Genomic DNA, 60948 nt, shown 5'->3' on the forward strand with positions numbered 1-60948 from the left:
TTTGACAAAGTGAAAATAAATAATTATTCATAACTATGAAAATAATTAATATTAAGGACGTAGCGGAAACATGGCGGAAAGACTCAAAAGTCAAAACAGATTCTTTTATTGATATTGCATATTATTGTCTTTGAAAGTTGTTATTTTGACTCATATAACAGCCTGTTAAATATTTAACGGACCTCCACAGCAGGAATTAAATTTAACACCGTGTTAGGTGATTTAACATCACATTGGGGCATGGTGGAACGTTCGATAGCTCTAACAGACCATTAACTGATTTAACAAGCCATTATTTATTTAACATTGCTTGATGAAACTGGGTCTCAGACCCAGGAAGGAAGTTAAAAAAATTTGACAATGAAACTTAAATGTCAATTTAAAAGACGAATTGTCATTGTCTTATTATTATAAGATATTGAATTATCAGTGCTGCAGCCTACTCGCTAATAAAAAAAAAAGGAATTTAAAATATATCATAAGAGTTAGATTGCAAATAGAATTTACCAGCGCACTCAAGAAAACAGTACAATATTTTTCATCATATTATTATGTTTATAATCTTACATCTTTAAACGACCAATTCTTGTATAATTATATAATTATAATTGTAATCTCGGAATCGGCTCCAACGATTTTCATGAAAATAGGGGGTTTCGGGGGTGATAAATCGATCTAGCTAGGAATCATTTTTAAAAAACGTCATTTTATTCGTGTTTTATCGAATACCGAGCGAAGCTCGGTCAAATAGCTAGTAATAATAAAGTGTTAATGTAAAATACACGTGTACATTAAAATAATGTAATAATTTCCGAGAAACTTCCTCTCGTGTTTCAACACAAAAAAGTGAATACATGTGACATCATTCCCATTTTGTTTCTTTTACAGTAATACTTTAATGCCTATAAGAAAATTGCCTTTTTGTAAGAAGTCATGGATCCAGCTTCAAAGGAAAATAGGTTCTTTTTGAGAGGCCTATTTGTCAATGTCAAATGAGACACATGTGTGTCAGCTAGTGAAAGGTCTGATGTTTTTGTTTTGTTATTAAAGTATTGTTCGGGATCACAGACGACCATATTAAATGGAAACTATTTACCGATGCGAATCACAAACCCGATATTTTATAAAAAGTTTTGTCTTTAGTTCAGACTTTGGACAGTCCAGAATTAAAATTGAAAACAGGATAACGTGAAAAAGCTAATGAAATAAAACTGATAATAATAGGTTGGGGAAAAAGTCTTCGCATTATAATATGTATGAACTTGTCATAAAATCTCTTGGGCTATACTAATAATTGTATCTGGCTGATTTTGGTATCATTAAAAAGTTTTAATTTTACAGAAGACAATTCCAAATTCAAATTAGGTAAATGTGAGATTTTGATTTGTTTAGTTTTATTGTTAAAATAAGTCATTCTAATGAAGAGATTCGATACATGTTTTAAAATTTTATTACAAAAAAGTTAAAAATGCAACACAAGCCGCGAAAAAAAATTGTGATGTTTATGCGTAAACATCACAATTTTTTTTCGCGGCTTGCTTAAGCGTTTTCAATCCAGAAATTTTGATGTCAAACATGCACGTCGCTCTGGTCGCCCTGTTACGGACAAAACTGATGCCATTTTTGAAAAAGTGGAGCAAGATCGGCATATTAGTAGTAACGATATAGCTGAAAAACTGGGGATTGACCACAAAACGGTTTTGGCGCATTTAAAAAAAACTGAGTGCACAAAAAAATCTCAATATTTGGGTGCCTCATGAGCTCACTGAAAGAAACCTAATGAACCGTGTACTCATTTGTGATTCTTTATTACGACGTAATGAAACCGAACCATTTTTGAACAAGCTGATAACTAGTGATAAAAAGTGGATCACGTACGATAAGAACGTGCGAAAAAGATCGCAGTCAAAGGCCGGTCAGGCTTCACAGACTGTAGCGAAACCCGGCTTAACTCGCAACAAGGTGATGATGTGTGTGTGGTGGGATTGGAAGGGCATTATTCATTATGAGCTGTTACCGCCAGGCAGGACCATCGATTCTGAACTGTACTGCGAACAACTGATGAGATTAAACCAAGAAATTGAGCGAAAGCGGCCGGAATTATTCAACAGAAGGGGTGTGGTTTTTCACCATGATAACGCTAGACCTCACACATCTTTAGCCACTCAGCAAAAATTACGGAAGTTTGGCTGGGAGGTGTCAATACATCTGCCGTATAGTCCTGACCTTGCACCTTCAGATTTCCACCTGTTTTGGTCGCTGCAGAATTCCTTAGGCAGTGTCAGGTTGACATCACAAAAGGACTGCCAAAACCACTTGTCACAGTTTTTTTCATCAGAAGTCCCAAAAATTTTATAGCAATGGGACACTGTCCAAGTTATCGAACAAAATGGCACCTATATACTTTAGTCAATAATCTATTCTAATATTATAAAGAGGTAAACTTTGTTTTTTTGTTTGTTTGTTTGTATGTTTGTTTGTTTGTTTAATTGTAATGAATAGGCTCAAAAACTACTGGACCGATTTTAAAAATTCTTTCACCATTTGAAAGCTACATTATTTACAAGTAACATAGGCTACTTTTTATTTTGGAAAATATAGGGTTCCGAAAGATATTTTGGTTTTTCTGACGCAAGGTGAAAAAAATCAACCAGTAAATTTAGTTATTTTGCGTACGCTGCCTAAACTATAAAAGATAGAACCATACAATGTTCAAAGTAAATGTAGATCTTATAAATATCTACAAAAATGTCCGGGACACACTATACCTATCTATGTCGATTGAGGCACAACAACCATTTTTTTATTTAAAAATATTGATTTTTTGTGGACTACATTTAAACGCATTTATTTTACTCATGCAGAGAATTCTTATCAAAATAAATTATTTCATCACTAAGTACAGTTTGTGTAGATAATATTTTGTCTTTCAATGATTAAAATTGGACGTTTGGTTTAGAAGTTATGGTGAAACTAAAAATTGCGATTTACGCCCGTTTCGAAGTGGCCGCTAAGTACCAACTACCAAGGCGCGCAGTACTAGCGAAGATTATGACCGGCCCTGCAGCTGGTGAATTAGCTCATATACTTACCAAGAATACCAATGATCCCTACTGATATTACCTATAAGTACCCTTCAAAAGGCTCCAATTTCCTGTAAAATCTTTTGCACTAACGATAAATTAATCCCAGGGCCAAACATTCAAATTAGTAGGAATAGATTTACGATTATTATTTTTTAACAAAAAATTGAACCCGACTTCCAAGGAAAAAACAATATTCTTAAAATGACCTAAAAAGTATGAAATACTTCTAATTATTCATTAGTGCCTTTTTCATAATTCGACTAAATCTTAACGAATTCTGTACTATAATTTCATTCGTTTGAAGTAATAGTACCAATAATTGGGTCATAATGGGATGACCCATGGTGTAATTATGGTTGTAAATATAATGATTAATCAAATTGATGTTGTTGGCTTATGCTTTCAGTTGTTTAAATAACGCCAAATCCCCGAACCTGTATCTATAAGGATTCAATAGTTCTGTTCGGTACCTTCAGATTCCGGGTATAACCTGGTACGAAGTCTTACTTTTTGGTAGCATTCACCTCAAATGCTTCAGAAAAAATCGAAATCACTATATTATGTTTCCATACAAATTTCAACGAGTCCTCTCGATTCCTCATAGATGACATCATCAGATCACCACTTTTGTGAACATGGTACCAAATTTGAATTCAACCCTGTACAACGACAAAAGAGTCATGAAAATCGGTCCACAAACGGTGAAGTTATAACCGCCTCCTTTTTGGAAGTCGGTTAAAAATAATGTTTTACGTATGGGCACAGAATATAATATATTATTAGTAGGTATGGGTAACTTTACATTGCCCTATTACGAGTCGGGGCTCCCGACCATCAGTATATTTTGTTACAAAAATAACTAAACCTCAAATACAATAATCGCTTTAGTTATCTATCCTAAAACAACGGGTTGCACTCCGGGACTACCGTCAGAAGTGAAAACTTATTAATTATTATTAATTACATTTAAATATTCTCATCATTAACAACTTTAACATCCACAGAAAGATAATCTTACAGCCTGCGGATAATGACTGTGTCGTCGATGTTAATGTCGGTGTTTGTGAATTGACCTGGGAATCATTTTGCTGACCGTGTCTTTCCTGGGTAGGCTTTTTGCAAATTGCAGCGGTAACTGACATCTACGCGAGCGGAGCCGCGGGCGACCGCTAGTCGTAAATAAACTTAAAAAAACCTTTTGAATTTTTGTAAACAATGCGAAGAAACTTTTTCCCCAACCTAATATGACGTGTTATGTTTTTAATTTACTTGAAAAAAAGAATAATTATAATAAAATGAAATAGCCTCAATTAGTGATAATGACCATCAGACCAATTTGATTTGAGTGCAATAATTTCCATGTTTTCCCCCGAGGTGTCACCTACTTGTCATTTTATTAGTCCCGGTCCACAATATTGGGGTGAGGCGACCGCTGGAGATTGCTCGCCACTTTACGGCCTCCGAATACCGAGAAAAAGTTGTAAATTTTGTGCCAAATCGCGCATTTATACTGGCGCGAGTGACCTCTCAACCGTTTTCTTGGCCTCGGCCTGTAATTCCAGAACAAATTGAAGTCACCTGCAGCGGCTCTAATACAGACGTAATTCAAAAAGTTTTCCATTTCAACTTGCATCCACATTTCCTTTTCAATTTTATTTGTTCTTCGTACGTTTTTTTTTATTAGAAACTAAACCGTACTAACGTCCGACGTGAATACTGTTAATAGTTTATCCGTGTCGTAGAATTTAAAAAATCCTTAAGAATATTGCAGTGTACGGAATAGTTATGTTGCAGCCAACTGGTTAAAATAGCAGTGCAATCAAACAGCTAGCCCTTTGACTGAACAACGCCATTCAATCACACGTCTAACTTTTTAATTGAATACTTCAGTCGCTCGAAACGTTCAACACTACAGCTAATTCAAAAGCAGCCGTTTGCTTGAATTAGTTCAGCGCTCACCACCGCGGCGCTAGGTGCGTTTTGTTTACACTATGGCGTCAACTAGCCGGTGTTTTGTGATTGTATTAAGATTTTTTTTTTCGTAAATATACGTTACAATTATTGTTATTAAAGTGATAGAAATTATGGGGGCGCATACGAGTGAATCAAATTTAACAAATATTCGAGGAGAAATTAATACAATTTATTCTGCTTATTATCATTGCGCTCGTGTAATAATAACACTAAACTGATGGTCATCTTAGTTAATTTGCCATTTAACCAGTTACCTAATAGCTAAGCGTCGTCTAGCTGTAGTGTTGAACGTTGCAGTCCACAAGTCGGCTAAACGACGTATAGCAGTGTGATTGAATGGCGTTGTTCAGTCCAAGGGCTAGCTGTTTGATTGAACGGCTATTTTAACCAGTGGACTGCGACAGTTATACATATTTTGTCCTTGTCTGTCAAGCTACGTTTCTGATGTAACAGACTAAGGCAGAACATTGTTTAACTTTAACTTCTGTAAACACAGATGTTCTTTTTATCAGTAAAACACCAAATAGTCACAGTTAAATAAAAATAAATAAAACTAGTGATATCAGTTTATTTCAGACTATAAAACATACAGTTAAGAAACTACTCAAGGTATAATTCGTAAGCGTTTAATTTATATTTTTTTCAAAAAGGAGCAAAAGCTTCAAATACATAATATTTTTTTATTCTTGACTTTATTTTAACGAACCAATTGTGCCAAGAAAATGATTGACGCCGTGCCCATTAGTGAATTGTGTAATTTTCCTTTTTCGAATTTCTTTCTTTAGGTCTCTTACAAAATTGCTTCGCCCTCGCGAACTGCCATTAAAGACGAAATGAAGAAAATGACTCCTAATAATTATAATGTACGCAAGTTTAAATTATTGCCTTCGTTATCATTATCCGCGAGCTTTATGTTTTGGTGTAAATTATGCTGCGTGTAATGTGCTATAATGAAGTATAATATTAGTATAAAATACAAAGAAAATCCTTGCTCCTTCATACATAAAATGTGGAATTAACCCATCAATCACAACAACTGAAAATCTATTGTGTCCGCGATACCCACGATGGAGGTGTTAAAGATGAATATATAACTAAATAAATATTGTAAACAATATTATTACACATAGAATTTTGCCCCTTTCACGACTTCCAAAACCAATTATCGTTAGATACTTACTATAAACACCTTAACCATAAAAATATCTTTGGGATATAGGTTTAGTAATCATTTAAAAAGGACAGCCACACTAATTATTTTTTTTATTTTAAAATTCATCGTCTTTTAACCTGACTCTCACAGCAATAACATTAATTCAATTAGATAAGAGGGATCAGCAAGAATAAAGTGCCTTTCAATATAATCCCCACGAATTTATTTCTAAATCGGATTTGTTCGACTTTCGGAACTCAACTAAGTAGGAATACAATGAAAATTTTAACAAAAAAATATGCGGAATCTTTATTCGGATTATTTGGAAATGGTACATTTGTGAGGACCTTTTTAGCGAATGTATTTTTATGAGGTATGAGGTACCTATAGGTACCTAGATATTATTAGTGGGTAGGTACCATCGAGGAAATTGATTCCTAGGCAGTTGACGGACCTACGTCATTTGGTCGGCTTATGTCAATTCAATGTTAGCTGTGAATTGTGATCAGTCGGATGGGTTTGACTTAACGCGACCAAATTACTTAGGTCCTCCATCTGCCTAGGAATCAACTTCTCTGATAGTACATACAACAGTACATACGTACCATCGAGGAAGTTGATTCCTATGCAACTGACAGACCAACGTTATTTGGTGGAATAACGCCTCCGTGGTCTAGTGGTTAGAGCGTCGCTCTCGACTCCGGAGGTCGTGGGTTCGAATCCCGCGTTGGAAACATGTCATTTCCAAATTTGGTTATGACAATGCACGCTGATCACCTGATTGTCTGACAAGTAAGATGATCCATGCGTCGGATGGGCATGTAAAAAGTCGGTCCTGCGCCTGATCTCTCGCCAGTCGTGTCGGTCTTCCGTCCCACTGGGTTATGAGAGTAAAGGAATAGAGAGTGCTCTTGTGTACTGTGCACACACTTGGGCACTATAAAATCACTCCTGCGTACCTGGTCTGGTTTCAATGAAACCGGCCACCGTCACCGAAACCGGTGTGGGGAGTATTATTATTATTTGGTGGAATATGTCAATGTTATAGTTTGTGCGTTTTAAGATGATATGGGTGACACATTATAATTGACAATAGTAGGGAAGTTACCTAAGAAAATTAATCGATAATTTAAAAATATCGAATCACTTCGTAAAGGAGTTGCAATCGAAATTATCGATTTCGTACTGACGTTTCAGAGTGGCGCCGGCGATTTAAAATGGCCGCCCTTTTATCGATTTGATTTCGATTCAACAGAGTCAATCTCTATTGGCATAAGTTCCATTTCATGCATCTGACATTTTTCAAATATTTTCGTAACAATAATTTTCACAGTTAAAATTTATAATTTTATGTGAATAAGTTAGCATTTAGCAACTTTTCATTTTTATTCATTTACAATTATAGGAAACATTTTTTTTTTTGTAGATGATATATAATTTATTACATTTTGATTTTTTTTTGTTTTCTTGTAAAAAAAACCCGTAGCAAGGAATATGAGAAGTGTCACCCATATCATCTTAAAACGCACAAACTATAATTGTGATCTGTCAGCTGGGTTTGACGTAACGCAACCAAGCTACTTAGGTCCCCGATTTGCATAGGAATCAACTTCTCTCATAGTACATAGTTACGGTAGATGAGTAGTTATAGGATGATGTGATATTATCAGATAGAACTTGTAGTGAGGCGTTAGTGAGTTAACTGGAATTTAAAGAAATTCCAGACAATCCCAAAGCAATAATTTTGTCAGCTGGTGAACAAATAATACAAAAAGTTTAATTTAAATACAATATACATTCTTGAAAACTCCGAACAGTGTGGTGCAAATAAAAAATTCGAACAGCGGAAGCCACTTGGCAAGTCCATAAGAAAATGAATGAAATATTGCGAGTATGGAGATATTATAAACTGAAATCAAGGCTTTGAGAATATTCCGCGAGAACTTTCCTAACAAAACTTGGGCGAGGAGCGGGGCACAACATGAAATAAAGATATCTAAAAGTATACAACTGTTCGAGTAAAATTTTTAACATGCAGAGGAAATTACTCTTCAGTGCTCGCTCGTGACAGAAACTTGTTGTCGCTAACTGTTCTTTCCAAACTTTGCTTACGAAAATATGAATATTGTATTTTATATTCGATTTTAAAATACTTACTTCATTCCAGTTGCATTTGTGCGTTTTAGAAATGTTTTTATTCTCAACATCATGTTTAGTATTTATAACTATACGTAATTTTCTGTAAGCGTTTTGATACTTGTTCCTTTAGATTTGTTTGAACCTACTAAATTCAATACTGTTAAGTGTAGGGTATTATATTTTGTACATAAATTTTTGTTGTTGTAAAGAATTGCCCGTATGTATAGTAAGTATTCACTTATTTTACACGAATTAGAACCTACAATCAACAATGTACATAATATTTTGAAGACAACTTTAGAATTTTGCACTTAACAGTCTTTGTACCATCTAAAACTTAATTTATACCACTCGAAACCAGTCATATCTGCTTTTAACTTGTAAGTTAGTTACGGGACGTGTAATTAGGAATGCAAATAGCGTAAGTTATTAAAGAACGAATGCACTGAACAGTGAACCCTCCAACTTTATAATTTAATGCCGTCGCACCGTGTACCCTAATGTAACTAGTGTTATTTTTAATGTTGAATGCTTGTTTATGGAACATGCTGTTGCTTTGAAACGATAATATTGTTCTATGTGAAATTGATTTTAATAAGCACTATAATGTGTTCCCGCACCATTAAATATTAAATTGGCAGGCGAAATTCGCCAAACGACTATCATAATATGCAATACGCATATTATTATAATCGCAAGAGTTTATATATCAATTTAAAAACAAATTTACCTGTATACATAATACATATTGTTTAATATTTTACTTCTTATAAAAATGTTACAAGAGAAGCTATTGTTATGCGAAAATATAATAATGAAGGTGCTCACTTTTCAATTTAATTTTCGTATTCCGGGCGAATCCCCCCGAGAACGCAGGCACATTTCGCATACTTTAAACTTCTTACATTCTCCTCTGGTCTAGACTACGAAGCGAACTCCCGAAAGCCTATTAAAATTCCGAATGCAAGGTGGATACAAAATGTGTAGGAATAACTTTTGGTAATCTGTTTCGGCTTATCTATGAGATGTATGCAAGATGTTTCAGCGTAGACAGTTTATAAAGGTGATAATTTAAACGCACTACGAGCAAGTCTGTGTCAAGTTTTATATTATAGTCAATTGTTAATATCTATATATATAAAACTCAAAGGTGGCTGACGGACATGGTGATCTATCAACGCACAGCCCAAACTACTGGACTGATCGGGCTGAAATTTAGCATGCAGGTAGATGATATGACGTAGGCATCCGCTAAGAAAGGATTTTGATCGATTCTTCCTCCAAGGGGTTAAAATAGTGGATGAAAGTTTGTATATAATAATACTACAACGCGAGCGAAGCCACGGGCAAAAGCTCGTTTTTTAATAAAATTGCAATGCTTATAACAACAGAAGTCATAAAATTAAATATCCAATAAAATATTTCAGGGATTCATCTCAAACAACGAAGTCATGTTTTGATTTCATTTTTAAAAGCTTTTATTTAACTTGCTCTGTATGTATGTAAGTATGTATGTTACGGTGGAATTTTGGAACTCAATTTTAAGGTAGATATATTTAACCGATTGAGCTGAAATTTCGCATACGCGTTTAGTTTGGATGACCATGCACGATATGGTATGTGTCATCACGCTAAATCCAATATGGCCGACCATCCAAGATGGCGAAATAATTATTTTCTATGCAGTCCTACAATATGGATATTAAACGAAAGGGCTTTTTGAGAGTAACTCAAAAACGAATGTAATTTAATTCTACATCCAACATGGCGGCTCATCCAAGATAGGGGAATAGTTATTTTTTATGCACTTCTGCAATATGGGTATCAAATGAAAGGGCTCATTAAAAGTAACTCGAAAACGAATGTAACGTCATTCTACATCCAATATGGCGGCTCATCCAAGATACCGGAATAACTGACGTTACGTGCCGTTTGTGACTTTAGTCTTTACGTGACGTCACGTGACGTGACCATACGTGACGTGACGTGACGTGAAATGACGTGACAGACAGCCGGGTTCCATAAAATACCCGGTTGAATCCGGTCACTTTTTTAAAATTAAAAACTTTTTAGTCATGCAGAAATCTAGCCAGAGATAACTAAAAAACAAAAAATAAATTATAAACAAAAAATTTTTTGAAAGTGCGCGAGACTTAACAATCTATCAGTAGGTACGGTACTTGAGTTTATTAAAATAAAAGTATAAAATCAATTTACTCAGTTATATTGTTTTATATACTTAAATTGGTACTAGTTTATTTACAAATCGCGCGACAAGCTTTTATTATCATGCAAATTGTATAATATATTGAGGATTATAACTTAATAGTTAAAATTTTTAAGGATAATCTTATTTTCTTCTTTTTAGACTATTTAAATAAAAGCTTTTTTTCAAAAAGTTTTTTGTTTATTATTTATATTGTTTACGGACGTGAATCCTTGTTAAACAAACGAACGGATGGTTATGCGGCGAACGGTATTTCACTTAATTTGAAACTCTTAATTAATATCGCGGCGGATTGCGGTCGCGACCTGAAGACTAAAGTCGTCACTTCGCGCAGCACCGGCGAACGCCCGCCCCACTCCGAATGTTCCTATTTAAAAACGTACCATCATAGAAAACGTTTTAACCAAATTGAAAATTCTAGCAAACGGGAGACTTAACACACAATATAGCTTTAGAAAGCATTATTGCGTTGAACAAGACCAGTCTGACAATGGGACTAAAGGAATTCATATTTGCTACTGTTCGCTCTCACGGGCATGGAATTTAAATGAACTTTGGCCAACAACAATGACACCACAGACTTTTGTTCCCCGAACAATACATTTTACCGGTGGAATTAAAAACTGTGAACAAAAGAGTACAAATTCATATTGCGAAGCGCGGCGGCAGCGCGCGGCCCAGGACGATTACGCAGCCGCAGCCGGGACTAACACGGGATAAAACAACAACGCCGTTTCTTTTATTTCACTGTGAAGGACAATTGTACTCGTGTACGTAGGAAATGAACATACATTTTGCATAAACTTCCCCGATGGTGTTACGCTCCCGCCCGGTGCATAAATAAATGAACACGATATGGAACTGTTGGTGCTGAATGTTGTCTAATCACTCGTGAATGCTTCCCGTATCGTATGCGTTGTGCTAGAGAATTCAGTGCAGGATCTCAATCATATAGTTAATAGTCTCATATATTAATGATCTCTGTCCGTGTGGCGACGGAACGAAGAGCGTCCGTGGCCTAATGGGCAGAGCTTTGGTTGGCACTCGTCTCTACGAGTCCACCTCTCCACGCGGGATCGAACCTGCACCCTTTGGTGCAGGTTCGATCCCGCGTGGAGGCGTGTACCAATGAGACATTTTCAGATCTCAAGTACATAATACGGACGCTCATACGATGAAGGTCGAAGGAAAACATCGTGAGGAAACCCGCACCAAGTTGGTCCCAGACGTATTGATTAGTTCTTTCCTCTGGACTAGGCCTACTATGTCGCGAGAATCTCGTATGTGATTGGGCAACCATACGGACATTTAAATCCCGTCCCAGGCACTACTGCAGTGATTCTCAGAGTGGTCCAAGGGTCCACGCGAGACTAGACGCCCCCGTCTAGTCTCGCGTGGACCCCTGGGGGTACCTAAATTAATTTGGTTAGCAGTGAAGAACTTTTGTGTAGGCTTAATTTCTCTTACTAGAAAGCATAGGCTAGGGATGGCGAGCCCTACCTTATCAACGTGCCACTTTTCTGAACGCCAATTGGCGCTTTTGTAGAAAAATCACTATAATAATTTATAATTTTAATTATCATAGCGATGGGGGGGGTTCGTCAGGGGCTTCGCGGTATGCAAGGAACCTCTGTACTACAGTATTTGAGGAGTGGTAACTACGCTATGAAAATACTGTATAAATCTGCATCTACAATTACAGATGCAAAGGCCTAGCTTTTGTCCGTGTGGCGACTCGAGATAGGTGTCGCGGGTTCGAATCCTGCTGACGGAATAATAAGTTTTCAATATTCCTGGGACGTGGATGTGTATTAAATTAAATAAATAAAAAATGAATTAGTTAAATCTACTTAGAAATAATAATCTTACCAACATATAGGATTAGCAAATTGTAAATTAAATTATATTTCTTATAGGTAAGTATAACTAGTATTAAATGTGGAAATTTAAAAGTAAGTAGTTAGGTGTTACTTATTATCAAACAGAATATCTACAAAAGGTGGAAAGCGTTTTTGTTAGAAAGAGCTCTTAAGTTTAAGGAATTCCACTTTGGCGCTTCTATTCGCAAAATAACCGATAGATAAAATATTTTACGGGCATATGCTTTTATATACATTACTCGAACAAAACTTTTCCATATTGATAAAAGGCGGGAGGAAAAACTCTTTCATACGACCAATATTATAATAGTCTCCGAAATGCTTGTTATTACATTTTCGTAGATGTGTGCAGGACTTTGCCTTACTCCCGAAGTCCTATTACGTCGCATACTTTATCTCGCAGACGGAGTTTGTTTATCGTCCGACTTTGCTTCGAGAGTTCGTTATTTTCCTATTCGAGCGAACATAAAAATGTCATCTACAAGAATAACCACAGCCTTTATCTTCGCTGAACGTTGATAAGGGAAAATAATGAGAAGACTCGGTCGCATCGATTCCGATTAACTTGTTGGTGAGCTAATGAAATGTTTCAGATGTAACAATACAGTCGATTGAGATCGTTCGAGTTTAGTCGTGTCTATATTTCACAGTTATATCTTTGTTTTCGTCTCGTTAAGGTAAATAAAAGCTTGTTTTGTTGAGAAAAGTTTTGAAATTTGCTTAAATTAAGGTTTACTGAGATTAAGGCCATAAAGTATAAAAAAGTTCAAGATTCTCTCACCTTTTCCACGTAACATCGTGGAATGAAATTGCTCTGCTTAATATTATACTCTATGTCCTATCCTATGTATATATTCTACTATGTATATGTTCCACGGGTTTTTACGTACTGCGGCAGACAGCTTGTATCATTTGGTACATTGACAGTAACATATTATCGTAGCTCTGCTCAGTGACCGTTGTGTCGTCACATCCGGGCTCCGGCATCTGACTAGCGTGATAATCGCTTATTGATAGCTGTTTATATATATAGAGTAAATAGACGATAAAGAGACGATAGCTTTCCTACTGCTTACCCTACGAGCATCAAAATACTTCGTTTTTTTACTATTGTATAATTAAAATAACTAGACACAGAATTTTTATAAGTATTGACATTGTACTAAAGTTTATACATAAAGTTTTGTCACAATATACATAACTACTCTGTCTACTCTGGTTTTGTGCCTCGATTGGCCGTTTGAATTTTAGATTAAAAAAATTACATATACCTACTTAAAACAATTTTTGGACCAAGAGCCATGCAATCGCCAGACTTTTCTCAGTTTCGTAAAGCTGAAAGTTTACTGTATGTTTCTGGCCTTTACAAAGGTCAGAACAACCAAAAACTATGGAGTTTCGGTCGCGGTTCCAGTTCTGAAGGTCTACCTGACCTTCGAGAAAGAGTAAAGATCAATTTCATCTCTTATAATCTTCGCGGTAAGTGGAGAAATCTCGTCTTTCAGTGCCGGACATTTTTGACAGTTGCTTCCAGTAGGAAGCAACTGTCAAAAATGTCCGGCTTTCTTATTTTTACTTTCATAGCAGTAGCTAGACAGACACCCAAAGTCTGTGATGTGAAAGTGGATGTTTTGTTGCTGTCAAAAATGTCTGGCACTGGAAAACGAGATTCCTCTACGTACCGGGAAGAATATAAGCTATGAAATGAGATGGTCAGGTAATAATAATAATAATAATAACGTTTATTTAACATAAGACATCACATTACACTACCATAAGACAAAACACATTACAATACATAAAGAAAAATAAAAGAAAAATAATTACAAAAATAATAGCATAATAATATCATGAAGAACGGTGCAAGTAGTGCATTGTCATGTCTACGGCCAAAAAGGACACCACTCAGGCGTATCACCGTGACGTACACCACAGTGCCTGGTATTATGTGGTTCCTAGTAAACCGTCATCTGAAAACAGGTAGATCTTCAAAACTGGATACCTCCTAAAGTAACCGCGACCGAAACTCCATAGTTGCTGGTGGTTCTGACCTTCGTAAAGGCCACAAACAGGTACACTTTCAGCTTTACGACACTGAGGAAGGTCCGGCCATCACAGGCTCATCTTACTGTATTTGATATTATGAGAAACCAGTATAAATATCGTGTATCTATAATATGAGTGTGTGGCAGATTTCCTTGCAGTATTTTATTTCTTTTTAATACACAAAATGTGCACATAAATGTAATGTGAAAATGTTTTCCCTCGTTTCTTTACTATCAGTACGCTGATATCTTCTTCGACATAATACACACGCCATTAGATGCTCTTAACAAAAATGCTACTTCTTATATGGACTTTACATTGAATGATATTATGAAACTTACAATATTTTAATATTATAATGATTTGATGAAAATATTTTAAATTTTTTTTGGGAGTTTTAAGTGAAATGCGTTTTTCTATAACAAAACTCATAACATGCGGATATACCTTATATCGAAATATACCCCTCATACTTACACTAGTTGCCACGGTTTCCCTCGCGTGGAAAATATTTCATGCAAACTTTGATGTCGAATTGAACTTCCTTAGGAGCGGTTAAATAATATCTATGGACGCCTCCACACTACGTTCACAGAAGTCCTTTTAGTACTGGCCAGATGGCCAGTACTAAAAGGACTTCTGTTATCAGAAAACGATGTATAGTTTAAGTTTCGTAGACACCTAAACAGTTTTCGTAGACACCTGTACAGTTTTCATAAACGCACCTGCACAGCTTTCGTAGGCACCTGTAGAATTTTCGTAGACCCCCGTGTAACACTATTGTTCTATACAGCTGATAATACCCACTAAGATTGTTCCTTATTCTTGGATTCTCAGGCAGTCCTCGCACACACGATATCAAACAAACAATCGAGGCCCGAGAATTGGGACCCTGGTCTTTAATTGCATACAGTCCGATACACGCTGCAGATAACCCGGAGACCTCAAAGAGCCTGCATAGCGCCCAAATTGCTTGCGTAAGATGCATTCCTCCTACCCGCTATTTGATAATGATCTTCGAGAAATTTCGCCAAAGGTTTCCCTGTGGTGAAGTAACGTATCACTTTGAGCATCAATTCTCTATATTATTTTGTGCTATAGATGAATGTAACTCCGTTGTGCCAAAGTTGTCGCGCGGAACCGTACGATATCCTTTCCCGGGACTCATTGTATCTCCATACAAGATTTTAGCAAAATTGGTTCAGCGGGTTGGACGTGAAGAGGCAACAAACAGATACACTTTTGCATTTGTAATATTAATATGGAAGTCCGGATTTTAGCGCAATTGAGTTGTGGGCGTCATATTATATAGTACTAGCTGTTGCCCGCGACTTCGTCCGCGTTAGTATAGTAGATCACGTCAAGTATTATTTATTGTACAAAAATATTTAATGTACAGCATTGACTTTCCTACGATTTTATTATGTATAGATGTTCCGCGCGGCTTCGCTTGCGTAATTTAGGAATTTCGTGCGACCGTACATTTTTCCCCAAAAAATAGCCTATGTCCCTTAACGTGGTCTAGTCTTCATGTTTGCCAAATAACATAAAAATTGCTCCAGTAGTTCTTAAGAATCTTAAGATAATAAGCAATTTCATATAATTTTCCCCGTTTTTTCCACATTTTCCTCTATTTCTTCGCTCCTATTAGTCGTAGAAAAATAAAATATAGCTTATAGCCTTCCTCGATAAATAGGCTATCTAACATTGAAAGAATTTTTTAAATCAGACCAGTAGTTCCTGAAATTAGCGCGTTCAAATAAGCCCTTACAAATAATTTCCCCCCGTTTTTTCCACACTTTCCTCTATTTCTTCGCTTTTATTAGTTTTATCGTGATAAAATATATTCTTTAACCTTCCTCAACAAATGGACTATCTAACACCGAAAGATTTTTTTAAATCGGACCAGTAGTTCCTGAGATTAGCGCGTTCAAATAAGCCCTTTCATATAATTTCCCCCGTTTTTTCCACATTTTCCACTATTTCTTCGCTCCTATTATTCTTAGCGTGATAAAATATAGCCTATAGCCTTCCTCGATCAATAGGCTAACTAACACTGAAAGATTTTTTCAAATCGGACCAGTAGTTCCTGAGATTAGCGCGTTCAAACAAACAAACAAACTAACTAACAAACTCTGCAGAATTATAATATTAGTATAGATTAATATAACTAAATACTAAAAACTAAATAACGCCTGGCATAAAGTTAATTTAGAAAATTCTTGCAATTATACCGGGGTTGCAGGCCCAGATATACGTTAATAACGGCTCATTACGTCGTTACCGGCATTAGAGTTTATGCGGCGTTCAGCGTTCTCATCGCGCCACCTAAAAGTCTTATTATATTTTATGGAGGTTTATTGCATGCTCGAGGGAGCAACACACGACCTTATTAACTACGACCCACTAACCACATACCTAGGCCAATATTTATTTAGGCACATTTGTTTGTAACGGCTATTCGCCCCGAGGCATACTCTTCTGACTTTATGTTTCAAATGAAATATATTTCTCGTGTTTGGTTATGACGGTTGTTTCGGTGGCGTGCTCGAGTTTGATCGCAGTATATAATTTCAGGCAAGATTTAAAAATCAATGTTGTGTGCGCTATACCAACAACTCTTACAAAATATGTCTTATTAATATTAAGTTTAATAGCGCTTTATCTGTTTTTCGTTAGGCTTAGCTACAGATAACAGCTTTAGGTAGAAATAAAAAAATATTTTAAATATAGGGGGAACAAACAATATTCACCGTAATATAAAGTATTCTTAAACGTTATCCTTCACATTAACGACGACCAAGCGAACGAGTAACATAATTCCCAACTCCATCCCCGCGGTAAACACGCTCGTTTTTAATTAATAAAACTAATGGTATTACATTAACGCAATCATAAATTCGTAATAAATTGTACGGAACGAGGTGAGAGTGTAATATGAGTTACATAACAAATACGGCAGCCAGGAATGGGCAAAGTTTCCGTACACTCGCAGCGCAATCTCAAATTAAATCTGCGACGTCGGATCTCAGACGAGAACTGACAATCCTCGTTATCTGCTCATATTATAAATCAGATCAACTTGTGTATCCCATTTTTCGTATTATTGGCTCGTGTTTCACAGAACTCAACATATTTCTCCGAGATAACATACCTAATTGGCTCCGAGATACATTTTAGATATGTTTTTGTCTCGACTTGTCTGACAAGTCTCGATGAGTATATATGTCGCAGGGAAAAGAGGATATCAGGGATTTCAAGATATCCCTAGGGATATCACGACATCCCGGCAGATGCCGAATATTCTTGTTTATTACGTCTTCTTACTAAAAATATCTAGTGATATGTCATTTCACTAAACTAAATCTAGTGAAATGTCAGAAAAGCGGAGACCGCCGAAAAAAAATCGAGCCACGCATTTCTCTCGCTCGCTCTAGTACCCACACGGGTACTTTGATAGGATCATCTAACATCTTACTCTAACAAGTATGATGTTAGATGATCCATGCGTCGGATGGGCATGTAAAAAGTCGGTCCTGCACCTGATCTCTCGCCAGTCGTGTCAGTCTTCCGTCTTGCTCTTGTGTACTGCGCACACACTTGGGCACTATAAAATTTATCCTGCGTAACTGGCGTGGTTTCAATGAAACCAGCCACCGTCGCCGAAACCGGTGTGGGAGTTATTATTATTATTATCACATGTGTAATGCAAACATAGCAGATCTGAGGGGACATCACCATATCTCTGAAAACCAGCTGAGGGTTCTTCATCAGATGCTTCAGACCTTTGATTTTTGACGTCGAATGAAGCGGCCTACCAAGTTGAATATTTTTTGTAAAGGCATGTCGATCTCTAATAGTTTGGTTAGGCTCTTGTGTTTTCTAATCAGGGTGACGCTGATTAGAAAACACAGGTACTCCAGGTACTCCAGATCTTCGATTAGTTTTTACGGTTCCGTACCCAAAGGGTAAAACTGTCGCTCCGTCTGTCTGTCTGGCTCCAGGCTGTATCTCAAGAACCGCTATAGCTAGACGAGCCGCGCCAGCACTCCCACTAGTGCCCGTGTGGGTACTAGAGCGAGCGAGAAAAATGCGTGGCTCGATTTTTTATTCGGCGGTATCCGCTTTTCTGACATTTCACTAGAGTTAGTTAAGTGAAATGACATATCACTAGATATTTTTAGTAAGAAGACGTTATAAACAAGAATATTCGGCATCTGCCGGGATGTCGTGATATCCCTAGGGATATCGTGAAATTCCTGATATCCTCTTTTCCCTGCGACATATATATAGCATAAAGTTAATATACCTACCGATAGGTAGGTATAATAACTTTATGATATATAGTGCAGCTTGATAACTTTTTTTTTTGAGAAAAACGTAGTTAATTATATTTTATGTGTACATACCTACTTTTTGTTATATACAAGTATATAATAAAAACGTACTAACTTTCTGCGTTTCTTTTCCACCGGAGATACGTTTCGAGAAATGACGTGCTTTTAAAATGGGTGTTAGTTAAACGGTTAGCAAAGTATTGGTATATTTGTGAGCAGAAATATGTAATTGGTAACCTAAAATTGATAGGTGGACAGCAACTTGTGTTCATCAAATATTTATAAATCAGTCTGCAATACATATATCATTTTAAACAGCAGTAAATTTTTTTTTTTTGACATCTGAGTACTTATCAAAGCTGCAATGAGTGGCCTATACCCTACGAATAATAAAAACTGCCTATACCTAATAAAATTTAGGTAAGCACTCAGAGAATAAGCAAAAAAATCATTTTAGTGCCGCTAAAATTGGATTGTTTGTTTTTGTTTTGCCGGGGGGCTGCGCCCCCCTAGCCCCCCTTTTATTTTATAACGGTCGCCGGCTGCTGCCGCAGTACGCTCGCATCGACTCGACTCCCTCTGTGTTGTGGTCTAAGTTCTAACCTAACCTAACCTACCTTTGGACTTTCTGGATTTTGTTTGTTTTTGTTTTGGCGGGGGGCTGCGCCCCCCCTAGCCCCCGTCCCCCGCTTTGGTATCCGTGGTAAGTAGGCCTTCTGTTAATAATGATATTTTCATTAATAATGAAATGAAATAAAATACTGAAATTTTTCTCTGCTGACCGAATGTATATTACCTTGCTGACCAAGTAATTATTCTGCTAAGTGACTTTTTATTTTGTAGATACAAAATAAAACTCGCTGCCAGTTTGTGTTTGAATTGCTGACCATTGTCATGATTATTTACAAAACACGAATTGCAGCCTGATTTTATTTATTGTTAACAAAATCTTTGTATGCTGACGAAATGATTTATTAGCGGTTATTTTTGCAAACCAAATTTTTAAATGGCATACGCAATTAATTACTTCTTTTTAAAATCCAATAGAATAGAAAGTCATATTAATATTGAATATACGATTTTCAAAGCATACACTACAGTTTTGCAGCATTGTGGGCCTATAACCGTAACATAATATATCAATTTTACAACTAAATTAAATCAATGCAAAAGCAATGACAACAATCTTATCTTATATCTTTAAACGACCAATTCTTGTATATATATATATATATATATATATATATATATATATATATATATATATATATATATATATATATATATATATATATATATATATATATATATATATATATATATATATATATATAATTGGAATCTCGGAATCGGCTCCAACGATTTTCGTGAAATTTAGTATATAGGGGGTTTCGGAGGCGATAAATCGATCTAGCTAGGAATCATTCTCGGAAAATTCGTGTTTTATCGATAATCGATAAACTGAAAAATATGACTCTTCCTGACATCTATTGGCGAATAATAATACTATTATGTGAGCAACTAATTGTTTTAACGACCAGCAGATGGCGTTATTAAGTAACACGAAGTCAATGAGTGTTTGCTATAGCGAGCAAAGCTCGGTCATCCAGGTACTAATTATTATTAGTAGACATGAGTTACTTGTAGGTACTTGTATGACATACGTTAAGTCAAAATCTTCTATTTAAACTAGAATTCTTTGCGTTAATTATGTACGGAAAATATTGTATTATAATATGAAATATTATATTTTTATAACACCCTCTTACAAAATAGAGGTATATAATACCTACGAATAATAAAAACTATATTCGTAGGGTAATACTCTTAGTAGTTAGAAGTATACTTGAGATGGAAACCTAATAGCAGCACTCGTAGATCGTAGGTCGGGAAAGGTCTACGGACATAATAATAATCATATCGTTTAGGTACCTGCGTGTTCCTGTACCATCACTATTCCCGTATTACCGGTGCTATTCCACTGGGATGTGGCCTTTAATCAACCCAAAAGGTCCATTTTGTAGGTGAGATTATTGTTAGTTGTACTAACAACTATTGCTCGTAGTCTACATTAGAATTCGCAGTAGTTCCTGCTATAATGTATAGGTCACGCACATTTTAAAGATATCTCGATAAAAAATCAGGTGGGGCGAGGCTAGGGTTGCCATCCGTCCCGATTTCCCTGGATTTGTCCTAGTTTGAAGGGCGTCCGGGATGCGTCCGGCCGGTTTTTGAAAAATGCCCGGTTGAAATCCAGACACTTTTGATGAGAGAAATTTAACTTTTAAGTCATGCAGCAATAAACGAAAGATAAAAACTCGCTAAGCATACACACGGTTTCTTGCACGGACTTGAGTTAGTCAGATTTTTACAAATTCTTGTTGGAAAAGCAAAAATTAAAGCAAGACGTTATCGTAAATACTGTTTAAGAGGTGTCCGGGGAAAAAACCACATTTTGGCCAAATGTCCGGGGAATTTTGTCGTGCCTGACCGGCGAAGGGAATTTGGGTGATGGCAACCGTAGGCGAGGCAGAGCGGGGCGGGGGCGCGTGCGGGACACACTATCAACTGTATCACTCTGCATCCTCAGCTATGTCCAAACTGTGCACTTTCATCTTCAATTTTCGTCATCAACTTTCATATTGGCGCATTCACTAATTGAATGCGTCAAAGAACGCAACGCCGATATTGTCATTTTTGAAGTTTTGGATACGGTCAGAGGGCATGCGTCGCGGGCATTCCTCACGTTCGCTGTTAACTCTCTATATATATATTTGTATTATCTATGCTGTTAACTGCGTTATAACGCATGCCCTTGACGAACAGAAAAAAGCACAGTGTAGACAAAGCTAACCGGTTGTATCACGGGGAGTGCTTTGAGGAATTGTTCGAAATCATACCTCCTGCAATTTCAATTTACAAATTAAATAAAACAAGTTTATAATGGATACTTTTATTTAATAATAATGACAAACATGTAAGGCGACTAGGCATTTTCTACAATATTTAAATAATCTAACGCAGTTGTTTCTGTTAACTTCTGCGTGTAACTGTAATATTAATTTAAATAGCACCTAGATTACTTGAGCAACCTTGCCTAGGCATAAGATATTATGCTAGGCTCATCGTCTTAACTTACTTAGTTATTGTCATTATCTTTGTGTACAGAATGTACAGAACTAATTATAATATATTTCGTATCTATATAATACCTATTTGAATTCAATTTTAAGTTTCAATTATTGTACAAAATATGACATGACTGTTATCAGTAATAAGTGAGTGGCAAGGATATTAACAGTTTAGTTTTAAAATATTAGGTATAGTATAGTGCAAAGTCCAAATATTGCTATAGATAATATAAGAACATATTAAGTGCCATAGTTCACAAATACATATTATACATATTTGCCGGATTAATTATTTCGGCACTCCGGATCGGCGAGCGGATATTATAATGAAACAAAAATAAATTCTGAGATATTTCTGCGAGACACCATAATAAAATTCATTAAGTGGAATATGATGAAGATTGAATATAATAATATTCATATCCAAACGTGGCCGAAAAATGGAAAATTTCCCGGCACGAAACTCCGTATTGAACATTTCAATTTTAATTAAGGAACGACTGAACTGAAATATTTCAATAGTCACAAAATAATCTCTAGGGGAATATATGAAATTACGAGGTACCTCAGCAAAATTTTATAGATAAATTTAAATTTCATATCGGAGAGTCCTCGCCTCGGGGTATCGGTCTCTTGATTAGTAAACTACGGTTATTAAATTTACCGGATTAAAGTCCGGTTGGTAGAATTCACCAGAAGAATTTGTCACAAAGTTCCAACGGTTAACATAATCTGATAAATTTTAAAATCCATTAAACCGATTTCAAATAGTAAACGCTGGGAAAATAGAAAACGTTTACATAAGGCTCTGCGGCGCACAAACGCGCGCTAGGTAGGCGTCAGTAATTTTTGGATTAGATGATTACTTTAATTTTAGGTCTATACATTTTTATTCTATAAAGAAAATACTTCATTTGAAATATAATTTGTACTGTGAATCTAAAGTTGGGAAGCCTAAACGTGGAACTGAAAAACTAAATGATGAACTACGGAGGTACGATCTTTCGAGAAGCTCGACAACCTAATAACAACACTGAGAATAACTTTAGCATACCCTAGTATAAATTACTTCCTCTTTAAATTATCAGGTATATAATTGTCGGTTCCGGGAATGCCCGTTCCACCGGAGTCTCCCAACCACGGGTACCTGTAAAGAGGATATTGAATTTAGTTTTTCTTTTCCTTAATAAAAAATATTTTCTTTTTTATATCGAGTACTTTGAACAATCTATTTTTAAACTCAATATTTTAACTATCGACGGAGACTGTAGAGTGTAGGCGTTAAAAGTTATAATATTGTGTTTATCCCCGTATCTGTCTGTGAAATTGATAACGTTGTAGCTTATGAAGGGGTAAACCTCTACCTCACCATCCTTGCAACACCCTAAGGTTTGGCTGGAAGAAAATGCTACGAGGCATTGAGAACGCCTTTGGACAAAACGTGCTAAAGTTTTAAATAAAAAAACAAAAAAAAAACATTTTGGCTAAACGTTAATGTAGTCGGGGGTTTTCTGGGCAACATTGCTGCTAGACGATTCAAGTTTTTCTATTTCTCACTTGTTTTGGTAGATTGTAGACCATAGTATCATACAGTATATAATATGGTATTTACATGCATATATCGAGTTACAAAACGTGGCCAGTAAATTAGGTTACTTTGGTTTTGATTTGGTATTTTGACATTTACAATAATGGCGCAAGTTTTGAAGAGTCTTGGGCAATTTCAGGGCGGCGGCAGGTCGCGCTTACCGCAGCGCCACGAGTCATAATTGCTGAGCGACTCGATGGGGCGCGGGTCACATTGTACTATCAGAGAAATTGATTCCTAGGCAGATGGGTACCTACGTATTTACTAGTTAGATCGCGTTATGTCAAACCCAGCCGACAGATCATAAATGACATTAAATTGACATAATCCTAGCAAATGACGTTAGTCTGTCAACTGCCTAGAAATTAATTTCCTTAGATATACAATGTTATATACTCACTGCTTGGGACACTCGCTGCAGGTCTCCATGTACCGCGTGTCGGTGATGCAGTTGTAGGATTGAAGGCGAGCGCGCACTTGTTGGACAGGTTGCAGGGCGGCGGCGGCAGGTCGCGCTTGTCGCAGCGCCACGCGTCATAGTTGTTGAGCGACCCGATAGAGTGCGGGTCACGATGTATAATGTTGTATACTCACTGCTTGGGGCACTCGCTGCAGGTCTCCATGTACCGCGTGTCGGTGATGTTGTGATCGGGCGGCTTGAAGGCGAGCGCGCACTTGTTGGACAGGTTGCAGGGCGGCGGCGGCAGGTCGCGCTTGTCGCAGCGCCACGCGTCATAGTTGTTGAGCGACCCGATAGAGTGCGGGTCACGATGTATAATGTTGTATACGCACTGCTTGGGGCACTCGCTGCAGGTCTCCATGTACCGCGTGTCGGTGATGTTGTGATCGGGCGGCTTGAAGGCGAGCGCGCACTTGTTGGACAGGTTGCAGGGCGGCGGCGGCAGGTCGCGCTTGTCGCAGCGCCACGCGTCATAGTTGTTGAGCGACCCGATAGAGTGCGGGTCACGATGTATAATGTTGTATACTCACTGCTTGGGGCACTCGCTGCAGGTCTCCATGTACCGCGTGTCGGTGATGCAGTTGTGGTCGGGCGGCTTGAAGGCGAGCGCGCACTTGTTGGACAGGTTGCAGGGCGGCGGCGGCAGGTCGCGCTTGTCGCAGCGCCACGCGTCATAGTTGTTGAGCGACCCGATAGAGTGCGGGTCACGATGTTTAATGTTGTATACTCACTGCTTGGGGCACTCGCTGCAGGTCTCCATGTACCGCGTGTCGGTGATGCAGTTGTGGTCGGGCGGCTTGAAGGCGAGCGCGCACTTGTTGGACAGGTTGCAGGGCGGCGGCGGCAGGTCGCGCTTGTCGCAGCGCCACGCGTCATAGTTGTTGAGCGACCCGATAGATTGCGGGTCACGATGTATAATGTTGTATACTCACTGCTTGGGGCACTCGCTGCAGGTCTCCATGTACCGCGTGTCGGTGATGTTGTGATCGGGTGGCTTGAAGGCGAGCGCGCACTTGTTGGACAGGTTGCAGGGCGGCGGCGGCAGGTCGCGCTTGTCGCAGCGCCACGCGTCATAGTTGTTGAGCGACCCGATAGAGTGCGGGTCACGATGTATAATGTTGTATACTCACTGCTTCGGGCACTCGCTGCAGGTCTCCATGTACCGCGTGTCAGTGATGTTGTGATCGGGCGGCTTGAAGGCGAGCGCGCACTTGTTGGACAGGTTGCAGGGCGGTGGCGGCAGGTCACGCTTGTCGCAGCGCCACGCGTCATAGTTGTTGAGCGACCCGATAGAGTGCGGGTCACGATGTATAATGTTGTATACCTACTCACTGCTTCGGGCACTCGCTGCAGGTCTCCATGTACCGCGTGTCGGTGATGTTGTGGTCGGGCGGCTTGAAGGCGAGCGCGCACTTGTTGGACAGGTTGCAGGGCGGCGGCGGCAGGTCGCGCTTGTCGCAGCGCCACGCGTCATAGTTGTTGAGCGACCCGATAGAGTGCGGGTCACGATGTATAATGTTGTATACTCACTGCTTCGGGCACTCGCTGCAGGTCTCCATGTACCGCGTGTCGGTGATGTTGTGATCGGGCGGCTTGAAGGCGAGCGCGCACTTGTTGGACAGGTTGCAGGGCGGCGGCGGCAGGTCGCGCTTGTCGCAGCGCCACGCGTCATAGTTGTTGAGCGACCCGATAGAGTGCGGGTGATGTATAATGTTGTATACTCACTGCTTCGGGCACTCGCTGCAGGTCTCCATGTACCGCGTGTCGGTGATGTTGTGATCGGGCGGCTTGAAGGCGAGCGCGCACTTGTTGGACAGGTTGCAGGGCGGTGGCGGCAGGTCACGCTTGTCGCAACGCCACGCGTCATAGTTGTTGAGTGATTTCGCGGATCGCGGGTCCGTCATCCAAGTTAGTTCCTGCGTTATGGTCACGAACCATACGTCCTTCCTGGAAGTTTAGTAGGTTTTGTAGGGCATGAATGATTGTAAATTCATCCTCAGGTATAATACAATGGACAGTTGTCAGTAAAACTTGTCGGCTCTGGATGAGCAGCATCAAGTATTCGTCCGCTACTACATCACTTTTAATTATAATTATCATAGTAGAAAAGTATTATAGTCATATCCTACATTAGTTTGTAAATTAAAATCATAATATAATGAATGTGCTATTAAGACAATCATCAACACGGGTTATAACTTATGAATATCCCCTACAATAATTGTACTTACAGGTACGTGCAATCGCCTCTATAAAAATAAGCCTTTCATATCAAACTATACAAAATAAAAGTAATCATTATGCAAAATATTCAAAGAAGAACTTTTCCTAATAATTTCGCAAACTTGCTTATTTAGTACAAGGTACAAGAAAATATTATGCGAGTTTTACGTAAGATACATAACACAAAAGAGCGTAACATGACTTACATCCACGTCTTTATTATTCAGAGAACTGAGAGCAAATATTTTACTTCTTACGTATGTCATACGGTTTATTTGTTTGTGAGTTATAATACACACCATACGAGGCGTAGCTTTTACATGCTACCTCTGGCACCTATGTCTATAACAAAAGCTGAGTCATGTAGTAAATTGAAGTGGAAAAACAAATGATTTTCTTTTGTAGTCTAATATCATGGTTTACGAGTATGTCTAATATAATCTCATCTCTGTCGGATCTCGCTTGTCAAATTATTTTCATTGTAGTTTTTTCTAGAGCATTACCAGTTGCCTAGGGTCCATGAATATTTATATCGAAAAGAATATTTTTTCTCGGCTCTGGTGAAATAATTTACATGATAATTAAGGGATTAAAAGAAGGCGTTTCACTTGAATAATTAATGACGGCCAAATTATAATTCATAAATTAAAACGCGAAGAAAACTCCTTACATCCCTTTTAAGCACTGTGCGCACGGGTACGAGTTTTGCATTATTAAACTCCGTAAGGTTAATGAGCGCAGAAATGTAATATTTGTGTATAATTTTATACATTAAACATACAATATTCATTAATTACATTTAAATTAAAATATGCGTGAAATGTTAAAACTCAAATAAACTACAATTTGTTTGTGGGAATATCTACTGTAATCTGTGGATCAGATCTATATCTACCCTCTAGTTCTAGTTTTTTTTTATTATTATTATTTCGTCCATATCAGGGCTATTTATTTTCTATTTGTCTATACATACATAGTCCTCTAGTTCCAGTTGAATTTAACCCTTCATCACGGGCAAAGTAAAATTCACACGACTTTGGTAGCTTATATTAATACTAGTCTTTATTGTGGCCGCCCAGATATTGGCACGGCAATGTACGATAGATGATGTATTGCGTCGTCGCAGAGTGTATGCAAGGCAGATAATATTATGGCCATACATTGCGTTATCATCTTGCGACGACGCTACGCTTTACCCCGATCTCGCGATCACAGTTGGTTTTCATCATAAGTATTGTAAAAACCATATCCATATTCCATACTAACAAAGTGAAAGTGTGTCTATCTGTCTGTCGCTCTGTGTGTTACCTCTCCACGCCCAAACCTCTGAACCGATTTTGCAGAAATTTGGTATGGAGATCCCGGGAAAGGACATATAATGCATTTTATCCCGGAAAATGTTCCCGCAAGATAAGGCGCAACGGAGGGCGTCATCTATTACTCTGACCGAAGCGCGACTCTCGTAGCATACTCGTAGCATACTAAATGTGTGCTACGAGTATGCTACGAGAGTCGCGCTTTAGGGTCAATTTATACTAGCGCAGAGTCGAAGCGCATTGAAGCGAATTATTAAAACTGAACATAACAAACTCAACCTTAACTCCAAAGCGTTAACGCACATATTACTTCTGAGAATTAAAAAAGGCACGCGCGTTCGCGCGCACTTTCGCGAATTCACTTGACCACCGCTTTTTGGTGCGCGCGCATTCTCGCGCATCCAAGCGCACACAAGCAAATCTACGTGTCATCACTGTAGGCACTCTGACGAATCCGCGCGCATTCGTTCAACTTGTTGCGAATTTGACGCTTCGACGCGCTTCGCTGCGCTTCGACTCTGTGCTATTATAAATTGACCCTGAAGCGGTCAGAGTATAGTCACCCATAAAACCCATTAGTCAGTTACTTACAAGGTAGCCGCCCAGTTAAGGAACTTGTGTAGGCCGCGCTCCAGCGCCTTGATCTGGAACCAGTTGGTGTGGAAGGGCATCATGTACGGCGCGCGGTTCTGCTCATAGTAACGATTGAAGTCCTCCTGAAGCCATTCTAGTACCTGGGCAAATTAAAGTTTGAGTTTGTACCAGCAAAGAAATTGATTCACAGACAGATGACGGGCCTGCGTCATTTAGTCGGGTTATGTCAATTCTGTATTAAGCGTCTCCCAGACAGACGCGGCCTGCGGTGGCGGTGGCAGTGGCGGTCAGTTGGATGACTTGAGAGTTTGACAGGGAGTCAATGCCCGCTACCGCCACGTTTCAAAGAGTACAGTAAGTATATAAAAAATATATAAAATATCATCTCATCAAATTAAAGGCGGATTTCAGTAATTATCACAATTCATTGCCAATTAAATTTTATTGTAAGAAATAAAAGTTTGAGTGGAAGTAAGACAAATACTCAATTGTAATTGCCTAGCAAATTTTCCTAATTGATCATTTGAGTATTCCGGTAGATTAAATACTTAATCTAGAATTGAATAAGTGCAGTTAGATCTCGATTCCTTATAATTTTTTATAGTTATTATATTTTAATTTATTATATAAACAAGTAAATAGGTCTTGACTTGTTGATATAATAAATTGACGTCTACGTCAACGTCTACTTTAGAAAATACTATATTCTCAAATTTTTTAGGACGACGACGAATATTACTACCGCATTTTATTATTCAGATCTCAAAAATATTAATGAGCAAACTCCAAAATTACAAAACTTTTCCGTCCCGTACAATTAATTTATGGTAAAATAACTACACGCAGCCTGTTGAGACATAACAAGTGCGGCAAAACTCCGTTTCAAATATTAAATTTACAGCTTAATATCGTACCTAGGATTAAGTGCTTTTTTACCTTTTTTAGGCTTCACAGTTGCGAGCTGCGCTTAAGGCTTACTAGACTTGAAGTTATTAAGCTGTTTGTACAACTCGGTCGGTAGTATTAACTTATAAGTTAGCACATAATATGGTTTCGTATCGACGCTAAGCGAATCAAATGTACAATTTTGTAGAGCCTTTTGCACATTTGAAAAAGTTTTGGAAGTTAGAAATTAGAAACTATAAAGGTTTGTATTTAATTAATATAATTTTAATTTAAGACACGGATACTTTCTAGTTATTACGTTCACTGCTAAATTAAATAACAAACAGGAAATAACACGCATAACATTAATATTATCTTAGAAAAACTTTAAACTGGTAACGAACTTGGGACTTCTTCGTTATGTAGGTGACAAAAACGTGAAGGAAGTTTTCCACGTTGGAACGAAGTTCTTTCTTATGTTCAAAAAACCTGTAAGTATACATATTATACACTCAAAAAATATTTAAAAAATGCCATCTACTGACGCCCAGGAATACTAATAACAACGAATACTATTAACGCCCTCTGCATACCATGCAGGCACTAATAAAAAAGTGTCGTTACAACTTTTTCAGCCTAGCCTAAGGCGCAACGCGCGATAAGGAACTACGTTTTAATAATATACTTACATCATCGGAGTCATGATTGTGCAGCACGCACTGGTCGAGGTATGGGCAGTGGCCGCCCTCGTAGGACTCCACATAGTGAGCGTTGAACGGCACCTCCCACAAACCTGAGATACATTTTTTTTTATCTTGACATAATAATATTACATAATACACAATAAGAGGATCGACTACCGGGTCCATCTCCATACAAAAAGCCATAACGTTTTGCTACCCCTAAAACTTATCCGATTACAACGATTTTTCACTATGTTATTGCTTCTAGTGAAAACTATGCTTTTACGTTTTCTTTTTATCAAAATTTTTGTTAGTTTGAAAGTTACGAGCTTCTGAAATCTAGGTTTTTAAGCTCAAATCTTTCTCATTTTAAATGGTTTGTATTTGAAAAACAACGTAAAATTTCAAACAAACCAAAACGTACAAGCGTAGATTAGATTCTGCTGAAAAAATATTAGTTTTAGTACAGTGTAGGGGATGCAAAACGTTATGCCCCGAAACGCGATTTTTGTCTAAAAATACCCAGAATCACAGCCGAACTGCAACTCTCTCTATCGCACGTTTGCGCGGGGGCCGAGCGCTGTGGCGACAGAGAATGGTTTTCCAAATACCTATTTTCTGCGCTCGCGGCACTACAATAGTCTTAAGCTGATCGCACATTTGTCAGCATCGTACGCGCCGAACACACCGCATAGTTCACGCAATGCGGCGCGTACGGTGCGGACGAATAAATATAATAATTTTATTTATTTCAAATCATATACATTGAAAAGCTTATAAATAAGGCATATTTAATTTCAATACGAGATCAGTGATTTTAGCGTTGGGAGCTGTACTAGTTAAAACTGTGACACATCTCCCAGGTGCAACAACCAATGTGAGAGGTTTCACATCATTTCATGTTCATACATTTCATGTACATCGGCGCGTACGGCGCGTGCTTGTTGATATATACCCTTATACCAAGCACAGAATAGGCTGTACATAACTTTACGAGAAACTGCGTAGACAATCGGAGTATGGGTACAATAGCAACTAATAACGCGCCATCTGATCACTGATATACTAACAGCGCGTCCCATGCGTTATTGTATGGCAATAGTCATGGGCGTAGCCACACTGGGGCAAGCTGGTTCGCTTGCCCCACCGTGGCTCTGACCTATAAGGTGCCTAATTAAACAAACATTTTTTTTCTTTTACTAACAACAAAAATAGTTAATATCCGTAGGGGTTGGGGGGGATAGATTGACTGCTGTCCCACCCTGAGCCCAAGGCTGGCTACGTCCATGGCAATAGTAACTACTTAGTTCCAATATAATGCTTTATTTCTCTGTCTCTTTTTGTTAGTACCTAAAGACGCATTTTATATACATCTCATGTCGAGAAAAGACCACAATGGACTTACGCTTTCTCTACATAGAACGTGAGCTAAATGATGATAAAGGTCAAAACAGTAGCAAAATGTGATAAAAACTTTTTCTCACAAATGTGTAACCATAAGGCAACTAAGTTATTTCATTATATTTAAGTGGTTCCGTTATAAGTTGGAACTAATATTGAAAACTTTGCCGAACTAAAACAAGATGTTGCGTAGAATTTTCACCATGAGGCGATATATTACTTTACAGAGTTCGGATCTTGTAAGTCGGAACACCATTTTGTATAAATATGAATGTTCGCTTGGCTAAATAATGCATCCATTGTTATTAATAATTATTACTATGAATTATTATTAATAACAATGGAATTAACCTTTTTAAGAATATCTAAAATATTATGATAAATATAAATTAAAATATTAGTAGGATAATCATTACAATATTTAAGGAATTAATATTTAATAACCCTTCTATGAATATCTAAATGTTATATAGTCATATGTTCAATTACGGTTTCTTCCCAATTTTTTAAAAGTTTTCAATATACTGAAATAAATTTAAATTTCAGTAAGGCACTGAATTAATTAAATTTTGACACCAAGAGGCTTCGTTATTTTTAACACTAATAATTCATTAGAATAAAATTAATGTAGGACTGTTGGAAGAAAAAATAATTTCTATTAGAGATAAGCAGTACCTGTTGTGTCGTTTTTCTTCTGTGTATAATATATAATGTTAAAAAGTTGTGTGTGCAATAAACAGTTACATAAATATAAATTAATTAAACTAAATAAAGCTACTTGAAACCAGACTAAAAGTTATAAGGCTACTCGAGGAGGAAAGTTGTTAAAGTATAGTTAAGTCACTTTGGTTTAATAAAGCTAGTTCCAAAGGCGATATCTAGTTCTAAAGCCAAAGACAACTAAGTTGGCCAAACAAGCGAAAGGTGACACGGATTAGGTGCTGCATTTTTAAAGTCGTGAACTTATTGGTTGTATTGGTCAGAGAACTTTGGCACACTTTGCTGTTAGTTTATCTATAGTGAGTAGAAATTTCCAATCAACAGTATGGAATTATAGCTATATGGCGTACTAACCGGGTAGGCGCACTTTGCCACACTCACTATATAATAACTGAAGCTAGGATTTTAATAGCCTCCTTTTCTTGAATTCGGTAAAAATGTTGATCATATCCGATATTTGGATTTTTTAAATAAAAAGTAAGTAAATTTAGTGTAAAAACAGTGCAAATGTAAGTATTTAATGTGTGCACTATATTGTATTGCATAACGCAAATAATAAAACTATTTAGTAAATCTTTATGTCGCATTTTTTCCTTCGTACTTTGTATTTTGTACTAACATATTATTCATGGATAGTTACAAAGTATTTACGTCGCCTACATCTCCTATGCTCGCCACTTCACATGTCCAAGTTACTACAAAGTTCAAGCTTTGTACGATCGCTATATTTACCACTTTCAGACCCTATAACCGTGGTGTAAAGTTCAAAATAGACACTAAGTCGGTTCGGACCTGGGAATGATTTGGTGGGACGCAGACAGGCGATTATCGATCTTATTGCTGTAGCATAAGGTTTACGTACCTGGGAAGGATTTGGTCGGACAGGTGCCCGACTTGCACTCGTGCGGGATCTTGTAGTCGAGGGTGTAGGGCCACACGGGGATCGGCAGCGGCGGCACGCCCACAGAGCTGTCGTAGATGTACCCGAAGTCTTCCAACACCTGTTAGTGCAATTGAATCTGTGTAGTTAACTCGTCTAGGATCAATGGAAAGAGATATTTTGAATCTTGTTAGCCGTGTCAAGAGTAGTATTGTTAAGGTGCGCGTCTACCGAATCGGAATGGGAGCGTACGGATTTGTTGCTTTGTATTGATTTATATGGTACTGCGTGCACTGGAACGTCATTTCTGTACCTGACAAATAATTATAAATGACGACGCTCCGTCCGCACCGTATGCTCCGATTCCAACCCGGTGGACGCGTAGCTTTAAGAGATATAGTAGTCCCTACTTTTTAAAACAAGTAGACAATTGTATATATTTTTATTTATTATGCTATAAGTTTAGATACATGATTGCGATATAGTCGCTGGATCCAAAAACTCGGCCAAAACATAAACAAAAATTATAAGTACTTTTTTAAAGTGAAACATCATAAGCAGTAGTAGACGAATCATAGCCAAGCAGTTACTTTTCATTTACGCATGTATTGGGTAATAGTAAAACAAATTTTACGTACGGATTTAAGTCACTCAAAAATAACAAGTTGTTACTTGTTCAACCAAAGGCAAAAACATCCATATTTCAAAGCGGATTTAAACTTTGTCACAAAAAATATGAAAGTTATTTTCAACTTTGCAACTCAATGCAAAGTGCAATGAAAGCACTACGCGGCGAACTGTGAAGGTATATCTACCACCGCAGTAATAATCGCTTCTCCCCCAAATTCAATAACATAAAACTGGGAGAGCACAGTCTGACAATAAGCTGATTTGCACACGTAGTTCAGAACTTTATCCGAGCTAAGTAAATCGAAGCGAACAAATGGCTGAATATTCAACATTGAAGTTACTCTGTATTGAAGTCTCTCTGTAGTCATTCTGACAGGGCGCAGTTGCATTTTTAGATAGCTTTCACAGCACCACTATATTCTTGTGATGTTCACGGCAGAAGAATGTACTTGAAAGGAATACTGAAATTGAAACCGCGAATATTTGATACACAAAACATCTACGGCAGAAACCCATGAGTGTAAAAGTGAAAGAAAATACTTATTTTATCTTTGTCTTCATAAATTACTATTGCTGCGAATAAGACTTAAAATATATAGGTCATAACAACCAATTAACACGATTTCTATGCCATGGTCCCTATTTTATTTTTTATGTAAACAGAGATAGTTGTATTTTTGAGATTATCCTTCTATCTCCATTATCCAGAAAAACAAATAGTTATTAAATACAAGATGTAACAAAACTAAGTGATAATATAAAAGATGTGTATGAGTCCCTGTATTGAGTTCGTTGTCAAAGAAGCGGCGCTAAAAGAGTTACTTTTTAGGGTTCCGTACCCAGAGGATAAAAACGTAATTGCATTTTAAAAAAAAAATTGATTTTGCTTAACATAAAACTGAATCACGACAATTCATTACAACACAAACAAAACAAATATCCCTATTCCCTGATTGTACATACGAATGCCACATTGAAATCGGCCATACATAAAATCGACCGAACCATATAATAGTCGAACACATAAATTGCTATGCTAAATGCACAGGTAAACACGTCAATATTAGCTAATTAAATATTGACTATTGTTTGGGCAAAAAGGGTCATGTTACCGGTAACATAGGTTGAAAGTTACTGTACACGCTTGCACATAGAACTACAAATTCGCAACGCAGAAAGCTGCGATGCGACTGCGATTTTTCAGCATGGCAGAACTTTTATGTTATGAAATGCATTTTTTTTAATCCCAACATCTTTTGGAGGAAAAGTAGGTACTACTTTTACGGGACGTTATAGGCGCTGCATTCTTGTGCACGCTAAGTATGGTGATCATAGAAAGGGTTTCTTTCTACGAAAGAATAGACAAAATAACCGATTGACAAAGGAAATGTTTCTTATTTTGTCGCTAAAACCATTCAGTATTTTTTAGATTTTTTCTATGGCCGTGCTAATTCTGCTGTTATTTAAATGACATAACAAGAAGAACGGCAGCATTATTGTAGTTTAGTGTGAAAACCGTACAGAGTGGCTAATGAATGACACAGACATATCGCATACAACTCTAATTACTGCTAAATAATTCAGGACCTCGTTATCGCTGTAATTTTACTCTGTGTTTTATAATTTAAATTGCTAACTTAATATTGACATGTGTTAATGGGAAAGTTATCTAACGTTTCTATGTACGTTTAGCCGAATTTAATTTAAATGCTTTTAAACTATTTCGGATTAGTATTTGAAACAGCTAAGTAACAAAAAGTGTTAGCTTATTAAAGTTACGTTACGTTACCTAGTTAAGTATGCATACTGCCAATATAGAATCAAATATTGTGAGAGTATTTAACATGATCTTTTATCCATGTTAAAGTAGCAGTTTATAATAATTATGTATTTTTGGGATCCATGCCCAAAGGGTAAAAACGGGACCCTATCATTAAGACATAGTTATCTGTCCGTCTGTCTGTTTGTCTCCAGGCTATATCTGAAGAACCACAGCTATAGCTAGACTTCTGAAATTTGCACAGATTGTGTCTTTCTGTTGTCGCTATATCAACAAATACTAAAAACCAAAATAATTTTACTACATATCAAAAGTTGCCATTATTGACAGGTAGGCCCTTGAAATTTTCACAAAATCGTCAATTATATTTTTGCTCTATACATAACGATACGGAACCCTTCGTGCGCGAGTCCGACTCGCACTTCGCCAACTTTTTCCGAATTCTGGAAATTTCTTTATTTTCTGAATTCAAACCCAATCAGTGTCTTTCGTTTTAAGAATAAGAGATAAGAATCCTTGGATCGTAATAAAGCATAAAAAGAATTTCTTTTGAGAACTCACAAACTTTATATAACAATAGAGAGAAATTATTAATTTTATTACAATTGAAATTAATATCACACCTTGAAATGCGTGTTGCCAGGCTGAGAAATGGGGCGTGCGTGTCTGATCTTAGAATGGCACGAAATGGTAATCTATTACTACGAGTATATAATATTATTATTGTATAATATGTTCTCGGAATATAAAGATAGCTTCTTAAATCGTAGGTTGTAACAACTTGAACGCACAGAGAGTTGAAGGTATGAGTGGATGAAGCAGATAAGGTATTAGCAGTTTAAAAAATTGTCGTTTTTTTGCATTACTGGAGGCTTTAGGGCTAGGCAAATTATTTGAAATAAAAAATGTGGATTTTATGTATAGCCAGATATAATATTATCTAGATGATGAAGTAGGTAAGACACAAGGTTTGTTTAAATAATAAAGGAATAAATTAATGAGTAATTGTCTTTATGTTATAAAATGTTAGTTATCTGCTTCTTCCACTCACATCTCCAGTTGTTACGTATTGCGACATGTCCATGAGCAACAATCGCTCGATTACGCTATCCTACGATTCCGAATCCTACGATTAAAATTTTAATTTTATTAACACAAAATTTTAATCGTAAAAAAATATAACTTTTCCCTTAATTTTCGGAACTACTAACGCTCACTAGCTAAAACCTCATCCATTAAAATCTTATCGTGCACTGTAACAAACCCAAATACAAAATATTATATGACCAAAGCCTTCCATCTTTCACCGTGCTCAACCATAAAAAAATCGCATACGTGGGAGAGCCATGCTTCGGTACGAATGGGCCGGCTCGACCGGAGAAATACCACGTTCTCACAGAAAACCGGCGTGAAATAGCGCTTGCGCTGTGTTTCGCCGAGTGAGTGAGTTTACCGGAGGCCCAATTCCCTACCCTATTCCCTTCCCTACCCTCCCCTATTCCCTTCCCTTCCCATTCCTACCCTCCCCTATTACCCTATTCCCCCTTTAAAAGGCCGGCAACGCACCTGCAGCTCTTCTGAAGCTGCGAGTGTCCATGGGCGACGGAAGTTGCTTTCCATCAGGTGACCCGTTTGCTCGTTTGCCCCCTTATTTTATAAAAAAAAAAAAAACGGCCTGAGAAGTGCGAGTCGGACTCGCGCATGAAGGGTTCCGTTCGGATACAGAGCAAAAATAGGCTAAAAATTGTATTTTTCGTATGGGAACCCACCTTATACTTTTATTTTATTTTAATATTATTATTAAATATTAAAGTACACATAATATAACAAAAGAATGTGTGAAAAATCTAGTGCCTACCTCTTGCCATTATTGATATAGAGCAAAAGGCCGAAAAAATCATGTTTGTTGCATGGGAAATAAATATAAATATTAATTTTATTTTGTTTTCAGTATTTATTGTTATAGCGGCAATAGATATATACAATCTGTGAACATTTCAGAAGTCTAGATAGCTAGACTTCTAAAATTTTCTCCTCCAGGATGTATCTCAAGAACCGCTATATTCATTCTCCAGGATACATAATATATTTAAGTCTCCAGGATGTATCTCAAGAACCGCTATAGAGCGGTTATTGAGATACATCCTGGAGACAGACAGACGGACAGACAACGAAGTCTTAGTAATAGGGTCCCGTTTTTACCCTTTGGGTACGGAACCCGAAAAAACGAACCTTAAACTGCGTGTTCCTGCCGGGCTTGAGGAAGGGCGCGCGCGTGCCCACGATCTCCGAGCGCGAGATGTTGGCGAACCTCCTCAGTATCTCCCGCATGCCGATCATCTCCCCCACCCACTCCTCGTAGCCTTTGTCCTGCAGCCCCTGCTGCTGTGAGATCGTCCCTGTCGCCATCTGAACGTAAAAGGTTAAATTCCGAATATTTTCCACCGAAAGTTTCCACAAAAGAAATAGTTGGCTCAGTTGCTCTTTGCTGTCGTGGAGCGTGCGCGAAATATTGTACGTTCGCTACAGGAGCATAGCTGATGATAAAATTTTGAAAGCGTATTCTGATTTGTGCGGTATTACGGCCGGACAGACACATTTAATCATTTCTTAACATTAATGTAATGAGGAGTTTTACAGAAAAAGTACGAAGTTAAATGATGTCAGAACCTTCATGAAATTAATAAGAATTAAAATAACTATTAAACTTTTATTAGTGAAGCCGTAAGGCAAGGGCTTTAATTTAACAAAAAACTTAAAAATATGTACTTATTTAAAAATGTATGCCCTTTTCATATCCAAACAAAAGAGTATGAAAACAGTCTGATAAGGTTTTGTGATTATAGACGTTACTGCTGAGTGTTAATGTTTTAGGGTCCTTTGTCAGGTTTATAACAGCAGTAAAACTACATGGCACATAAAAAGCTGTTTCATCAATTTCATTATCGAGCACTCACCTCGTGTCCATCATGAGCGAGAGCCTGCACCATCGCGTAGTTGCTGAAAAACAAAATGGAGATGGCTTAGAACTTTTTACACATTTATCACGGAATTTATTTAAAATTATTTATGCGAGAGTGTGTCTGCCTGGCTAACTGTCTGTCTGTTACCCCTTCATCGGAACCAACGCCTCCCTGGTCTAGTGGTATAGAGCGCGGCTCTTGACTCGGAGGTCGTGGGTTCGATTCCCACGTTGGAAACATGTTATTTCCAAGTTTGGTTAGGACAATTCAGGCTGATCACCTGATTGTCTGACAAGTAAGATGATCCATGCGTCGGATGGGCATGTAAAAAGTCGGTCCTGCGCCTGATCTCTCACCGGTCGTGTCGGTCTTCCGCCCCACTGGGTTATGAGAGTAAAATAGAGAGCGTTCTTGTGTACTGCGCACACACTTGGGCACTTTCGACTCGAGAGATCGACTAGTAAAGTAAATTAAGAACTGTCGTACATTTAACCCTCTGACTACAGAATTTGACCCTTCAAAAATCAGTCCTTAAGTCATAAGCATGTAGCTATGGGAACCGACCGAAGTGTTATAGTACAACCGGCGAAAAGTACGTCTCGATGTGCATTTGGGGATTTTTTTATCTGACTTAGTTACTCTTCCACAGCATTGTATTTCGATGGAGGGGATATACTTAAATAGCTGCACATGTCTATCTCGAATTAAATTTGAAAGAAGTTTCTAGAATTCGATGCCCTAATTTGAAAGTCTACAGAATTTATTCGCAGTCGAATAAAGTCGTGAACGCTAAATAAGGCTGCAACGGATAATAGATATTGATTTTATCTAATCAGCGTCTATTTTAACTGTTACTACGAAATGAAGGGAGCCGGAACAGTTCGAGTCGAATCTACGATCGAGTTATATAATCGCGAATTAGGTCATAAAATCCTAGAGCATAGGAGCCTTTTCTCTTTGAACCCGAGATAACAATTTTACTGCTGTTATACGTCGTTTTAGGGATTACATATTTTAATGGCGCCGAATGTACCGGCGATGAAGCTGGGAAATCTAATTTCGGTTTGCCCTTATACTTTTGCTTCGTGAATATTTAAAAATGCTTTTATACTTAGAAAAAGCTTCGCATATAATATGTAAATGGATTTCATCTTCGACAAAATCGGTATCGATGAGAGCTTATTGCGAATGTTCTACGTGTGGAGGGCCTTTTAGATGCATGCGGAGTCTAGATCATTTACATACCTAATATTTATTCATAAAATTGTCACATGAACTAGCCTAGACTCTAGTCTATAAAATGTTTTAAGAATAAAAATAAAGTGCCTCAAACAATGTAAATTTGCTGTACTACATTAAATTAAATTAAACGACCGCACACAGCAGCAAAAACGGCTGCCTAAATTTTTTGCTACAAAAAACCTTCATTTAAACACAGCACTTAGATGTTTTACTCGTATTTTAAAGGTTTCGTAGCTAATTTAATTTGTTTACAGAGTGCTCGTATTTCCAAAGCACGATTTCATTAATTCTTACTGTTTCAATGGGATTGTGTGTCAAGCATTTAAACTGTCGACTTTAAATTGAAATTGCTACTTAACGCCGGCTGGAGTTTCTCCCGTGCATGGAGCTTTGCCGAGCAACCGCTACTTCGGTTTAAATATTTTCCAATTTTAATTGCCGTTGCTAAATTATTTTGTTTATAAACTTACTTATATTATTATTAATAGGTACCCCTTCTAAATATCTACAGTGTGTTTGTAGACGTTTTACTGATATAGTTTTTTGTCTTTGTCCAATACACCAAAAAAAATAACATGCAAGGGCAAAACATATTTTTATGACTGTAAAATATGTGTACTATATTGGAGATATATGTTTATTTATAAGAGGGTGTATCTATAAGAACAGAACATAATCATTATGTTCTGTTCTTAAATACACCCTCTATTATAATATGAGAAGGCCGGATGTAGCAAAAGTTGGAGGAGGCAATGACACGTGATATAACATGTGATTTGCATAATATAGTTTGTAATGTATTCAAATTTATTCGACTATCGGTATTTTTTAATATCGAGGTTTGTAGGTGAGCAGACGTAACAAAAGGTTACATGACTTTTTTTTTATTTACCTCCTCCAGATTTGGCCTAAAGTCTAGACGCGTAAATATATTTAATGCGCTGCATTATACTTAAAGCAATTAAAATTACTTTAAATTTAAACTAGAAAAACCTGAAATTCTGAAACCCTGAAAATGTGTTAAACATCACATTTTATTTTATAATAGCCATTTAGACGTATTTGAGTATTTACACAAACACTTAATAAAAGAGGCTCATAAGCATGATTTAGGAACACATCAACTTTAACAAGCGTTTAAAATTAGCCATACAAACACATTTAAAATATATAGAACGAAAGCCATTCGAGTACTCACCTATATTCATGAGATAAGAAGAAAGTTCCCCGGATGGGGCAGCCGTTCGGATTGCGTATTTTGCCATTAAAAACTTTCTTGTATAATTCGAAATTATTCAAATTAACCGCACCATCAAACGTAAGTACAATCATTTGGGGAGTCTGAAAAAGACATCAAAAAGTTAGCTTATATCGAAAGGCCTTAGAAAATAATTAAACATTCCAACTTTGTACGTAATGAGTATTCGCAGAAACAATTAGCGGATCTCTTGTTGGCCTGAATACTTGTGGTTCTGTGGTTAGTGACTTTATGGCTCGTAACGGCTGTCATCACCTCTATAGTATTTGCTAGGAAGCACCTTTCTCTTTCATTGATTAGCTTCAGGGCCTGATTCACCATGCATATTAACTTGGATTAGGAAACTTACCGCGCGATTACTAGTCAAAGTACTATCTACTACCGAAGAAATTGGTTCGCGTTGACGAATAACATTTACGGCCGTTCCCAATATTCAATCTATCTCTGGTTTGATATTCGACCGATCGCAGCTAACATTGAATTGACATAAAATATATGTCTGTAATATCTAATGTGAGCTATTCCTATCTCTAGTAGGGCAAAACCAAAGAACGGCCGTTAGTTGATATAACCTGGCAAAAAACGTACCTAGACAATATGACATGTGTACTTTCTCAGATGGTTCTTAAATGTGAGTCAATGTTGACTATTTACACGGTAAATTTCTGAATCCGTTTCAATTCGATATTCTGAATCAAAAACCTTAAACCTAATTTATAGTAATTGCAGTAAAGCAGAAAGTATCAGACCATTTGCAGTCTGTCGGTACAGTCGTCAGACTGTATGGGCGCCGCAGACTCGATTACACAAAAACTGTGTCGTCTGCGATCTCCCTCATGATCGCTTTTCAAAATATTATATAAGCTCAGATAAATATGAAGAGAAAGAGAGACAACATCATAATTCATAATATATTAATACTAATATTATAAATGCGAAATCGTACCTGTCAGTCAATCTGGTATGTCTGTCTGTAACCTCTTCACGCCTTAACAACTGAACCGATTTCGATTGAGATTTATATAGAGATACTTTGAGTCCCGGGAAAGGACGTAGAATACGTTTTCCCGGGGAAAAATGTACGACTCCTAAGCGATAAGTGAATTTTTGAACAACGGAGTTGCAGCCATTAAAACTAGCATTTAAATAACTTATGTCAGTATGAAATAGGAGAGGTTCAGAATTAGTTAAATCTAACGAATTGTATTATGAAGATACATAGCACACCCGTACCTTTAATATTAATAGATGAAATTAAGTATTCCATTCACATTTGATTTTCACCTCCCTCAAATTTAGATATCAGACTTTAATTACTGTATGAATATTAACATTTGAAAGGTCAACCAAAACTGTCTATGTAAGGCCAGGTTCACACGGCACAAACCTGCACGTTTCCTGCACGTGTTTTGCAGTATAATATGTCACTAGCTTTTTGACCGAGCTTTGCTCGGTATTCGATAAAACACGAATAAAATGACATTTTCTAAAAATGATTCCTTGCTAGATCGATTTATCGCCCCCGAAACCCCCTCTATACTAAATTTCATGAAAATTGTTGGAGCCGATTCCGAGATTCCAATTATATTTAAATATACAAGAATTGCTCGTTTAAAGATACTAGAGATCGCCCAATGGTCGAAATTCGATCTTACTTGCAACGACATTAGGACTACTACCTATATTTTGTAAAAAATATTGACTTTATCATAGTTTTTTTCAATTCTTGTCTCTGGGACTCAGGCTCAGCTGATCTCAGACTGGCCGTTTAAGCATTGTCTAATAGTATCTAAAATTAAATAAAAAAACAATAATCCATTTTCAATTTGTCAACTTGTTGGCAACAGACTTCAACCATAAATAAAAGAGTATAATTCGTATGTATAGGCTTGTCACTCAAAAATCTGTCATTTTTCCTAGTAGTAGTGTTGTAGTGTATGTAACGTTTTATTTGTTAAAAATATATATGATAAAAGCATAATTTTAATATAATATTAGCTCGATGCACTCCTTCACCATATAAACTATAACTGTGCGAAATTTCATGCACCTACGTTTCCCCATTTTTCGTAAAAAGGGTTACAAAGTTTTTCTCTCACGTATTAATATATCTAAGATAAGATAGTGTTTAGTGGTGCATACAGTGTATAGTGACACAGCAAATCGTACAGTACGGTCGACGTGTGAATGGTTCTACATTGTAGGCGCCATTATTTATTCGATAAGACGTATACTGCAAAAAAAACGTGCAGGAAACGTGCAGGATTGTGCCGTGTGAACTGACGCTAACAGTGTCATTAAACTCCTAAAAACATCTTTTCTTAAGTACCTACACCACCTATTTTATGATTAACCGCCACTTAGATAAAAAAGATTACTTAAAGCTTACTTGTTACATTCAACATTCACAAGTTAATTTCCGAACAATTTGACAGAAAATGCATAGAGCTTCTATCAAAATCTGGGTTCAATTAAAGTTAAGTAGTCGTTTAATATCTCCGAGTGTGGCCTGCCCCCCTAGCATAGTCCAACGAGATATCTCGTAAATATCTCACTCTCGAGCGTAGTGATATTGTCGATATCGATATATATATTTTTTTATTTTATTTATTACACTTCTTGCACATTGCACAATGGCGGACTTAATGCCATATGGCATTTTCTACCAGTCAACCATTGGGTGGTAACAGAGACAAAACTAACATCACAGGTGCTTTCTGTGTAGAAAAAAAATGAAAAATATATCTCTTTTTCGCTAACATGCATACGTCGAGACTCGGGAGATAAATTTCTCGTTCGTATATAGTTCGTTAGTATATAGAAAAAACAGCACATAATATAAAAAAAACAAAATTATCTCTAATTTTGACGACAGACGTACGAGAAAAAATGTATGTCATGTTAGGGTCAATAGAGATGAAGAGATAAACCAGTTAACATCGAGAAAACGTGTAGAGTGAGATATCTCGTTGGCGTATGCTAGCACGGCTGAACAGATAAAACCTAACTCCAAAGTAATGCGATTAAGGTATAATTTTCTCGTATTTGGCTTGTGGCGTTTATATCGAAATATAGATTTGTGAGAGCATTGAATCTGTTGATTAAGCACTCACACGAGCGGAAGAAAATACGTATCAGCTGCAATTCAATTAACTGGCTGCCTTGGCTGAGTCAAGGTACATACTTCGCGACACAAGCAGTTGCTAAGTTTACGTTTTTGTAGAGAACGCAATCTCGTTCTCGCGAGAGCTCATTTTCGCGAGATCTCGGCATTTTAGCGAGATTGATCTCGGTTGAAAAAAGACCGAGATCTCGCGAGATTTTTTAATAAACTAGCGAGGTCTTGCTGAAGCTCAATGTCGCGAAATTCGCATTCCCTACGTTTTTGTCACTTCCTATGGCAAGAATTCTCTCGTTTCTAATCTAAACAACGCCACACAAAATTTAATTAACGTCCTCACGACCAGGGGCGTCTTTCCCTTAGGTGCAATCTGTGCAGTGCACACGGGCGCCGCGGTCCTAAGGGCGCCGAGCGCCGCTCGCGTTCGGCGCGCGCCCGCGCTGGCCGGCCGCCACGGCCCACGCTTTATTGAACAACGTAAAAAGAACTCCAGTTTGCAAACATTTTTGTGTAATATCCGAAGCTCTTCTTATATTTGTAGAATTACAGCAAAGCAAGGCGCACCCTGAGCGGCTCGGCTTTTGCAATATAAATATTATAATCTTTATTTTTCAACGTGAAATGAACCTTAAAATACATAAATGAAGATTATATTAGTGAGTGTAATAGTGGGTGTCCTATCGCTCGTTTTTTCAAAATAGGTAGTGGGAGGATTTGGATTTAGAGACAAAAAAGCACAGTGTTCTAATTTAGAAAACCAACTGTGCCATGCTGGCTCTTCGGATGTAGAGAAGTTAGAGCTCTTCAATGAAATCGAATAATGAAATCGAATTAATACCGATGTTGTGATGATGTGATGTTTAATAAGTATAGAACATGAAATTTAAAGTAAAATTGAAGTACTTATGCGATATAAAATTTACGTTTTGGGGTTAGGCTTGAGGGTCAGTCAAAACTCAAGAGGACATCATGGTCAAAACCGAAAAAAACTTCAATCTACAAACAAATAACAATAGAGTTTGTTATCTATTTTATATTGGAGAAATTTGACAGTACAGTATGTGGTAACTTGATGTGCTGTTATAGTTCGTCTGGTGGAACGAAAGAAGTCACCGCTTAGAGTCTTCACCCTTAAGCGGCCGGACAAACTGTAATTTTACTTTGTAGTTTGCACCCATTTCATTATGACCGCGCGCGCGCTTTTTAGGGGGCGCTAGGGTAATGTTTGCACACGGGTGCCACATGGGCTAGAGACGGCCCTGCTCACGACCACCCAAAAACTTACACTTCCACACTCAAAACCCTGTGGACAATATTTGTTTAATTCGTCTGCTGCTGCTAACTTACCTCATGAACATTCTTATAATATAATATGCATGGTGCTACGAGCCATATTGTCGTAAAGTAGGCAGAACTCACAAGATTTGCAAATCAAACTTATAACATAGGTGTGGCAGGAATTTGTGTTATACGATAAAAGCAGTCATTTGCGAAGAATCGGATTGTCAACAACTATTATATTCGATTTCATCCTTGTTCCTTGAGTTTTATGAAAATCTGTAGGTTCCTAATTTACTAGTACCCAATACTCATTTCTAGAAAATATTTGTCATTAACTAGTTCTCATTTCTCTGTCATGTCCCCAAATCCGTACACACCTAACGTCATTACTTACATCCTCAGGATCAAGTCCGCCGGGTATGGTGGTGCCATCCTTGGAGCAGAAGCAGTATGGCAGCTGACACTCCGCCGGATCGCACCGCTCCGCCAAGTCGGTGGGCGCCTCCGTTGACGGGGCTGGTGCTGAAAGATTAGTGGTTGATGTGTAGGTAGCGTGTAATGGAAGCTTACAAAATACTGGGAGCTCTAAGCAGTATGTAGTATCAATTTAACTACCAATCATTGGGATGTCTGAATAGTATGTAGTCCCAATTTACAAATAATTTGAAAGTCTGGTAAGTTTTAGGAAGAAATCTTTCAGGATGGGAATGGAACATTTATGGCCTGTTTCACCGCTTCCTGATAAGGTTCCCGGTAGGGTTATTTGACAGATTTTCCATACTCCATCTGTCAAATTAAGTAGTGGATAGCCTTATCAGGAAGCGATGAAACAGGCCCCTTACAATACAAACGTTGTCCCCTGTTTCCTCCCTGGATAATGCCGGTAGAGTTATAATTTTTTTCTGAATATGGCCACTAATACAATGTCCCTATGTTTTCTTTTTTTTCATAATTTAGTTACTAAAAAAGATATGAACGTTCAAAAACCCAAAAAAATGGCCAGATTTTCCTCTGTGTTCAAACACCCATAAAACAAAACTGGCTAAAATGTACAAAAAAAATAAAACATAGGAATACAGCTCAAGCCTTGCTTTAATTCTTAATGAAAAAAGTACTTAAATCGGTTAAGTTTTGGAGAAGGAATCAGCGGACAACGAATCGAAGATTTTCTGTTCTTTTATTAGAACTTTTGTCGTGTTGTCTCTATCGCGCTCTGCGGTGGGAGACTTGAGATTGGTGAGACAGCAATACATTTTCAAATACGTATTTTCAATTTCTCTCGCCCCTGGTGTATCCTCTTAATAATACGACGTGTATGTTCCTGATAATTAGGTCACATTTATTTTATACAGTTAAAATTGTAGTCCCTTTTTTTTATGATCATAGAATAGCGTCATTTGCTACAACGTAATAGCTCCTAAGCCAAACATTTACAGAGCACATATCAAGTATTTGCCATGGCCTGAATTGACTTAAGAGAGATTCCGAATGTTGTACAGAGATGCAACGCACGCAGATCAGAAATGTGTGATGAAACTCGCAGTTGTATGTTTGGTATTCACGACCAAATCCAGGCCTGCCAACTTTACAATACTAAAATGTGCCTGTCGAGCTTCAAATGTACAGTCAACGAGGAAACTGTCAATCATACAGAAGCGTTGTACAATTCTCAGGATAACTGACGAGTTAATGGTGTAGTATTATAATGTTTTTTTTAATATAAAATAAGAAGGCAAACGAGCAAACGGGTCACCTGATGGAAAACAACTCCCATGGACCAAGCTGTTTGAAACACTACGGCAGTCAACAATTCGAGCGGCCCTTCGTTGGATACGATCCAGAGGGAGCAGTTGGTATTTAGGCACCCTTGCCCAGAGATGAGAACAATTATAATCTATATGAGGCCGAACCTGCGCCTTGTAAAGTTGTAGGCGTCGGTCCGGACTGAAGTACTGTCTCGCTCTGTTAGGAACACCAAGCTTCTTCGAGGCTAACTTGGCCTTACCCTCTAGATGATATCGGAACTGGACTTCGCTCCATATGTTGACGCCAAGTATTTCAATGCTAAAGGAGATGGTTAAAGATGTGCCTTCAAAACGAGGATATACGACCATGTACGCTAACCAAGTTATAATAAATCTCATCAAACATTTGGTATTTCTTTGATACAAGAATCGCAATTTCATTTTCTTTTTCAAGGGATGATAAGTCAGAGCACGCAGAAACTTACATTATTCTAACTAAGAGATTTTTGAAACAATATAAACTGTATAGTTTTACCACGAATTTGTATAAGCCAAAGGCTACATATCAGTAAAGTAGCGTCAAAGGAACTTCAAAGGCGCGAGACTTATAAGGTATTTCTTCACCTTTCAAATACTTTCGTCTAAGTTTCTACATACACGGTTTCAATTCGCCGTATAGGGTCGTAATATCCATACAATTTAGTAGTTAAAAATGTTAAGCTTTCCAGTTGAATGTTAAATCGGGTGATATTTTGCATGCTTTCGAATTATGTAAGTTTCATAGAGTTCGCAATTGGGAGCCATTTTCCACAACGCAATATTGCGTCGGGTATGACATGACTTGTATTTATTGCTCTGTTTTCTGACAATGTACTGGAACGAAATGTTTATTACAGTTTTATTTCATAAAGCACTTGTATCAATTTTCGTTTTGTTTTTGAAAATAGAATATTGTGTTCCAAGAGAAAAGTGAAAACACTAGATAAAACTTAAACCTACTATGCTACAAACATGATAGGCTCCGTTCAATTATTTCTAGCAATTTTCAAAGTCAACATCAACTTGTTACCAGGGAAAATATCGGAAAAGTTTTGTTTTTCATTATAAAAAACTCAAGTCACTGGTAAAATAATAAAAGTACTCACTTGACGCAATCGGACCACATCTGGCTTCGGCCTTGAAGGTACAAAACTTGCTTATGTCATCAAAGTACAGCCCAGAGGGACATCTGTTCAAATACGGGTAGCCGTCCACACACTGAAATAAAATAAATCCTCGTTTAATGTTTGTTCATTTTTTGCGAGCCCTATTTAAAAAATTGAACGTAAAAGCCTGATGTGGTTACAGTTAACATTTTACATAGAAATTGATAGATAGGCAGATGGAGATCCTAAGTAGTAATTAGGTAAGTAATTTGGTCAGGTGATGTCCAAGCGTATTATAATGATTAACATTATCTTGACATCACGTTAACCCGACCGAAAAGCGTAGGTGTGGGTAAGAATCATTCATCTGATAATACTTATGATAATATCTTAAATAACCTAGGTACTGTTTAAATATTACATTATACATATAATCAGAAAACAAACACAAGCCAGATAAATTCAAAAGTTCAAAAAAGTCTTTGGTGGTTTCGAAACTATACTGCACTCGGCTTAACATGGTGGTAGCGGTCATTGACTCCCTGTCAAAAAACTTGTCATTTTCTATATAAACCGCGATTGACAATGAAGAGTCAGATGTTCCTAAAAGTTGGAGATTATCATTCTAAAAGTTACCAAGAGGTTTCCGACGAATCTGTAAAAATCTGTGTCACTAGAGGTCAATTTTATTCTTAAATATTCTAAATACAGCGCGAAGATTTTTCATTTAGAGCCTAGACTAAAAAGGTCAATGACCGCTACCGCCATGTTTCGCCGAGTACAATATAAGACACTCACGGTACACAAAGCTTCTGTGCTAGGTTTATTTGATTTGAAAAATAATAAAGCAAGTTTTTTTTAGGGTTCCGTAACCAAAGAGGTAAAAACGGGACCCTATAATTACTGAGACTTCGATGTTTGACCGTCTGTCTCCAGGCTGTAACTCAAGAACCGCTATAGGTAGGCTTCTGAATTTTTCACAGATTGTGTATTTTTGGTGCCGCTATAACAATAAATACTTACTAAAAACAAAATAAAGTTAAGATTTAAGGGGGGCTCCCATTATACAACAAAGCTGATTTTTTTGCCCTTTTTAGCTCGTAATCCATAATGGCAACATGTAGATACTTGAATTGTTTACATAATCCTTAGTTATATTATGTGTACTTCAATATTTAATATCAAAATTAAAATAAAATAAATTATTAAGGGGGGCTCCCACACAAAAACACATTTTTTTACTACTTTCGCTCTATATCGGTACGGAACCCTTCGTGCGCGAGTCCGACTCGCACTTGGCCGATTATTTATATTTGCGCTCGTTATTTGTTAATAGTAAATAGACGAACACAGCAATAATTAAAAAGCGCCCAAAGCGTATTATACATTTATACCTCATTAATAACTAAATTAATTTGTGCTAAAAATTGGATCGTAATTCGTACGAAACAAATACGGAGTGTACATTTTGTGAAATATTACTTTTCATTAATATCGTGTAATACTACTGATTAATTAAAAGTAATCGGTATTTAGTTCCCAGCTTTAATTAAAATTATTGAGATTATTGTTAATGATATATAATAATCCGGTTGTATGGTTTGAATGTTAAAGTATATGTACACAATATACAGATTGCAGACACATAATATTACAAACAGAAGTATACACTATACAGAGTGTAAAGTAAAGAAGTGATAATGATTTTGGGTATGTAAAGACTCAGTTCAGTTCTAGAAGTTAAGCAGGGCTCAAATAGTTACAGGTAGGTACAATATTTAGGTACGTTGTTTATGCTATTCCTTATTATAATGAGTTTAATCCAAGGCGTTAAAATCTAATTTAAATAAGAACTTTTCATTTAATTATTATTATTTATTTATGAATGATTTTAAATATTAATCTTTTAAGCTAGAGATTAAAGCTTAAAAACCGACTAAGAAAGTCTTCCAAAAACAAAACTTTGTAATAATAAAAGGCGTAGAGCATTATACATTACTGTTGATGTTCCGCGCGGCTTCGCCCGCGTAATTTAGAAAATTTCACGGAAACCGTACATTTTTCAACAAACAAAGTAACAAACTCTTCCGCTTTATAATATTATATTAAGTATAGATTTAGATCAAAACTAACTAACTTTAACTCACAGAATAACATTATTATTAAAGGAATATTAAAGGAATAACATAATAACTTAAATATCATGTCTTCGTACGTATGAGGTAGGGAAAACTCTACGCATCGACAGACAAGACATAATTAAGTTAAATAGTTTAAGGTAGTGCTAATTAAAGTTAACAGATTAAATCAAGTTGGCCTAGAAGGACGCAACAAGATACAAACACCAAGTTTCATGTAAGAATAATTTAAAATAACCAACGTACTAAACTAAAACGCTTAGAATTAAAGCAAAAAATAGGAGATAATAATATTGAAACATTAAATTGTTAATAAAGTATGGAATTAACATTTAAAATGTCACCAACAGCGCCTTTTAGCGCCTTAGTATCTGATCAAACCGGTCAGATAAATAAACAAGATATTATAATATTATAAGATACCCCAGTGTTTCCTTATTATATCTTAATGTCGTAACAGTAATAATTATTATATTATTAATATTGCACTATTAATATTCAATGCAAGTTATTTGAGAAATATTAGATCATGGATATTGTACATAAACGTTTTATAGGGTAGGTCAAAATGTTATTACTTATTATGAATTAAGACAGATCTGTTATAAAAACTACGAACAAAAGCAGTGTAAAAACCACGTTAACTCATGACGGGTAACCATGATTGCAAAGCTGATATTCAACATCGATCACGGGCAACCATAAAGTTAATATACCTAGCGGAATAGAGCAACAATCTCGAGCTGTCAAACGAAACCGAAATTGGTTTCATCTGTGTGTAAAAATATGTGTACGTATACACTTACACAAAAATGATTTCTATGAGATTAAATTGTCAACGTGCGGCACGTGCCGACTGGACGTCAAAAAAAGAGTGCTGCTGTCATGTATCACATGTCTCATTTTACCACGCAGTGTTACTGATAGTGACAGCTCTCTTGCTCAGGCCTTTGTTTGTCTATTCCGCTAGGTATATTTTTTTTTTTTTATGAAATAAGGGGGCAAACGAGCAAACGGGTCACCTGATGGAAAGCAACCTCCGTCGCCCATGGACACTCACAGCATCAGAAGAGCTGCAAGTGCGTTGCCGGCCTTTTAAGAGGGAATAGGGTAATAGGGGAGGGTAGGGAAGGGAAGGGAATAGTTGAGGGCAGGGAAGGGAATAGGGTAGGGGTTAGGGGATTGGGCCTCCGGTAAACTCACTCACTCGGCGAAACACAGCGCAAGCGCTGTTTCACGCCGGTTTTCTGTGAGAACGTGGTATTTATCCGGTCGAGCCGGCCCATTCGTGCCGAAGCATGGCTCTCCCACGTATTAACTTTATGTGGGCAACTGAAGATATGATATGAGCCACGTTTGTGATCTCGTGTATTTAGAACAATACGCCAACGTAGCTATTATAAATAAGTCACGTTACATCTAATAAAGGAAATGTCGCCAATATTTTTAGCTAGATTTATAAAATGTAAATACGAAGTGATTATAAAAGTGGTGGCCTTGTGCCACATCGTCGAGCGTTGCTTAATGCGGCGAGAAAACTTAAAATATAATCTAAAAGCGATTTATTATTGTCTCGTGAGTTTACGAGTGTCTTCGTGAAATATGAGCGTAGCTTTTATGTGCATTAGTAATTTTTGTAATGACACTACTTGGGAAGTTGCAATATATTCTAGAGATGTGTTTTGATGCCAGCCAAATCAGACGAAATCAGAGGAACTACTGTATCTACAGGGTGTAACAAAAATAAGTGATAATACTTTAGGGTGTGTACGTGGTCCTTGTAGAGAGTTCACTGTGAAAGTAGCAGCGATGAAAGACGAAAAAATTTTTTTACTTTTGTATGGGGAAACTCGTGACGCTCGGACCCTTGCCCATACAAAAGTGAAAAAAATGTTTCGTCTTTCAGAGCTGCTACTTTCACAGTGAACTCTCTACAAGGAACACGTACACACCCTAAAGTATTATCACTTATTTTTGTTACACACTGTATAGTACCTCTATAAAAAATAATACTAATAATGTAGAGCGTAGAGCGAGTGTGTTTATACCGTATTGAACAAACTCTATTGACAAAATCTATTGAAATCCATCCTAATACTGAAAGTGTGTCAATTTATTTAATCGGTATTTATCGTGACGAAATCTAGATCTTTGCCCAGCAGTAGGACAGCATAGGCTAATAAAAATGCATTTTTTTATATCCATACTAATATTATAAATGCGAAAGTCTATCTGTCTGTCTGTCTGTTACCACTTCACGCCCAAACCGCTGAACCAATTTTGCTGAAATTTGGTATGGATATACTTTGAGCCCCGGGAAAGGACATAGGATATTTTTTATCCCGGGAAAATGTACGGTTCCCACGCGATAAACGATTAGTTCTAGTTCAATATAAAGTTTTCCGTCTCACCTCATGTATTGACACAGGTAATTATATAAACTAAACAAAATAAATGAAGAACAGAGCACGGATTATTATACAGGATTTTAGATTTTAAGGCTCGTTACTTACTTGATAGAATCGCCTGCAGGTGGCCGGATCTGCGAAATTTCCGTTGCCGGTAACACCATAGGGACAAACGAACTCCTCCGCTTCCTTGTCTTTGTCCTTTTGAGAATTAGCTATAATTAAAATTCATTCATTAAACTCGGCTTAGCGAAGGCGAAATTGTTTTCCTAAACTAAATGAATACTTAATTTATAATATCTTTAGATAATATGGGTAAGTAAACGCCCGTTGCGACTTGTGATTCATTTTGATCTAATGGAAACAAAGCTATAACTTTATATTATTTATTTTTATATCTAATATAAGTATAAAATTCTCATGTCACAGTGTCTGTGCGCGAACTTCTCCAAAATGACTCAACCGATTTTGATGAAATTTTGTATGTACCATCGAGGAAGTTGATTCCTAGGTAGTTGACAGACCAACGTCATTTGGTCAGATCATGTGCATTCAATGTTAATTATTGTGATCTATCGGCTGGATTTGACGTATCGCGGCCAAATTACGTAGGTCCCCCATCTACCTAGGAATCAACTTCTCTGAAAGTACATATCCGTTAAGCCTGGTAAGTGAGAATAGATTTTTATCTACTTTTTATATTGATAAGGGCATTTGCTTAATAAATAATAATACTGTAAATTATATTGACTTTCTTAAAACAGCGAAACGAAGTTCGCGGGGTCAGCTAGTTTAGTTATAATAAAGCTCTACATCTATTATAATGATAATGTTATCTATTTAAATATCACATACGTTGTAACTTGTATAGTTATACACTAAAATCTGTGATTATACACAAGAATTACTATAAAACTTTAATGTGGTCGCGTAGATAATATTAAGTTTTTCTACTTTAAAATGACAATTAATTTAAAGGGTGTCAAAAATAACACTGCAGTTAAGTAGGTGCAAATATTTAATTTTCCTAAACACTATTAAACTGGTTACATACATAAACTAATTGGTTAACTAATTGGTTTTCCTAAACACTTTCTAAGACTAAAGTTAACCATTGACAAGAATCTCAGATAGAAGTGAGTCAGCATCATAAAAACTGCTTACATTTATCATTATCATAATATTAATAAGCGAACGAAAAACTTTGTAACCCTTTTTACGAAAAATGGGGAAACGTAGGTGCATGAAATTTTGCACAGTTATAGTTTATATGGTGAAGGAGTGCATCGAGCTAATATTATTTTGAAGTTATGCTTTTATCATACATTTTTTATCACACAAAACATTACACACACTACAACACACACACATGAGAAATGACATATTTTTGAGTGACAAGACATACGAATTATACTCATTTATTTATGGTTGAAGTTCTGTTGACAACAAGTTAACAAATTGAAAATGGATTGTAGTTTTTTTATTGAGATACTATTAGACAATGCTTACACGGCCAGTCTAAGATCAGCTAAGTCCCAGAGACAATCAATTCAAGAGTCAATATTATTTTTTACAAAATATAGACCTAGTATTTCTAATGTCGTTGAAACTAAGGTCGAATTTCGACCATTGGGCGATCTCTAGTAATGATAAATATATTGAAACACCTTAAACCAATCATTAAAAAAATATGTATACGAAATCTGGTTAGTGCGTAATGCGTATTTTAAACAACTTTCTCACAGCGCTCGGAGCCTTGAAGACGGTTTAGTTATGAGTGCACTAATGTACTGTGTCGGTCTAGACTCTAGACTCTAGAACTAGATAGATTGAACATTACGAAATTATACGCCTAGTGAGTCAGCCTACCTAGCATACGCTAACGAGATATCTCACTCTACATATTTTCTCGATGTTTGATGGTTTGTCTCTTCATCTCTATTCACCCTAGCATGACAAACATTTTTTCTCGCGTAGATCTATCATCGAAATAACACATTTCTATAGAGTTTGGTCGAGATAATGTCGAGATTTTGACATTATGAGACGAGTAACTACTCGTCTCATAATGTCAAAATTTAATTATATCGAGAGTGAGATATCTCGTTGGCGTATGCTAGGTAGGCAGGTGACAGGCCTTAGAACTTATAAAGTAACTAGATGACGGTCGCAACTCCGTTGCGCTGAAACTCGTTTATCACTGGGGAATCGTACATTTTTTCGGAATAAAAGTATCCTATGTCCTCTCCCGTATTCAAGGTATATCCATATTAAATTTAAGCAAAATCGGTTAAGCCTAAGGTTAAGGGGTTCACAAACTGTGCACCGCGGCGCCCTGGTGCACCGTGGAAAGGCAAGAGGGGCGCCGTGAGTCGATCCTCCATCATTATCCATAACCACAAATATTATAAAATTAAATTATAATATTATGAATTTTACAAAGCAGGACGATTATTAAATATTTGTTTATTATTAGTACCTGAATGACCGAGCTTTGATCGGTATAGGAAACACTCATTGACTTCGTGTTACTTAACAACGCCATCTGCTGGAATAGCTTTAGCTGTTGTTGTGTCGTTAAAGCAATTAGTTGCTCACAAAATAGTATTATTATTCGCCAATAGATGTCAGGAAGAGTCATATTTTTCAGTTTATCGATTACGCCGCAGGCTGAAAAAGATTGGGAACCCCTGGGTTAAGCGGTTTGGGTGTGAATAGGTAACAGACAGACACACTTTCGCATTTATAATACAACTAGCTGTCCCGGCAAACGTTGCTTTGCCATAATATGAATTATTTCGCCCATATTATTTTATTGAAGTGACTAATTAATAAGCATATTATGTTACGATGGCAACGCCCATCGCTATCCCGTCGTCTCTGTCTCGAGTTGTAATAATTTACTATTATTTATTCAGCAAATGCACTTATCAATATAAAAAGTACCCAGTAGCCGATTGTCAGACCCACTGAATACGCATATAAAATTTGGTTAAAATCAGTAAAGCCGTTTCGGAGGAGTACGCGGCCTAACATTGTGATTTGTGACACGAGAATTTTATATATAAGATTAGTATGGACATTACCTTACTTTTACATTTCGGCAACATAAGAAAGACAGTAAAGTTTTTCTGTTTACTAAGTTTTATTTTGGTTTTGCAATGCTTTCATTTGAACTCCCTTTCAATCCTAAGCTCAACTATATCCCAATAAACGACTTTAATGATTCTCATTATTAGCTTGTATACTTAATATTATTATTCTCTATCTAAAATATTAAACGTATCGATTAGACTTATACAACTTCTATTTTATATAGTATTCGTCTAACAGGACTTATTAAAAGGCTTACGAAGTTACTTACTAATTATATAATAATATGATTAGTAGTATAGGCAAAAGAGAAGAAAAACCGTATATTATTGAAAATAAATTGTCGGTGCGGCGAAACAAAACCCTAATGTATCCGCTGCGGTTATTCCATTGTCATGAAATTCACATTTCAATTATTATATTCAATACAATATATTGTAAAATATGAAGCTAGCGGACCGAACTAGATAAAATATGTAATTTATTGACATGTATGAAATTGAATTTTGTAAAAATTTGCTATTCGAAAAGCTAGTTCAATGTGAAATGTGTTTTATGCATGTAACCAGTTTAATTAAGTCTATACAATTGCCTCTATTGACAGTTTTCATATTTTAAATTCCTCTCTACTATAATAAAAGTTAGGTAACCGCCCAAAAGCCAAGACCGTACCTACAATTTAATCTGCATAATCATAAAGCTAATACAAGTTTTAGAGTCAAGATTACTTTGCTCAATTCATCCACTTAGTAATTTTAGTTGGGGTAATAAATCGTAAGTTAGTAGGCCACGATTCCAAGTTTTACTGTCAATAACTTTAGCGCGAGTTTGTATTCATAGTACAGACTACAGAGTGTACCCGCGATGGAATGTGAATAATTAGGCGAGGCTCAAACGGGCCACAATATTCATGCTCCTGCTAGACAATTTTCATACATTTTTAACGAATTTCCGCAGTGGCACATAATGTAGCGTGTCGCCGCGACTCGAATATATGAACTTTGGTACCATACGGCGACACTTTGTCGCTCGTTTGCTCAACTTTATACACCGTGGATAACCTTCTGTGTTTAAAAACGCCGTGTCAACGTTTCCTCACAATGGCCTCCGATACAAAACTGTAGGAAACGCATACATCTCATGTGAATAGCGAAAAAGTTTATGAATAATGATGGAGCATAGATACCAGATTTAGGAAGCGGTAGATATTATGACGGCTCAACTTATCATACGATCTCTGGTATTCTTTTAAATTAGGGGGCAAACGAGCAAACGGATCTACTGATGGGAAGCAACTACCATCACCCATAGACACTCGCAATATCAGAAAATTTGCAGGAGCGTTGCCGACCTTTTAAGAGGGAATACGGTTTCTTCTTAAAGTTTTGCAGCTCGTATTAGTCCAGAAATACTGCTGTCGATGGTGGTATTGTTTTAAGAACAATAATTTTAGAACAAAACCTTTGGACTTAACAGCAATTGAAATGTTTGGTTCCAATAGTAATTAAGGTACGTAGCACGTTTGTAACCTAAAGCGTCTCCAACGACTAGTAATTAGACAAACTACAGGTGGGCTAATAGGACTCTATGTGACACTATAGAGACGTAACAACATTATTTGAATACTAGGCAATAGAAACTTGCTAAAAACTATAGCTAACAGTCATTTCACTGTTATCGTTTTCTTGGAAGTAAATGATGCTCATATATTATTTTAATAACATAAGGCAGTTACTCATTTTTTCCTTATTATAATTCTAACAAACCATGTAACTTACCTAAGTACTTCATCATCTGGCAAATATATCTGGCTAATTAAACATAAAATCCTAGCTTCAGACTAGTGGTCCGAGTTCCCTAGAACATTTTTTTTTATTACTATCAAGCTAATTTTTTGTGAGTAACTTCATTTTGATAAGACCAACACTTTTATTTGCGAAAAATCTCGAAAGTAGTAGCTAGCAGAGATAGAAAGGAATTCGTACTTTGATTTGATGTTCCTAAAATATGGATTGTTCTATTTGTAGGATAATAATACTCTTAAATTATATAACCATTAACCTATCAATATACAAAGAATCAGCTGGTTAGGGTTGACTACGGAACTCTAAAACGGAACCCTAACCAGCAGATTTTTTGTTCATTAATAGGTTAATAGTAATATAAATTGAAAGTAATAATAAATTGACCTACAAACAGAACAAACCATATTTAAGGTTAACTCTATAATATTATTATACCCTTCAGTGACGTTATATAGAGTTTACACTGTAGTTAACATAATATTATGATTTCTTGAACCATTATAATTAGTATACTATTTAGGGTTCCGTACCCAAAGGGTAAAAACGGAACCCTATTAATAAGACTTCGTTGTCTGTCCGTCTGTCTGTCTCCAGATTGTATCTCAAGAACCGCTATAGCTAGACTTCTGAAATTTTCACAGATTAATGAACATCTGTTGCCGCTATAACAACAAATACTAAAAACAAAATATTATTTATATGGGGGGCTCCCAAACGTGATTTTTTGGCCTTTTTGCTCGGTAACAATAACGGCAACAGCTAGGCACACAACAGACAATTTTCACTAAGGCTTTATTTACGAGTATAATATGTGTAATTTAATAATTATTAATAATAAAATTAAAACAAATTAAAATTTTAAGGGGGGCTCCCATACAAAAAACACAATTTTTGGCCTATTTTTGCTCTATAACGGTACGGAACTCATCGTGCGCGAGTCCGACTCGCACTTGGCTGATTACTTTATTTTAGTTTTTGAAGTATTAACACTGACACATTATTATTCAGCCTTAACCTAACTTTGTAGGTACCTTATCTTACTTCGTTAAGACCTTGATTATATTTTGTTAAGACCTAGATTGTTGTTGTACTAGACACCTTATTGATATTATTATTGTTACTAATGGCGCTGAGTGCTGACTCTGGTACAATGTTAGTCATTAAAAAGGATTTTCTAAAAAACATTTATTTTATAAACCTAAGACACATCACACAAACTTTATTTAGGTGTATACAGCCTGCAGGTGATGCAAGTTTCGAGTACTCATAAAAAATGCTGTGAGCGTAAAAAACATGCTCAATAAACCAGTCTCTAATACCCGTTATCAATATTATGCTCGGCATAAAACTTGTGTATTCGTGTACTCTAACTTAAACAATATAACCTGCCTTTAACAATAAATAATATAATAATGATAATAGGATATCTAATAAAAATATTTCGTACGGTTTATCTTACGTACTTCGTACGGTTCCGTTACACAGTATGTAAATTTCAAAATGTCCAATAATGCTTTAACTAGTAAAAGCCATTTCGTTATTAAAATTAACTTCTAAAAGTTAATTTTAATAACGAAATGGCTTATATTAACTGAAAACCTTACCGCGAATGAGAGAATTTGTACATAACATCCAGATATAAGGGTAACAACTAAAGTCGGACTTGTGAGTAGAGTCATAAAATTTTGAGCTAGATTCTGACTTTAGTACTTAAATAACTTGTTTGATAGTAATTTGATAATAATTATATTTTATTAAGTGATCATTAAATAATTATGAAATAGACCACGTTGCATAAGAAAAGTTTCTATAAAGTTTTACATGTCTCAGACAGTGACTCATCTACGAAGATTCTTTAGAAATACATTACATTAACAGTTTAAGAACGCATTTATTAAATGTGTATTTAATTAAATATTATTAAATGTGTATTTAATTAAATTGGATTGGTGTGAAAATTTAAAGTGCCTACTTGTTGTACCATTACTGATAATTTAGAGCAAAATAAGCCAAAAAAATCACTTTTGTTTGTATAGGTACTGCACCTTAATTTTTAATTTTATTTATTTTGTTTTAGTATTTTTTGTTATAGCGGCAACAAAAATACACAATCTGTGAAAATTTCAGAAGTCTAGCTATAGCAGTTTTTGAGATACAGCCTGGAGACAGACAGACGGACAGACAGATAACGAAGTCTCAGTAATAGGGTCCCGTTTTCACCCTTTGGGTACGGAACCCTAAAAACGGACAAACTAGTCTTACAATAATTACCTAACAAGACGTATAAAAAATCATAACGAATTACTCATTACGTATTCCAAATTACTTAACTCTATCTAAATTACGTGATTGTAATAGTAAGAAGCACTTTATTGTGATTAATTTAGCAAATAAGTAATAATATAGATTAGGTAATAAATTATTATAACCTAATCGATACTTTACAAAGTAAGGCTTTAAAGTAAGCAAGTCATGCTTTTGACCCTGACTTTACCGTTTTTATTTGATAAAGTAATGTACCTACCCGCTATCTTTACGTCTAAGTACCAATTATTATCACAATAAATATTAAATATTAAGAATTCCCGTTATAAATATTAATTTAAGTCAATTTAAGAATAACTCTACATTTTGTTTCCAAGGATCCATATCCTATTTCTATTTCGTTTTTTCATTCAAATAGCTAATAAAGCATGTTAAACTTGTTGATTACCATTAGCAATGATATTTTAAGCTGTCTAGGTATTTAAAAGATCATACATATTTTAAAGTTAATATGAGTAAATGTCAACATCCTTCTTCAAAATAACCGGTCACGTCTCAATGTCAAGTGAAAGAAAGGACGACCTGCGTATAACGGAAAATTGGCCACCTACCTAGGGCTATTTGGACAAGTAATTAGTATACGCTTTCCAAATAATTCCGAGCCACGAGCATCAAAACTAATTACTAATTAATATAATAGCCGATAGCTCCATTGATGACTGCTGGTTTCGCAATAATTCGTCATAATCGGCTCAATATCGCTTCCTATTGTATCTTACGTGTGCTAATGTAACTTTTCAATTACTTTCACTTATCCAATGTAACGGTTACGTTACGAACGTGTAATCTAAAAAAATGTAACACACTTGCATAATTTACGTGTGCCTCGAAAAATTAAAAAAAAATCACAAGAAACTGACCGCACAGAATAAGGGCACTGATAATGAATATTTGCGTGAACGCTCTCATGTTGGTCCGCGAGCCGGTCACCGTGGGAGACGACATGGTGCCTTTCACCACCGCGAGCGCACTGCCAAGTCCGAGCCACCGCACCACGCTTCTGTCTGTGGACCTGTCTGCACGGCTTTCACCTTCTAAACCGTAGCCTGCCATAATAGTTCACGTGTTATGTTATTGTGGCCCAAACATAATATTATTACATAATGTGGAAAACAAAGGCCCGCTAATTATTCGGAATTTCAAAATTGAAATAAATGATTTGGTATATTTTTTGCTTATGTTCGCTGGATTTGGTTCATTTAATTGAATAAAAAATTTCAAAAAAAAAAACTACAGGTAGATAAAAATTTTAAATACGATTATAAGCTTTAAGTTTTTTGCACGTTGTGCT

The 60948-nt window shown here is 36.7% G+C and overlaps 1 protein-coding gene across 1 annotated transcript; it reads right to left on the reverse strand.

The window, feature by feature from the left end:
• Positions 1–21776: 21776 nt before the first annotated feature.
• On the reverse strand, positions 21777–60636 carry LOC121739626 (chitin deacetylase 1). The gene is made up of 12 exons (XM_042132129.1): positions 60518–60636; positions 52540–52649; positions 47889–48000; positions 45393–45520; positions 40537–40679; positions 38091–38133; positions 37366–37542; positions 32706–32844; positions 29729–29832; positions 28152–28294; positions 25747–25968; positions 21777–23120 (listed from the first exon to the last, which is right to left on the reverse strand). The coding sequence occupies exons 1-12, from the start codon at positions 60600–60602 to the stop codon at positions 23039–23041; spliced, it is 1488 nt and encodes a 495-aa protein (XP_041988063.1). The 5' UTR covers positions 60603–60636; the 3' UTR covers positions 21777–23038.
• Between the last annotated feature and the right edge of the window lie 312 nt (positions 60637–60948).

Source organism: Aricia agestis, chromosome 2, assembly GCF_905147365.1.
Source record: "Aricia agestis chromosome 2, ilAriAges1.1, whole genome shotgun sequence".
Classification (NCBI taxonomy): domain Eukaryota; kingdom Metazoa; phylum Arthropoda; class Insecta; order Lepidoptera; family Lycaenidae; genus Aricia; species Aricia agestis.

Coding starts and splice junctions, on each gene's coding strand:
- LOC121739626 (XM_042132129.1), bottom strand. CDS start 60,602: ATGTCGTCTCCCACGGTGACCGGCTCGCGGACCAACATGAGAGCGTTC. Junction 40,680..45,392: donor GCGGACTTGATCCTGAGGAT/GTAAGTAATGAC, acceptor TGTCTTTTTCAG/ACTCCCCAAATGATTGTACT. Junction 29,833..32,705: donor TCCGACCAAATCCTTCCCAG/GTACGTAAACCT, acceptor AATGTATCTCAG/GTTTGTGGGAGGTGCCGTTC.